The sequence below is a fragment of the Callorhinchus milii genome, unplaced genomic scaffold (assembly GCF_018977255.1).
Source record: "Callorhinchus milii isolate IMCB2004 unplaced genomic scaffold, IMCB_Cmil_1.0 Scaffold8, whole genome shotgun sequence".
Lineage (NCBI taxonomy): Eukaryota > Metazoa > Chordata > Chondrichthyes > Chimaeriformes > Callorhinchidae > Callorhinchus > Callorhinchus milii.
Window position 1 is genome coordinate 23,571,608 of NW_024704749.1, and position 72,089 is coordinate 23,643,696.

The following is a 72,089-nucleotide window of genomic DNA, read 5'->3' on the forward strand; positions in this document are numbered from 1 at the left end:
GGGTCTGTACTGGGACCCCAGCTATTCACCATATATATAAATGACTTGGATGAAGGAATAGAAATTTTATAGCAAGTTTGCAGACAACACTAAGCTAGGAGGCTCAGTAAGTTGTGAAGATGGGAGTAGGAAGTTATAAGGGGACATAGACAGATTAAGTGAGTGGGCAAAGCTGTGGCAGATGGAGTTCAATGTAGGGATGTGTGATATCATTCACTATGGACTGAAAAAAGATAAAGCAGAATATTTTCTTAATGGGGAGAAATTAAGAACTGTGGAGGAGCAAAGAGATTTGGCCTTTATCTCAAGAGACCTGGAATACAAAGGGGAAGAAGTGGTGCTTCAGCTGTACAGAGCATTAGTCAGACCCCATCTGGAGACTGTGTTCAGTTTGGGCACCACACCTCAGGAAAGATATATTGGCCCTGGAGGGGGTGCAGCACAGGTTCACCAGATTGTTACCAGGCCTAAAAGGGTTAAGTTATGAGGAAAGGCTGCGCAAACTTGGATTGTATTCCCTTGAGTTTAGAAGGTTGAGGGGTGATTTGATTGAGGTGTTTAAGATGATAAAGGGATTCGATCGGGTAAATACGGAGAAGCTATTTCCTCCGGTGGGGAAATCCAAAACAAGGGGGAATAGTCTTAAAATTAGAACTAGGACATTTAAGAGTGAAATCAGGAGCATTTCTTCACTCAAAAAGGGGTAGAAATCAGGAATTCTCTTCTTCAAAAGGCCGTGGGTACTGGATCCATTCACACCTTCAAGAGTGAGGTTGATAGATTGTTGGTAGGTCGGGGGATTAAGGGATATGGGCAGAAAGCAGGAAATTGGAATTGAAAGGACTAGTTGAGGTACAGATCAGCCATGATTAATTAAATGGCAGAACAGGCTTGAAGAGCTGAATGGCCTCCTCCTGTTCCTATGTTCCTATGTTCCTTCATCTTAAAGTTTACAGATTTGAAAGGCCCAAACATTTCATGTAGAAATTACACAAGAAATCTCAACTTTCTTCATTGCTCGATCAGTTTGGGTGATCCTGGGCTTGTGCACACAGAGCAAATGACACTTAAAAACAATAAATAATTTGACATTTCCCTACCACTCATCCCCAATAGTTAACTGATTCCCTTTTGAACTTGCTGACTCTCCGGGATGCTACCCCATGTGAAGGGTGCTATATAAATGCAAGTTGTTGTTGTTGTTGACTTTACATCTCGGCCCCTCATCTGGTTCTCGATATAAAAGAAAGTGTGGAGCTGACCGCCCGAGTTTCCACACAGTCCTCAGGTGATTGTTACGGTTTCTGACAATCACTAGATTTGAGCTAAATTACTGATGGTTTTGTTGCGTTTCCTCCCAAATACTGGGATGTGGAGCAAGACTGGAGCATCATGGGAACTATTTGGTTCAAACTCCGGTTCAAATCCCACTGAGCCACTCAGTCTCTTGCTACAATTTACCAACTAAAATCAGGGAATATATGTATAGCCTAAATAAAACTGATCTTTAGAAGGATCTGATATGATTGCGCAAATTGCTCACCAATCTCTTCTCTGTAATGAGAAGTTTTCAGTATTTTTTAATCTTGTTACTGATTTCAGCATCCATCAGTAATTCCTCTTGACCTTTACTTATTTAGCTCACTAGTGAGGGTTGAATGTTGGATCTACACCTGGACACTGACTAGATAAAGGGCTGGAAAGCTGGAGTGTGAGGAGGGACCCACACAAACCAAGCCTCTGGGGCAATGGTTGGAGTCTGTCCTCTAGACACCAAAATGAAAATCGACGGAAGTTGATTCTTTGAGACTTATTTCATACATATTCTAGTTAAAAGTGGCAAGTTAATAGAACCAGCCCAGTATAGTGAATTCAGATCTCTCAGGCTCAATAAAATTCAATGAAGATGAAAGTTTAATTTAAAAAAAGTACATGCTACAGACTTTTTGTGGTGATTGAAGAGAAGGTTGTAATAATTATAATAAATTCTTGCATTTAATATAGCATCTTATCACATTGTTGTAACGTCTCAAAACATTTCTTAGGATTTTATTATAAGTAAAAAAGGCTGTGCAGGTGAACCAACAATGCACACAGCAATGTCCCAGAAACAGCTATGAGGTGAATTATTAATTTTACTTGGGGCAAAGTAACAATGTCCCACGAGGTACAGCCTCCACATTTACATCAAACGATCGGAGTATTCAAATCTGAATTATCTGATCAATGCTAAAAATAAGATTCTGTTTTTTTAAATAAGCTGGGGTTTTAATTTCTCTCAGAACCTGATGTGTACAACAGACCATTAATAACTTTTCAGAACATTGTGTTATAGAGTTACAATAAAAAGAGAGATGTAAGGTTTGATAAATGTAGTCATGACTGCCTTTAGTAAACAGGAAGTTTAGTATTGAGGCAAAGCAACAGAGTGCATGGATCACATTTCAAGTCAGTCAACAGTTTCTGTCAGAACCAAGATAAGGGGCTCAAGCACTTAGGATACACAGGATGAATGTGTATCCTCTTCCCTGCTTCCAGCTACAGCTGAATATATTGTGAGATGGATGAGTTAAATGCAGATTTAAGTTGGCATTCTAACAGAGTGATCGGCAGATAAAACTGAAGGAAATGTGAGATTTAGAATTGTTTCCATTTTTGAAATGCCTGGAAGTTATGTGACTGAGAAATCTGCAGTCAGGAGCCAATCATTAGGCTGCCTGGAGTCAGGCATATTGACTGGAGCATCCGGTTTGGGATACTGGCAGTGAGATTGTGGATGAATACAGATGCATTAGGGATTGAAACTGCCAAGTACATTACATGTGGGACCCTTAGAGTCAACGTAGAGATGAGAGAGTTATCGTGTTAATCAGCTTGGCTTTTCACTAGAGGCTTTCCACTTTTCACTGAGGAGCCCCAGCAGTAAGTTCTTTAATTTAGTTTGAGGAATGTGTCTGCTGCAGCCTCCCTGTCCACTATTTAATTGTGAGTTACTGATAACTCAATCATTACATGTAACCATTCTGATGTTGTTTGCCAATTATTTTCTGCAGGTAAGGCAGCCTTCTGTTCTTCTGCAAGCTCCCCCATGCATTGGTCCAATTTAACCCAAAACTCTGTGGAGTCAGATGAGAATTCAGAACCTGAAGAGCGAGCAGTTCCAGGTAAACACATAGTGAAAAGCATTCTTTCAAGTAAGAGGTAATGTCGATCTGTAAGCTGATTGAAAACTCAAACCGATTAAAGAGTAGGGTTGTTGTACCAGAGAGAGAATCTCGCCTGGCTTGTAACACAGTGAATTTATTGTTTCCATGTTGTGAGGTAATTTGAATGACTGTACATTCTTTCTGTTTCAATACTTTCTAGTGCGGAGTCCGTCAGAAGAAAATGAAGTGTCTCTTTCTCTCCCTAAACAAATCTTACATGATTCATCAGGCATGGAGAATAGGGAATCAGGTAAGGGATAGGGAATTTCAGCACATCCTGAAAAGTGCCAAAATCTTATCCTTTTGTAAAGTAGCACTCAGGTGTGACAATGTTAATGATGTGAGAAAAATTGCACAGCCAATTCACTGTGCAAAAGCATTGAGTAAAAATCAGCTGGTCAGTAAAGTTACTAACCTTGATGGTCTCTGCTTCTTTTAATGAGATTTTCCTGTGTTTTTCCCACCAAATTTTCTTCTCCATTTTTCTCCCTCTCGTCCCCCTCTCCTAAAAGCATCTGACTCATTTATTCCTTTAGGTTCAGCTAATACATATCCTCATCCGCACCAAACGCTTCACACCCATCTCCCCAATCCTCACCAGGCTGCACTAGTTTACTGTCTCCAAACGCATCGACTTCAAGGTCCTCACCCTGACATACAAATGCGTTCATGACCTAGCACCTCCCTGACCTACTTATAACTCACTCCTCTGCCTGGCCCCTTTGCTCAGCTAATGCAGGCCTGCCCACATCCCTAATCCCCTCCATGCTACCATCAATAGTGAACCTTCAGCTACCATGTCGCTAATCTCTGGTACTCTGTAGTTCAATCCCTGCATCTGTCCCTCTCTTTATTTCTAAATTCCTTCTGAAAACATACCTCTTCCACTGCACCTAATGTCGCCTCCCTACCCCTTTTCCCTTGCTCGGCTTTCAACCCCGCCACTGCACTGAGCTATGAGACGTAATCCTATGTGAAAGATGCTTTAGAATTACAGATTATTGTTATTGTGCTGTGTGTACATTTCCACTGGTGAATACATTTCCTTCTGCTGCCTCACCCAAGTTGTCTTTATTCATGAGTTACAGTGACTGTCAGATGGCAATTAACCACAGAAAGACTTAACAGCCAAGTTCATTCATGTTCTCACTTGACGTTGACCCCTTTGAACCTCTAGCAAAGATCAGTAGATAATGATGAGGAGTGGGACCCAGGCTGATTTTCAGCTCTCTATCCTAAAGACAATGAAGCCAAGTTGAGGGTCCAACCCAAGGAGTCCTGTAGCTCAGTGGTTAAAGAACTTGCCTTGCAAGCGAGACACTTGGGTTCAATTCCAGGCAGGGCGAAACCTTGGGCAAGTTTCCTTACTCCACACGCCTAATCATAATCCCTCAAAAAAATAATAAATTGGTTACTTCAATGAACGACAGTTTGTGAGACACTGCTGTGCGCAATTGGCTGCCGCGTTTCGCCCACAAATATATGGTCAATTTACTTTATAGTCTATTCTGTGAAGCACTTTGAGACGTCGAAAAGATGTGAAAAGCGCTATTTCAAATGCAAGGATTATTATTATATTATAAGGTCAGCATACACTGATTCAAACTGCCAACTTTCTGATCCTGCATAAAATAGTCCTCCACTGGACCCTGAATTTATTTATGAGCCCATTTGATTTCTCTGTTTGTAAACAAGCAATGCTGATGTCAGTAACATTACCAGCCAATTTCACATGCTCCCCCTGTAGGTAAATTGTGGAGAGAATTGCTGGTCATTGTGGAAGGTGACAGTGAAGAAGAGTGTGAGGATGGGGTTAGTGCATAGCAAATCAAAAGTTGTAAATGGAGAGCAGGTAAAGAATAACACTGTAAAATGGTGCAAAGTAACATTCTCAAAGGTAAATTAATGCTTGCAGAGCTAGATCGTCCTGAGAAAGACTCACTCAACAGTTGTTCCACATTATCGCTGGTTGAAAGTGGAGTTCCGACAGGTAGGATTCTCTTGTCTTGCCACTGTTTGTGTTTAAAAACAATATTAGCTTTAATAAGATTTCTAGGTTATATTATGTGTCATGGATATGTGTTTGGGTTCATTATTAAAGAATGATTTGTTTTTTTTAAAGAAAACAAGGTTTTGTGCTCTTTAAATTTAATTTGAACTCTGAGCCACATGTTGGTGAGACAGGGGCTTAGATACACAATTCCCAGCATGTAAAGCTCCCATTGGGCCAATGAGAGAATCAGCACTTCCCCACAGTTAGAACAGGAGGGGAATCTGAGGGTAGGCCAACCCAGTTTGTTCTCTTTTGTGAGCCATTCATCAACTTGGGCAAAATTAATAATAATAATAATCCTTGCATTTCATATTGCACCTTATCATGTCTTTGAAAAGTCTCAAAGCCCTTCATAGGATACACTGTAAAGTGTAATGATTGTGCATTTCGTGGGGAAAACAGCAGTGAATTGTGCACAGCATTGTCCCACAAATAGCAGGGAGTAGAAGCCTCGGCATGTCACAAAGGAGACCTAAAGGAGAGAAAGCAAATAAAAATTGTCATGCATTTTCAGGGTAAAATGTGACTAGTACTATAAATATAGACACATTTTAAAGATGTAATGTGGTAACTTATCCATTGAGAAAACATTTAATGCCATTGATTCATTCATAGCTATTTCCCTGAAATTGATCATAAAGAAACAAATCACTCGACTTCCCGATACTCAACTGCAGGAGACGCTCAGAGCAAAACTACGCATTCTGGAGAATGAGAGTGGAGAGGTTGCAGCCCTTCTCAGTGTAAGTCTGCTTGGCTTTTGTTCAAGATGCAGCACTTCCGCAGAATGCTTAAATGTGAAGCATTTTGAGTTATGTCTTTGGAGATGATAAACTGCTACAATTAAAGTACTGTATGCATGTTTTATTCTTTCTATCAATGCTTTGCATCATTGTTACATCCAATATTCTGAAAGTAGAAGCCCAGTCAATTAACTCCAATTTCTGTGAATGTAACATTGTATTTAATGAGAAAGAAGGTGCAGTAATGGTCAGCTGATGAACTGACGATGGGGGAATTAAGTAGAAAGAGGAAACGAACAAACCAGTTTTGGGACAAGTTTCATGTCCTGACCTAGATAACTGTAGCATTCTTTGCAAATGTACTAGAAGACGTGGAGGGCGCTATATAAATCCAAGTTGTTGTTGTACTTTATTATTGAGTACATCTAATATTTTTTTCATTACAAGCTGTTCAATTTGGATGCTTTGACATTTGTAAATAGTTTTCATTGGAAATATCAACAATTGTTGTGCACGTGAGCAGGTAAATTGCTCCAGTACTGATCCACCCATATCCTCTACTTTATTCCCTTGCAGTCAGCTCATCAATGAAAGAATTACCCCATCCCATGGTGCAAAACACTAATAAATGAACACAAACACTCCCTAAATTGTACCACCGATCTTACGTAGCATAAGAAAGGTACTGTGCAGAAATTTGACTCTTGTATGTTGCATAGTGAGAGTTGCTTGGGAATTAGAAACCACACACCAGTGATCCATCCTCATTAATGATGCAATGCTCTGGATGACAATAGAAGTTTAACACCATGGTAATGACATCCTAAATTCACTATTTGATTACCTGATTTGATTACATTGATTATTTACTGACACAAATGGAATGTGTTGCCACTGGGCAGAAATGTGTAAACAAGGAAGACTTGAGGACAGTGAGGAAACTTCTGTGTGAAATTTGATGAGCCTAAGATTATCAGACTGTGTTCCCGGAACCATAAATTAGCCTGTTGTAGTGATCAAGTCAAAATGCTACCTTGTTTCAGGAGCTTTCGGCCAGGCTGCTGTCAATTCACAGTGATCAAGACTTGATTTTGGTCACTTTTAAAACATTTGAAGAAATCTGGAAGTTTTCAACATATTACTCGCTAGGTAAACCATTTCCTTTTTTCCAAACGTTGTCTTTTGGCACCTTGTCACTGAATTTCAATGATCTATAATATCACGATTTTATAGACATTTTAAGTTGATGTTAGACGTATAGTTTTTTCTCTGTTGTGGCAATGATTTGGAGTTGCTACATTCAGCCATGGTGTAAAAAAAAATGTCACTTCATAGACAGATTGATGCTCATCATCTTACAATATATTGAACCTGTATATCCCTCCTTCTCTTCCTGTGGGCAGGCTTTGTTGGCCATTGCTTAGAGAACCTGTTGTTGGACCAATTGTTCTGGCTGAACAACCTGGATGATGAAGACGTCAGGATTGAGGTCCAGACAAATGGAGAATCCTTGGAAATAATGTGGAAAGGCCTCCTCCTACAGGACGGTGAGAATGTAAACATTCCAATGTCGCAAACAAAACAAGAACTGGAATTCCGAATTTAAATAAAAAGATTACTTAACATAAATAATTAAACATTGAAACATTCAAAGGAAGATGCTCTCAATAGAGTTTAGTAATTTATTAGAACTATATTGCTGTGCTAATATTTATTTTTAGCTATAGTTGAATGATACAAGATCCACCTGTATGGTGAGCAATATGTGTGCCATTTGCTTAGGTACCCCTAAATTGTCGGATTAGGGTGCGGGCTTTCATGTTGTAACAGACTTTGGAACCAGGAATGTAGAGGATCGCTAGTGTAGGGTAACCCACACAAACCATGAAATCACTCCATAGGGGCCTGTCATTACCCCTGAGAGGGGTCGGAGCCTGGACTGTACAAAAATTGTAAGCCGCGACCAGAACTCCAAGCCAGTCTCTTGAAGGAAAGCCTCTGGTTCTGCAAGGCCAGGAAGAACAAATGAAGCCTGCAGCTTAGTCACATTGCCAGGCTGAGATGGTGTAGAGATGGCATAAGACTGTTGAGTGGCATAAGACTTTAAGAAACTGATAGACTACAGAGATGGGAATACCTGAGCAGGGTGGAAAGTGAGTGAGGTGAAATATAGATGGCAATGCAAATGTGAATTTGAAACCTGGCATGATTTTAATTCATTGTGTGCAGACATGTTGAGTTTTATCGATTTTTAGCTAATTCATTACGGGGTGCACTCTTCACATGTGCAGTATTTCATAGGTGACAGATGTGTGCGTGTGTGTGTGGTGGGTGGATTGGGGGAGGAAGGAGGTTCATAGGAATAGATGAGTAGCTCCATTGTCTGATTTGTACAAATACATTACTGTAGGCTGTTTGTAGTGAGGCAGACTGTTTGTAGTGAAGTCTGTGATCTGGACCATCTTGCAGTGCTACTTGCGTAACAAGCTGCAGAACTGTTTTGGGGGAAATAAAAATAAATTGAGTAAATTGAATGATAGATTTCTATAATAATAGGGCATGAATGTATAAATGTTACACAGCTTGGAAAAAAGCTAACAAATAGTTCTACATTTCTTCAGATATTAACCCATAACTTTAATTTAATTTATATCTTGTAACTGTTTGTGTCTAACCATTGTCCAGATTTTATTTGTAAATCTCTTGATGCAACCCAAATATTGATTATGTTTCACTATGTTTTTCCTTAAGGTTTGTTCTTTGCAAGGTGTCCATTAAATCTTCAGAAATGTGAAGAAGTTGACCTGGAACTCAAACCAAATGATTTTGTTGTTGTTGCGGATGCTAAACCCAGTTCTAAATGGGCAGGACATTCTTTGTTCAGTGGCAAAAAGGGTTTGCTACCAAAATCTTGCTTCCAAAGTCTGGAGCTTCTCATTCCTTTCCACCAGTAGGTAGCAATATTTTTCACCCACCGTTTTAAATTGGAATGAATTTAAGTAACCAAAGTAATAGGGATGAGTGTGAGATATATAGTTTTAGACATGGTGAGTGGTTTACAAAGTCCCTTAGCGTATTGGTTAGAGACTCGCCTCACAAGTGAGAGGACCCAGGTTCGATTCCCAGGTAAGGCGAAACCTTAGCAAGTTTCCTTACTCCATATGCCTGTTTACCAAGCAGTAAATAAGAACCTGTTTGTTAATCAATTGGTGTAAAAATCCCTTAAAACAAATAAATAGCTAGATAGCTGGATGGATGGAGAAATGGATAAAGAGAGATAGAGAGAGGGAGATAATATAGATATAGATAGATGGATGGGTGGGTACATGAGTGTATGGATAAATAATTTGGCCACTCAAATAATGACTGTTGTGAGAGATTGTAGTGGATAATTGGCTGCCACGTTTCATCTGCAAAATGAACAGTCGGTTCACTTTAAAATATATTCTGTGAAGCGCTTTGAGATGTCTCAACAACTTGATAAGGCGCTGTATCAAATGCAAGGATTGTTATTATGTTTTTGCTAAACAAATCTAAAAGCCAAAAGTTTTGATTCAGCTTCCTTGATCATCATGGGGTAATGTCTTCACCTAACCGATTGGACAGCCCAACATCAGACATGTATTCATCCTCACTTGGCCTGAGAGCTCAATCGCTCTTGAACCTTCCAAATTGTAAATTCCATCCCACTTATCGGATATCTTGTAGGACACATCAATATAATAGTCCCTGAATCACAAATATGATTATGCTAAAATATTTTGTAATATTCATCCATTCCCAATTCTTCTCTATTGAACTCTGCCTCCTTTCCTCCATTATCAACATTCCCTCCAATCCCAGTACTGTAATGTAACTGCACCCATCCCTGTATCCTAAATACTGTTACCAAGAAGATAGTCACGCAATTATTTTTAGAAGGACGTCGGATCCACAGGATCCACTTCTTTTTACAGTCATTCAGAATTTCTTTTGTTTGTAATGCAATATCGACCTTCGCATTTGAACCTGACCCTGGAATGCTTGTTGTTGACATTGAGCATCAACAGTGGAAATGTGGAAACTCCAGATAACTCAACCCTGTGGCTTAACTCATCAATAGCACTTAAGTCATCAATATCCTGCACGCTCTCCGTGCAAAATATTAATAAAGGATTTCTCTTTACTTGACACTCTGCTTAACACGTAACGCGTTGCATTCTAGAAATGATTGTAAATACTTACAATGCAAAATTGATCGGATAACTTGTCCTATAAGATGGTATCTTGCATTGAAGAGGCCACCAATCCTAACCTGTGAAGGGTTGGGCGCGCATGCTCAAATGCATTGCAGAGGCCACTGCTCTACTAGAGGGCCGGATCATCCTGCCCTGTATCCTACTCTATCCTGTGACAGCATATGGTGGGAGGCCACAGCTCAGCCCTCCATAGACCAGAGGCCTCCGAGATGCATCTGAGCACAGGTCACAGGCACTCGGTGGAGGTTGGGCGCATATGCTTAGATATGGTGTCAACGGATACTGGCTGAGCGAGCGAGAGAGAACGGCACTGTGGGGCCTGGGAGCATAGGTTTTATCAAATAAACTTATACTTAACTTCAACAAGTTTTAACAAATACACTGACAGTCCTGGGGGTGAGGCTGCTCCATCACACTGACAGCTGCTCGCTCTGTATGGGCGCAGTGCTTGTTGGCGTATACATGCTCACAGCGCCCCCTGTGGGGCAACTATGCCTAACTTGCCACATCTGATAACTCATCACTGAGCAATTTTGCCTTAGAGTGACGAGTTATCTGGTATTTACTGTATTTCCTTCTTTAGTGAACACAAACAATCTATAAATTAAGGCACGTACAACATGGGAATATTTTGCAAGTTGCCATTAACATTCGGAAATAATAATGATAATCCTTGCATTTAATATAACACCTTTCACTTCCTAAGGAGGTCTCAAACATGTTTCACAGAATTTATTGTAAAGGGCAGTGACTGTGAACAATTCCCTTTCAGAATTCATATGGTTATATCTCATTATATTTTATGAAGTAATGCATTTGACAAAATTATACTTGATGTTTTCTAGGTGGTTTTTCAAAATGTTTACTGAAGATCTTGGCATACACAATGATCTGTCTTCAGAATTTTCTTACCCACTTGGTAAGATCCTTACATTTTTACACATAAAAATGTTGTTTAGAACAAGCATTCATTTTAATGTGTTATTTTTTGTGCAAATTAAATTGAGTGAAATTCCACCTGGGTCGAGATTCACTCTATTTTAACATTTCAGAGAATCCAGAATTTGGCAAATTGAATTAAGTCTTAACCAAATGTCTCTTGTTCTTAATAGAACTCACAGCAAACCAGCATTAAAATTTAGACTTTATTTAAGAATAGTTTAATATGTGGATACTCCAAAATGCTAAAAATAAAATAGAGTAAATCTCGGCACAGGTAGAATTTGAACCCCGTTATTTGCTAAATCTAGCCTATGCATTCTTCCTCAATTACAATGGAATATCCCATTTAGACTCCAGTGTTGAAGTGCACCAGTTACTGTACATTTAATAATGTAACTATTATGCAACTGTATTGAAGATGCATCAGAGACGCTCACAGGGAACTACTGTGTAGAACTAACAAGAACAACAAGTTGCATTTATGTAGTGCCTTTCTTGCAGGGTAGCGTCTCAAAACACTTAGATGAAAGCCTTAAACAATCTATCTCCATCAAACGAATCATTTAGAAAGAGAAGAAATGGAAGAGGCTCTGCGGCAGTCTGATTTTAAGCGCTCCAAGATGCTACCCACATGAAAGGCGCTATGTAAATACAAGTTGTTGATCTCATTGATGTAATGGATTAGGCCCATTCTCACAGTACTCCTCAAATACGAAAATGATAGAAGCGTGCAAATATAAGGCTTACTTCAAAGTTCCCAGGCACTATTTGAAAGAGCTATACTGTACTTGGGGTTCTTAGATGTTTGCTGCATAAGAATATTATCAGTAACATTCCATTAACACAATAGCTGCTAACCTCTGGAAAAGCTACATGTAATTTGAAATATGTTTTAATTGTTTTCTATAGGTAAGGGCTCCTGCATCGCAATGGTTGATTATGAAGGTGCTGGGCTTGAGGAGTTGAGTTTCCAAATAGGACACAAGATTGAGATCATTGGGTTGCTTATCGCCTGCATGCAGTGGTTTCTGGGCAAAAATGAAACAAGTGGAAAAATTGGATTTGTGAAAACAAATCACGTGAGACCCAAAGACTTTACTCCACTGTAAGTATTTACAGATCTTAATTTTGGGAAGTTGCAGTGGCTCACAATATTTTATTTAAAATATTTGATGGATTTAAGATAAGAAATCAGAATTCACTAAGAAAATTGGAAGACAAGATCTAAAATAACTTAAAGCTTCAGAGATATTGTTGTTGGAGTTCTGCTCGCACCTGCTTCTGCTCGAGTTGGAGAAATCACAGAGCTGGAGATAGTGGGAGGGTGTGCTAGGGTATGAAAGAATTTAAAGGTGATCCTATCGAAGGTACCGATATCTGTGTATGTGGATATAGGAGTGAGTGAGTGCTAGTAAGATTGATATGATTTAATAAGATATGTGTCCCAATTTGAATAAATGTATGACAGTGCTGCCAGTTCTGCAGTTCATTAAGATTTAAACCAGCTTCAGACAGACAGTGTTACCAAAGATTTACCATCTTTTCGTAGGACAAATGATCTGTTGTTCATTGATGAAGCAGAAAGCTCCTTTTTCACCGAGCAAGAAAAGTTCAACGAAGAAGATTCCATGAAGTTGCTAAAGCAACTGACACGGACAGACATCAGTAATGTATATCAAATGGGTGAGTCAACCTGCAACAATGTGACTAGTCTTACATTACAGTACTGTATTTGGTTCTTGAAGGGTCAGAAAAATACCACTGAAGCTACTGATCGCTGCGGGCAGGTTGTTTGTTAAATAACAACATTTATATTGTGCCCTTCACGCAGGGTAAAGTAAAGATTGTCCGTAACCAATGTTTTACCCTTTGCTGTAAAATTACAGAAAAGTCACAAATTTGCTTTGAAAGTTATTTAAGTCTCTTCTACAAATTATTGTATGGAAAGTGGCTGCTGTGTTCACAGTCACAATAACTTTACAGTAAATCCTGTGAAACAATTTTGGCCATTTCAATGACTTGATGAGACGCTACATCAAATGCAAGGACTATTGTTATTAAATGAAGTAAATATATTTCACTGGCTATTCTAATTTTTGTTTCATTTCTGAATCCAGACAAATTAGGGCCATTGAACCCACAATACGAGGATGGAAAAGGTAATAAAATAACAATCTGCATAATATAATTCAGCTCTTAACTTAAAATGTCTTTGTCAGCCTGGCTCAGTTGCTAGCACTCTTGCCTTTGGGTCAGAAGGTTTTGGGTTCAAGTCCCACGATCGGAGCTCATAATCTAGGCTGACATTCTAATGAGTCCTGATGTTGCAGTGTTTCATTCTGGTAGATGTTGTGATTTGGATGAGAAGTTAAATCAATGTCTTGTCTGCCTGTTCAGATGCAAAGAACCCATGAGGCTATTTAAAAAGAAGTTTCTTCTGGTGTCCGTTCCACCCAGTATTCCTTCAGCTAAAATGATGATTTGCCTCCTGGCTGTTTGTGGGTCACTGCTGTGTGCAAATCGGCTGGCTGGCTGTAGAATAGTCAAAAAAACTACCAACAAAAACAATGAGAGTTATTTTGTTGATCTCCTCCTACCATAGAACTCACAGCAGCAGGTTTGCTCCTCAAAGGTGCGAATCCCATAGCTGGTCTTGGTCTCAGTGACACCGATTGGGTAGTTGGTATTCCACAAACCAGCACTGAGACACTATGCTCCACCATTCAAAATACCAGAGGCAATGTTGACATTCTCAGGCCCAAACCACAGTTATTGGGAGGGAAGGAGCCTCCGATTGTGGTGACTCAGGACCACTTCACAGAACACTGACGTAACTCAGCTTATAATAAAATTCCCATGTTAACTAGATCCACTGTAAAAATAAATTGTCGACAAAGAATAACCACATGACTGAAGTACCAATGGGGTCCCAGTGCCTATTGAACCCTGCCCCAACAATAAAGCAACAACAACAACTTGCATTTATATAGCGCCTTTCATGCCGGACGGCGTCTCGGAGTACTTAACACTGGCAGAGACCAATGCCGAGCCAGGGGGACCACATCATCACACCACAGGCACCACATCATCAGAGAAAGGGGGGAGGAAAAGGAAAGAAAATAAAGGAAAAATAATTTTTTATTAAATTTTCCACAGTTTGACACAAAGCATTACTGGGTATTCCATAGAATTTAATGGAATTAAAGATTTAGTGGCACCGCTTCTTAGATCTAATGATGCACATGTCCACTTGCTGTAAATAACTATTATTTTTGCACAACAGAGCAACACATTCCAAGTGTTAAAGAAATGGATTTGATGAAAGCTCAGCTCAAAGGACCTATAAACAGCTCAGAAGGTACACAGTGCAGCATATCAAACAATAGGAGCCAGGCTACTAGAAAGGGCTCTTTCGTTGCTGACAACGATTCAACACTGGTGTCTGAGGAAGCAGAAGAACAGTGTTTCTGTATCAACCACACAGAGGGCTTGGACAACCCTGAAACCTTTTACCCTTTGTTGCTTTTTTTGAACATCAAGGGATACAGCAAACACTTTAAAAAACTTTACGACTCCTGCTTTTCTTTTCTGAAGTCCACTTTTCATGGCTACAGTGACGAGGAGGAAGTGGTACATTACCTTGAGGTAGCGAGAGAGGCAGCAAGAAAGCAACGAATGCAGTGGGCCCAAACACGTGTCTGTCTTCTGTTGGGCCGAATGTGCGCCAAGAAGCACAAATTCTCACAGGCCAGAGTGTATTTTGAAGAGGCAATAAGTTTGCTGAAAGGGGAATTTGCAGATCTGTTTCTATCAATTGCTGTGTACACGAACCTTGTCGCCACGTACCTCAAGCAGAATAACAAAGAAAAATGCACCTCTGTTTTTGAGAAGATAGCAGCCTTGCTACTGGGAATTCCAGATTATATCTGTAGCACAGATATGGAGTCTGAAATCCTTAAATATGTTTTAAGGCATGCCGTATTGAACAAAAATCAGATTGTTGAAGCCAGGGCATGTTTTCTTCTAACTAAGCTTTACATACATCTTAAACAGTATGAAGATGCATTGCCTTTCATTGAACGACTGCAGTTTTTGAAAAATAGTTTCATGGTAGGAAACACCACTTCTTTGGACTTTCACTTTTCCCTTGGATCATTGTACAGTCAAAAATGTTTGCCAAACCTTGCTCTGAGCTGTGCAAAGCTTTCATGCTCACAGCACGGTAGGACGTTAGTGGATTGTTTGAAAAGCACAAACTTTGTTATGATAGATGCCTCAAAGCTGTGTGGATCAGGGGGAGCCATTCATGTGATTCCAACACAGGTAGCAACTTACCTTAAACGGGCACTTACCTTAGCAAGCAGACCTGAACAGGACAATATTTGTCGAACTATTTACCTCAGTTTGTCAGAAATCTACAAACACCACAAAGTCTACAGCAAAGCAGTTCTTTACATGACAGAAGCCATTAACACAGAAGCCTCTGTTGGTACTGAGGAAGTGATTGACGCACAAATTTCCCTTGCATGTTTGCACATTCTGAATAGTCAGCCCTCTAAGGCTATTGTCCTTTTGAACATGTTGTTGGAGTACGTTCGGGATAGTCCTGTACAGCGGGGGGTTGTTTACAATATGCTCGCTATAGCTAAGAGAAGAGTGAACAACGTCAAGGAAGCTGCTGAGAACTACCGTCAAGCTTTGTCTATCTCTGTGGAGACAGGCCTGAAATTTAACCAAGCCATTGCCCAGGCCAATTTTGGATTCCTTTGTCTCTGGTCAAAGGCCTACAGTCTGTCTGAACAATTGATATTAAAGTCAATTCATCTTTTCTCTGAACTACCAAACGTTACCTCTGATGAGAATTTTATTCACGTTCTGATTGTGCTGGGACAATATTATATTGATCAGCAATTAAAAGACAAAGGGATATTTTATTATGAATGGGCACTTCTGATTGCATTGAAAGGGAATCTTATTGAAAGTAAGTACCATATTGACTTTTTTAAAGAAAAATTGATATCCACATATAGTGTATTTTGATTTATTCTAGAAGCCTCTGCAGGTCATTTGCTCACTTTGGCAATCAGTCAAGTTGGGAGAGGGCTTGGCAAAAGTTTACACACTACAGGGGTTTATTATGCCAACAGTAAATTCATTCTGTTGTGAAATCCTGAACAAATGCATCGTTATAGTAATGCAGGTTATTTGGAATTGTGCTATAATACCAAGGTCTTAAATAATCAGGTAACAGGAGAAAAAAAAGGAGTCTCATGAAAAAAAAAGATTCTTTTTACTGAAGGTTCAATCCTGTATCTTAAACATCCAGACACACAGCACAAAATACTGTAAATCTCCTGACTTGGAAACAAGTAAAAACATGTTTGTTGTTATAATATTAAGTTATACTGCTGTGATAATATAAAATACGGAGATATGGTATATTTAGTAAGTTAATGAAAGATTGTTTTTCTTTATAAGTTATCTGAATTCTTATCACAATGTAGCAATGAAAATTAAATGACCTGTCAGGGAGACTGATTACAAGCTCACATCAAGGTTTGAATGATCCATTGTAAATCATTAGGATTTGTATTGCGCTCGTAGTTGTACCAAGTCAGAGGAACATTATACTGTAATTAGAAAAAGAATAAAAAGCGCTTTTTGTCATTGACAATACAGTAAAACCAAAATGTCACTGCAGTAACTCAACAACAATAACAATTTACATTTATATACCGCATTTCACTTTGGAGGATGTCTCAAAACACTTCACACACAGACTCCCCAAGAAGTACATTGGATAAAATCTGTGATACTGATTAACTTGTGCATAAAGTAAGAGCTCTTTCCCTCCCTACCTGTCTGGCTCCTCCACCTATCAAAACAATGGAGCACATTCACTTAAAAGAAAGCCTAAGTCCAGGGAAATGATTAGAAATGGGGGAAAGCTCTAACCAAGCACTTTCTATACTTATTGCTTCAGTTTTTCTCCTTGAATCTAGGCCAAGTACAAGTCACACAGTTGCTCTGCCAGTTTTACAGTTCTGATTTCCCGAACGAGGCCCAATGCATCATTTACAATGAGTTTCTGCTTTCCCTTACTCGCAAGCTGGCAGACAAGGAACAGGAAGGCCATGTCCTGCAGAACATCAGCCAGCTCTACCTCTCTCTGGGAACGGAACGGTATGGGATAGATTGAACAACAACAACAGCAAAATTACATTTGTATAACGCCTTTCATATCGGGAGGACGTCCCAAGACACTGGACATTCAGAGTTTCAGACCTGAGCTGAGGGTTGGGCTGGGGGAGGAGGGAGGGCGGGGGGGAAGCAGGGAGATCGAAAGCATGATCGAAGAGGAGGGTCTTGAGGTGGGTCTTGAAGATGACAAGGGAGGGGGCGAGACAGAGGGATTGCGGAATGGAGTTCCAGGGGTGGGTGGAGAGTGGAACGCCCGTCCGCTGATAGTGTGGTAAGCAATGCGGGGACATGAAACAGGCCTGAGCCTGCTGAGCGGATGAAGTGAACAGGGTGGTAGGGGGTTAGGAGGTCGCAGAGGTAGGAGGGAGAAAGACGATAGAGGGCTTTGAAGGTGAGAACCAGGATCTTGAACTGTATCCTCTGTGTGATGGGAAGCCAGTGGAGTTGGGCAAGGATGGGGGTGATAGGGTCGCAGAGCCTGGTGTAGGACACGAGCTGCAGAGTTCTGGATGATCTGCAGCCTGTGGAGAGAGGAGTTGGGGAGGCCGACAAGCAGTGAGTTTGCGTAGTCGATCCTCGATGTAATGAAGACGTGTATGAGGGTTTCGGTGGCCTGTGGTGTGAGACAGTGTTGGAGCCGGGCAAAGTTGCGGAGGTGGGGGAAGGCAGAACGGGTCATGGCGCGAATGTGAGAGAGAAAGGATAGTTGAGGGTCGAACAAGACCCCAAGGTTCCGGACTTGCTCAGTGAGGTGGAGTGTGTAACCATGATACTGTCAGCGTCTGAGGTGTGGAGGCGCTGACGGGAGCCAATCAGGAGAGCCTCATCTTGTTGACGTTCAACTGAAGAAAGTTATTTCTCATCCAGGACTTGATGTCTGACAGACATTCTGTCAGGATAGCAGTGGTCCTGGAGTCAAGTGTGGAGGCAGAGAGGTAGAGTTGGGTGTCATCTGCATACGTGTGGAAGTTAACCCGATGTCTGTGGATGATGTCACCAAGGGGGAAATGGTATCTGAGGGAATATTTCTGTCTGGGTATAGGCTTACGACATCTTTTTCTCAGCATTTTAAAACATGCAATTCCTTTAACGATTCTTAAATTCATTCTTAATTTTGAAGCTTTTTTTGGTATTTTGGTAGTTTGTCAAAGAGGCAAGAAAATTGGCTTTAAATCAAAATTAAGAATTATCAAAAGTTTGTATGCTCAGAAACGCTAAGAGAAAAATGCTTGCCTGGACCTGGGTGGAATTTCTACCCACTAATGTCTTGAAGATTTCAGATAATAATAATAGTCCATGCATTTGATCTAGTTCTTTTCATATCAGGAGTGCAACTGAAAATGTTTCACAGGTTTTACTGTTTTGTCGGCGAATAGCATAGTTCTGATTGGTTTTGTTATTTGTGTGCAAATGGTAGGAAGATTTCCTTTGTAGTTACTAGGGTCTAAATTGCAGCAGTTGCAAAAGGAATTTGGCCATTCTGTGGCCAAACATCTGAACTGCACACAGCTCTGAAGTCAGAGCTGAAATCAGAATCCAAGGGAGTTCCAGAGGGTCTGCCGTGATACATATAGAATTTGTTATTCCTCACTGTTCTGTAGTTTAGGGAGATTGACCGTGTATGCAGTGATATAATGCCATGACATTATCAATATAAGATTAAAATATATTTATAACATTGCTTTACAAAGGGACAAATCAATTACATTTACTGAACAGAGCAGAACAGTGCTCAGCAGATGGTCTCCTTGGAGTTGAATTGGCTTCGAGGTGACATGTTTAGCAACAGAATGTTGGAATTGAGCAGTCTCGGTTGTTCAGTTCATGGGCCAAGCCGGTCCACAGTACCCCAGGGTACTGCTGATGGCACAGCCAGGCTGGCTCATCGGCAGGATTTGGAAGGGAAGACTAGTCATTGGGGGCAGGGACTCTTCCCACTCAGCTCCCATTAACCCTGCAAGCCCAAGCTCTAACTGGTGGGATGGTCCCAGCTGGAGAAGCAATAGGAAAGCTTGCCAGGCAGTGCCCAAGCCTTGGCTCTTGGTCAGATAATCCACCCTGCCATCCAGTTCTAACTCTGTTTATCTTTGTGAACTCAGAGCATTTCGGTCAGCTCTGGAATATACCAAAAGGAGCCTTGGAATCTTCATTGATCTGAAGAAAAAAGAGCAGGAAGCTTATGCCTGGCTTCAAGCAGGGAAGATTTACTACATTCTGAGAGAGAATGAATTAGTGGACCTCTACATACAGGTAATGAGAAACTACAAAAGGCACATGGGTGAGTGCCAGTGACTTTCCATCCAGCTCAGTTTAAACAAGGCTTGGAAGGTCATTAACATCAATCGTTGTATATTATATCTATTTATCATGACAAGGCTGTCAAATCTATTAATGATTAAGGATTATTTTGTGTAGTATACTGCAGGTTCTATTAAACAGAGTCAGCTACAAGGATATGGAAAAAGGCAGGTAAGTGGGACTGAAAGGATTGCCCTTGATGACGTCAGTACAGACCCGATAGGCTGTGCCATAAATTTATAAAAATATATCCAATTTAATTCTTGTGGTTGTGCAGCGTTTAGTATTGTGGAGGTATAATCAGTATCTACTGCATATCAAACACTTATCAATACTATTTCCATAGAACCATAGACATTTAGGGCATATAAGAAGGCCACTTTGTCCATTTTGTCTATGTTGGCTGCCTTAAGAGCAATCCTTTCAGTCCCATTTACCTGCCCTTTCCCCATATCCCCATTGCTGACTCTTTTTAAAATATTTATCTAGTTCGCTCTTGAAGGCCAATATGGATTCTGCCTCAACCACCACTTCATATCTTGACTGCAAAATTGTTGATCATGGAACTATAGAAAGTGTTTAGCACACAAAGAGGCCACATGGCCTATTGTGTTTGTGCTGCTGCTCGCTCCCCTACTAGAACTAAATACTCTGATCCCTTTTAATTTAAGCAAAACAGCCTGGTGCTCTGATGAGAAAACAGTAGGGTCGTTGCTTTTTTTGGAAGAATGAGATCAGATGGGCTGACAAGCCTTCTTCATCCGAACTGATTTTGTGATCTATATTCCTGCTGTTTTGCAGACATGTTACTTTTGGAAGTCATGATGTGTGCTGTGTTCTATCTGTTGTTAAATGTAGCTTATATTTAGCAGTGCATTATATAACCTAGCCTTATATCAATAGTTTACAGATGCTCAATACCTAAAAAGCTCAGTAAGAGCCTCATTGTGATTTCTCCACAATAATGCTGCTCATTGTTTAATAACAATTTAAGGTTGCACATGATGCTGCTGTCAGTACGGAAAAATTAGACTTTGCACTGGAAGTTTTTGAAGCAGCAGGAGATGTATTTTTTAATGGATCCTGGGAAAGAGAGAAAGCCATATCCTTTTATAGGGTAAGTGCTGTCTATGTATATTCTGCTTTGGCTACCTGATGTTCTTTAAATCTAAACTGTTGTAGAATTGTGTTTAATTTATCAGTTGGAAGGTTGTGTTTGTAGGTCCGGTTAATCATGTGTAAATGTTTCGCCCACAAAATATACGGTAAATTCACTTTACAGCACATTCTGTGAAGTGTTTTGAGACGTCTCGAAGATGTGATAAGATGCTATATTAAATACAAGGATTATTATATTATATTAAAGCTACAAAACAATCTAAAGTGAAGTTCACTCAGGTATCACATCACACTCTGCAAATGGAATTCATTTTTGTTTGTATGTGAGAACTAAGATTTTGAACATTTTATCCATTTCCAGATCTTTTGCCTGCTTTGATTCCAAATATCTGTAGAAACATAGATATTAAAATACAGACAGATATTATCCTTTTCCGATGTTCCCCTCCCTCTCCACTCTGTAGCACAGTCAGGCCAATTCTAGATTCCAGCACACCTATTATTGCACTGGGTGGGCTCAGCTAACTCAGCCGAATCTAAACATTGAACCAGGGATTGTGTATGACTTAGCTTCACTGTGGCAATATCAGCCAAGCCATTAGGAAACAAGGATTGGGTTCATGTCTAAAATGATTGATTTGATCTTAAGAGAGAGAAAGATCCCTGTTAAAAAAATACTCTTTTTGGGGAAAAAAAGGTTGAGTCAGTCTTAAGACTATACATTGATATAGCAAATGTTATAGATTTCATGGGTCATGAGAGACGAGACATCTTACAGTGATGACTGCACTGAAGTCTGAATGGTTTCTGTCTGGTTTCTATGTTACACTGAAATCAGCTGTAACAAATTGCTTCAGAGATCTCCCTTGTGTGTTCCAGGATCGAGCGCTTCCACTTGCCATTAAGAGTGAAAACACAAATGTAGAGCTCCGACTCTGCAACAAGCTGACAGAACTACTGATGCATGGGAAGAGCTACGCAGAAGCCCTGGAATTTGCCCAAACTGCTCTGGCACTCAGCGTGTCCCTGGGTAACCGAGATCTTTCTCTTTCTTTCCAATTCAACAACAACAACAAACAACAAATTAAATTTGTATAGCAAATTGGGGAGGGGGTTCCAAATTTCCACTACCCTTTGCGTGAAAAATTAATTCTGGTGAATCTGCAGTGCACCCCCTCCAGAGTCAATATATCGTTCCTGAGGTGCAATGCCCACTCACAACGTAACTTGGGTTTTATGAATGAAATCCCTTGAATCTCAGGTCTGAGGGGATATGGACTGAGCTGAGGTCTCACAGTTGACATGAGGTACAGCAGTTTCACTGTAGAAAACCTAAGCACATTGCGGATTCTTTTTCCAACGGTGCACAGTCAGGGATCTGCACTCTTTAATAATACTTTTAGTTCACCCTTTAATACATATGTTTATGTTTTCATAATAGAACCACAGAATGTAATGAATCCTAGTATGTTTACCGTTCAGAAGGAGGCCATTTGACCTGTTGTGTCTGTGATGGTGCAAGTACCCAACCAGAGCCATCTGCATATCGTACTAATTCCACTTCCATCCCTTCTCCTCAAGTTGTCAGGGCAAAGATCATCTCTACTTAAGATGCTCAAATATTTAAAACTCTCATGAGTCTCTGCAAAGTGCTTTGAGATGTTCTCCTGCGTGAAAGGTACCATATAAGTGCAATTTGTTGTTGTCTTTCCATATAATGGTGTTGGAAAAGCATTCTGTTGGTGTAACCGTTGGAAAGAGAATCCGCAATGTGCTTAAGTTTTCTACAGTGAAACTGCTGTACCTCATGTCAACTGCGAGACCTCAGCTCAGTCCATATCCCCTCAGACCTGAGATTCAAGGGATTTCCATTCAGAAAACCCAAGTTACGTTGTGAGTGGACATCGCACCTCAGGAAGCATACATTGACTCTGGAAGGGGTGCACTGCAGATTCACCAGAATTAATTTTTCACACAAACGTTAGTGGAAATTTGGAACCCTCTTCTCAAATGGCTGTGAAAAATTAAAATTTTCAAGACTGAGATGGACAGATATTTGTTAGGTGAGGGTATCAAGGCAAGGGTGGGTAATTGGAGTTGAGGTACAGATCAGCCATGATCTTATAGAATGGCGGAACAGGCTCAAGGGGCTGAATGGCCTTCTCATGTTGCTATGTACCTATGTTTTTTTCCAGTTCAATTGTTTTTTCAACCACCAAAACTTTCATGGCTAACTCATTCCAATTGTAACATGTTCGCAATGATTCGTTTGCTGTTAGGATTAGTTTTAGTGGGAGTTACTTAACTGACGTCAGCAAATCAAGAAGGAGCAACCTTTAGATAAATTGAGCAATTAATTCAACCTAAGGTTACTGCATTCTTGGCTCTCACTCAGATATTCTGTAATGGAAGAGAAGAAAGTTCTACATTCTTCACTTTTTAATGCTGACCAGAAAGCAGTTTCACAAATACGATTGTGGTCTTGAAACTAATTGATTCCTGCCTGTGATCTTGAGACTAACTGAGTGAAGATTGTTTAAAATTCACCATGTAAAACATTCATTTGATTGATTATCTGGTCTGTGTACATTATCAACCCTACAAGCTCATCCAGGGTTACAGGTTGATTCTTCTACGATTGGTAAATGTACCAGCCTTGTGGTATGAGCATTTAATAAGGTTTTTCCCATTTTAATTCCACACAGTGAAGGTCAATTTTTTTTAACTAATGGTCAAAGAAATGCCAAGATTTAAAATGAACTGCTCTCAATTAGCAAAATAATTTGTTCCCATTGACCTGTGAGACCCACTGCTTCATATGATTTCATTGATAGAGGTTTTAGCTCCACACTTAGCTAGTTCTATTTTAATTATAGCACTGGTGCTTCATTCAGCTGTAATGACAAGTGAATCGACTTTTATGCTTGAGAAGGAAATGGACAAATTGATCCAGACAAATTGTTCACTATTTGAAGGATTCAGACAAAAGTTTCAAAATGAGATGGTTAGGAATGAGAAAGGAAGTCAGGCAAATTGTTTTGCACGCAAGGTGATAAACTCATTGAATCAGTTACCAGGAAAAGCCATTGAAATGTACAGTGAAACTTAGGTCAACAACAGCACGCTGGACGAGATCTCAGAGAGCTTCACAATAACAGATCCCGGTGCCGAGCCAGGGGGAGGGGGAGGAAGGTGATCAAAGGTGCAGTCGAAAAGAAAGGTCTTCAGCCGAGACCTGAAAATAGGAAGAGAGGGGCAGAGGCGAAGGGAGTGAGGAAGGGATTTTAAGAGCCTCGGGGCATAGTGGCTGAAGATACGGCTGCCGAGGGTGGAGCGGAGGACTCGGGAGACAAGGAGGATGCCAGACCCATAGGAACGACGACAATGGGCACTGTTTTGAGGAGAGAGGAGGTCAGAGAGTGGAGGGATTGGAAGACAAGGGTGAGGATCTTGAAGTCGATCCTCTCTGGGATGGGGAGCCAGTGCAGTCTGGCAAGGACTGGGGTAATCGGGGAGCGGAGTTTGGTGTGGGTGAGAATGCGAGCGGCAGAGTTTTGTATAATCTGGATTTTATGGATGGTAGTGAAGGGAAGACGGGTGAGGAGGGCATTTGAATAGTCCAGCCGAGAGGTGACAAAGACATGGAGCAAGGTTTTAGCGGCTTTCAGAGAGAGGTATTAGCAGAGACAGGCGATGCGTTGGAGATGGAAGAAAGCGGTGCTGGTGAGGGACCGGATGTGGGGGAGGAAGGATAATTGGGGGTTGAACCTGACGCCTAGGTTGCGTACGGGTTTGGAGAATTTTTGGGGGAGGTCAGGTAGGTGGAGGAGGTGAAACCTATGAGATTTTAGACGTTGACAAGAGCCAAAAGTATGGCTTCCATCTTGTCAACGTTCAGCTGAAGGAAATTTGCGTTCATCCAGCTCCTGAGGTCTGACAGGCAGGCTGACAGAACATCAGGGGACTGGGGATTGCAAAGAGAGGTGGAAAAATAGGGTTGGGTGTCATCCGCATACATGTGGAAGTGTGCCCCATGTCTGGAGATGACATCCCCAAGAGGGAACATGTAGATCAGAAAGAGGAGGGGCCAAGGATGGATCCTTGGGGTACCCCACAGGTAACCGGGTGAGAGCGGGAGGAGAAGCCGTTTGTGCAGATGTACTGCTGGTGGTTTGTGAGGTAGGATTCGAACCAGGCGAGTGCGGTCCTTCTGAGGTGGATGATGGAGGAAAGGCAGTCAAGGAGGATGGCGTGATCGACTGTGTCGAATGCGGCGGAGAGGTCCAGGAGGACAAGGAGGCAGAGGGAGCCCTGGTCACAGATAGAGAGGATGTCATTTGCGACTTTCACAAGCGCAGTCTCTGTACTGTGGGCAGGGCGGAAATTGGACTGGAGGGGTTCGAAGAGGGAGTGGAAGGACAGGTGTGCGCGAAGTTGGTTGGCAACAACGCGTTCTAGGACTTTTGCGAGGAAGGGCAGGTTAGAAATAGGGCAGTAGTAGCTAGGGTTGGAGGGATCTAGGGAAGGTTTTTTGAGGAGGAGGGTGATGACAGCAGTTTTGAGGGGGGCAGGCACTGATCCGGAGGAGAGGGACTGGTTGATAACGTTAGCCAGTAGTGGGCAGAGGAAGGGGAGCTGGGTGACCAGCAAGTTAGTGGGGAGGGGGTCGAGGCAGCAGGTGGTGGGTTTCATTGAGGTCAGAAGGAAACTAGAGCCAATTAAGGCAAGAAAGAGGAGATTGGGGCTGAGAAGGAAGGTAGCTGGGTTTAGACTGATCCAGGATGGATGTAGGGTGTAATATATAAAAAAATATGTGCCAGCTTGGCTCAGTCCTGGAACACTCACCGCTGAATCAGAATGTTGTGGGTTCAAGTCCATGTTGGGATTTGAACTCACATAGTCTAAACTGACACTCCAATGCAATGCTCGAGGGGGTATTGCATTGTCCATTGTATAAGTACTTCACAGTTCATGTTAAACCGAGGTCTTGTCTACCTGTTCAGGTGGACGTGAAAGATCCCGTGGCACTGTTCAAACGAGAAGGGAGTTTCTCCCGGTGTCCTGGCCAATAATCCCCCAAATAAAATTGGTGATTTGTTTCACAGCTGTTTGTGGGACATTGCTGTGTGCAATTGTACTGCTGCATTTGCCTACAAATACACAGTCACTAAATTTCACAGTAAAATCCTGTGAAGCACGTTGAGATGTCCTTCCGATGTGATTCGAGCTATATCAAATGCAAGGATTATTATATTATTATTATATATGGAATATTTCCCTTTTTGTAAAATTTGCTGTTTTCTTCTCTGGTAGGAAATATGTTGAATGAACGCATTGCTTACCATCGACTGGCTATAATACATCAGTCTCTTGGGCAATGCGAGCTGGCTGAACACTTTTATTTGAAGGCCCTCTCCCTCTGCTCGTTTCCACTGGTGTTTGATGAGGAGACCATGTACTATGTCAGAGTGTATATACAACTAGGAGACATGACCTTCTATAACCTCAAGGTAAGAATAAATATTTTATTATATTATTTTATAAATATTATATTATTATTATAAATACAAAATTACAACTACTAAACTCCAATAATATATAAAAGTACAAGCTGCTCTAAAATGAAATCCTTATCCATTGCTATCTTAGCTCTAGGATAGACCTTTCCAGTGCACTCTCCTCCCTATCGCCACCTTTTTTAATAATAATAATAATAATACTTGCGTTTGATATAGTGCCTTTTCAAGTCATTGAGACGTCTCAAAGCGCCTCACAGAATATATTATAAAATGGATTGACTGTATATTTTGTGGATGAAACCAATTTTTTTTTGTAAACCAAGTCATTTAGAACTCAGACAGATTGACACCTTATTAATGACTGGAATGGATAGCCAGGTAGGATGTTGGACTAGTTGAAGAATAAGCTTGGTCCTGTAATGGAAGGATGGCAGCTTTCTGGAAGGATAAGATCAAATTGACTGAAGAGCCTTCTTCATCTGAAGTGATCCTTTGAAGTTACTACATTCCCCTAAATTTTAAAAGGAGTTGCTTTAAATGCGTTCATGATTTTGACTGATTATTATTCGTTCTTACTCACAAGTTTGAATAACAATCTAACGTCAACCGTATCTGTGCGTTTCTGTTGTTTTTTGCAGGATCCACATGACGCAGCTGGTTACTATCATTTAGCCCTTGCAGCGGCCATGGACCTGGGCAATAAGAGTTCTCAGCTGAAAATCTGTACCAGACTCGCCACTATTTACCATAACTTCCTCATGGATCGCGAAATGTCACTTTACTTCTATCAGAAAGCCAGAGCATTTGCCGTTGAACTGAACATTCGAAGAATAAATTTGTCACCAGCCAAGTATTACAAAGCCAAAGCAGAGATGCCTTCAAAGTCCCATGTTTAAGTACGAGTGGCTCCTCTGTTGCTTTGAAGTGATCTGCTGAAAGGTCTTGCATATCGTGAGTGCAACAAAGTGCAGAGCTTCAGGACTTTGATTATTGTCTTTAGATGCGAAAGGTAAGCAGCTACATTGAAGCTTCCTTTTCAGCTCACCTGCACAAACCCTGCCCTCAGCTCACTCTGCCTATTTACTGAACCGATAGCCTGACATTTTGATCCCTACCTCTAGCTGAAATACCAGCCAGAACCACCACACTTCACATCTAATTAACAATAAAAGCTTTGCCGCAGCCTCTTTGTTCAATATTCATTCTTGTTAAAAAATATATTCTTGGAAAGTGTTTGTACATAACTTGGTAACTTTGCACCTTTGTGAGCTGGGCAGTTGTAACAAGCTTATTGTTAAAAAAAACTTTATACTTAATGTGCAGTGAGTGCAGTTGGATCTGCAGTTAAAGAAGAAAATCTTCAATATTCAGCAGGGTTGAGCCAAGACCATTCTTCACTTTATAAGTGAAATTGCTCAATTTGGCTTCATGTGTGATACTCAAGGCATGTAACAACTCCTGCTAATTGTGGAAAATGGGAAATGTAGAACTGTTTTGTGAGTGAATTTCAACTGCAGCATGCAGCCTGGGAAAGCAATACAATAGTTGAAGTTTGAGATTTTCCCCCATGGAAGGATGAGCTAGACCACAGCAGCATATGACACACTCTCGACTTGTTAAAGCTGGAGTGTTGAAGTCACTTATAATAAATATATATTTATATATATATCTTGCATTTGATATAGCGCTTTTCACGTCTTCTAGACTTAATCAACTTAATTAGACTTAATCACGTTAAGTTTACTTGATAATTAACCAGACATTATACATTGGATAGGTTGACCCTAACAATTTCTGAAGATAATTTTGCTGGTTATCTGTTTCTTAGAATTTCTTTTTTTTTAAAAACAAGGTCCCTTCAAGCAAGTTGTGTGTGAATGACACTGCTGGATTTTGCAGCAGGCACAGGGCTCAGATTACTTCTGGTCAGAAAATGGCTCTGTAAACAAGCATTTATCATTGCCTCCAGTGTTTGTTTGTGGGGTAGCCTAGAAGCCACTTCCAATTGGATTTCAAGTGCCCCACAAATAACAGAGCCCCCTGCTTTATAGTGCAAAACTGCTACCAAAGCCAAAGTGAGGAGTCTCCATCAGTGGCAGTGCTGCAGTTTGTGTTGTTTTAGCTGCACCACTGCTTGCGAGCTGACACCAACAATTTACACTTATATGCCATCTTTCATGTCAAGAGAGTGTCTCAAAGCATTTTGAAAGACAGTATGGGAGGCTGAGCTGGGAAGGAGATGGGGACAGTGGAGGGTGGGGGGTGAAGTTGCAGCTGGTCGAAGGTGCAGTTAAAGAGAAACTTCTTTAAAAGTCTTTTCAAAATAGAGATAGAGTGGGGATGAAGCAAAGGATTTTAGAAGAGTTTCAGAAGACTCGTCCAGAATGATTCAAGCAAACTGATCATAATAGCTGATCTGTAAAAGTATATTTCATCCCTTTATTTGTGCAAATCCTACTATGATCATCTTTTATAATATTCACACTCACTATAGATAGCACAAACCTACATTTAGTTACATTAGGCCTGACCGAAAACTTTACTTTTACCAATGAATGCTGATTACTGGAGTTTTGAAGTTTTGATGTAATTCTTTCCCTGTCAATACTATCCCAAGGAAACTTACAACCACAATCTATGTTTCCATTCTGAGCGATAATGTAAAGAATAATTGAATTGTGGTTCATTGAAATGTTCTTAGGCCTCATGTTTGGAAGACTTTGTATAATTAAACTAAACAAGAGAAATGATTTAGATTTTCTCAGTCTATTACATGATCTAAACATTTCAGTTTTGGCATTTTCTCTGGGTAACTCTGCTTTTTTTGTCTATTTACAAAATGTAGCTGCCAGTCATTTCTTTTAGGCAGCAAGTAGGTTGCTAAAGGAACCAAAAAGGCATCCCAATGCGTTATATCATTCAATAAAGCAGACTTTTGTTTTTATTGTTGAAAGCCGATGGCAGGCAAATATTGTAGAAGACCACCACTTGGTTACTCCCAGTTGTGTTTAACTCTTTCTAACACGCTGGTGAATGTTTGGACATTTCTGCAAATTTTGGTTTGGCTCCCAAGTTGCTTTTATGCCAGAAACATTATCATATGATACTTTTGAAATATTGGTGTATAGGTTTGTTGTTGAGTGAATTAATCAAAGCTAATCTGGCATTGAGGGTTTGCACATTTTCCATTGCTGCTGCTCGTGTTGCTGAAGACTGGAACACTGAATAGGAAGCCAGCACTAAGTACTTGGAATTCTTCTTAGATTTGGATTTGCTGCTTGGAGTTTGGGTTTGATCCAACAGACTTTCATTAAGGCAGGAACCAAAGATTTTCATTAAGAGAGGATAAGAAGGGCACATCATAGGTGATATTTGCAATGTTTCTTAATGTCTTCAATATGATAAATAATACATTGATCACATTGTGAAATGCAGCTGATTTCATCCGCACATTTCATAAATTGCTGGAAATCCTCAAGCTGCTGACTTTCAAGCTGATTTGTTAGAAAGTCAGGCTGAAAATGTTAATATTCAGCCTTACTCAACACTAAATAATGTGTGATATTAATAAAAGGATAATGCTCTTGTGGAATTAGTTACAATATCTGGGAAATCTTTGAACCAAATAGTATAAAGGTGTTCATGAGCTGACGAGGTGTGTTTTTGGAAAGAGAAGTGATTGAGGGGTGAGGGTAAGAAGAGGTGGTAGATGAGTTCTGAATTATCAAGAGAACAAGACCCTTTCCTGTCCCAAAAAATGTGTGTCCAGAAGTGCTCTGTCCTTGATGTCATTTTGTAGCTATGCCATTTAAAAGGAAAAAGATGGCTTGCACAGGCTTCCTGGTGTCTGCCATTCACCTTATGAGGGCTCAAACTTGTGCTTGTTGAAAGTCAAATGACTAAGTAGTCATTATCCTCCTGATGTATGTGTGTGTGTGTGGAGAGGGGGGTGTGGTGGTGGGTAGATAAGTGGGGTTTCCTTGGAGCTGGTGACATGTTTCGTATTGGCACGCCAGAATTGAGCCCAACCTCTGTGGCAGTCACGGTAGTCCAGTTTCTGAGCCAAGTGGGTCCTCAGTACTCTCAGCACTGCTGATGACAGCACAGCCAGACTGGCTCATCGTCAGGGCTTGGAAGGACAGACCAGTTACTAGGGACAGTGACTCTTCCCACTCAGCTCCCACTCAGCAAACCAAAGCCCTAATAGGTAGGATGGTCCTGGCTGGAGAAGCAGCAGGAAAGCTTGCAGGATAGTGCTCTCAATGGCAAGCTACGCATGCAGTTTTAGATGGTTAGATTCTAGCAGTACCCCACTGCACACTCTGGGGTCCCCAAGCCTTGGCTCTTGCCAATCTGCGATTAATACTTTCTGGAATTAGCTAAGCAGGATGTGTCCTCCAGGGAGAGACTGTTCATTGCATTCCAATAAGTATCTCTGGAATTTTATGTGTAGGTGCGATGCATGGAACTCTCAGTTTGATTTAGATATCTTAAGCATGGTAATGGGTAAGAGACCTATTCATTCAATTCCATTCTCCAGTCAGTTCCCTATATTCTTATATTTTTCCTTTTCAGATGTTTATGTAATTCTCTTCACAAGAGATAGCATGTTTCATTTCACATGAGATGCCATGAGAGATTCAGAAGAAACTTGCACTTTGTCCCCTTTGATATCACCCTTTCAGCATAGCCACCCTATCACCTTCCTATTACAGCAGCAACAGAATGTGCTCACAATCAAGGTTGGTAAATTTATCAACAAGCACAGAATAACTCTCAGATGGTTGAAAGAACAAGCATTTTAGAAGCTCAGTGATAACAAGGGAAATCAGTGATTGGGTCAATAAACCTTGGAGATACTGCAGGTGCTGTTCTTTGAAGGCTAGTTTTCCATGAAATGATTTGGACATTAATAGCAATGCACATTGCTGTCTTTGTAGAACAGTTAAAATGCCAAGTTTTTATTACACTGCCCATTCTTAAGCTTGGTGCCAGCACCTTTGAGTTGATTTAGAGCCATTCAATCAGATGTTATAAAAATATAAAATAACAATTTTCTTCTGATCAAAATGTCTAAATAGAATAAATTGTCCAATTTTTTTAAAAAGTATGTAATTTTGCAAATATATGGTGTTTCATGTACATTTTTTGCTTGCAGAATTTTTTTTTGTTCTGTGCATAATGCCAAAACTTAATTATCAATTACATATGCATAGCTTTGTATGATTTCTGGAGGTCTTTCTGTGAATTATCAAAGTTCAATTCATTTTGAAAAGTACAAAATGCCCCAGCTAATCAATAAGCACATTTTAGTTTCAGCATAAATGCTTGAATTAACTTGTTTTAAATAACTGAGATAATGATTTGTTTCCAGTGAGTGAATTCACTGATATATCAGCCAAAAATCCATTGAGATTTTGTGACACATATTCAATTTCAAGATGTTTGTTCCTGATGTACTGAAATCCAGAAAAAAGGTCTGATGATTGACATGATGATGTGTTGAATAATACAGAATTAAAAAATATCCATTTAATTTAAAGTTCAGTAAACTTTGTATTTTTGTATTCCAAAAGTAAAAAAGATAAGACCTTCTCATTTCAGGTGAATAGGAACAACAACAACTAACAAATTACATTTCTATAGCAGCTTTCACATTAGGAGGACATCCCAAGGTACTAAAACAAGAGGAGTTAATCCATTTAGCTTCTTAAGCCTGTTCCACCTGGCTTAGTTGGTAACACTCTCGACTCTGAATCAAAAGGTTGTCGTATTGTGTCCAGTAGAACTTGAACTCACATAGTCTAGCCTGACACTCCTAATCATTGCTGGGGTGGGGGGGGGGGGGTTGCATTGTCGGAGGTGCCTTTACCTCTTATTATCTTTCCTTCACAAATGTCCGTCCATCCGTCCTTTAAAAAAACGTCTGTTCTTTAAGAAGCAGTTCAACATGCAAGCATTTGCCTTTTCACTTGTAAATTGCTATCAGGTTATTAAAGGAGCGTGGAGAGGAAGAACAATGTCATTTGCTTCATTTTTCTAAACTTTCCTTATCTTCCAAAGTTATGATACAACTTAGAGCCAAAATGTCACAGAAATGTACGACACAGAAGAGAAGAGGCCTTCCAGCCCATTGTGTCTATGCCAGCTCTCTTTAGAGCAATGCTTTCAGTCCCTACTTACCTGCCCTTTCACCATACTCCCGTAGCTGACTCTTTTTAACGATAGAACTTTAAAACGCAATGATTTTGACATGAAAACTACTCAGTATTCTATCAGGATATTCACAGCATAACTTACCTCAGAATGTACCTGATTAATATGGTGAATAGTGCAAAATAGTAGAAAACGTTAGATTTCAAACTGTGATAATTATCGCGTCACATTTTTCACCATGTTTCAAAATTGGAGCCAGTAATGTTATTTTCTTTCATTAAATAATGAACAGACTTCAGAAAATGCACAGGGATAGGGGATTTTTAGTGCCTCACAATACATACAGAGATTACTTACTTAATTTGCAATGATTTTTCAGTATGCTTTAGAACAGAAATGAGCAAAAGCATATTCTTGTATAAATCCTGATAGTAATTAACTATCCCTCAATTTCTTTGAAAAGATACGAAGATATTTTAAGAGAAGGCAGTCATTTAAACTTTAGTATAATGAGCAGTCAGGCACCTATTCCCTAAATGCATGGCTGTCAAAAGATTTTTCTGGCTCAGACTGATTGATTGCGGTCTTAAGAATTTTCTAATCCAGTACAATTCTTTTTTAAAAATATGCTAAACTTATACCTTAGAGCAAGCTTTTCATGACAGACAAGCTATTTTAAATATATCTAACATTTCAGTGTGAGACCTAATGGATCTGTAATGATCAATTGAGTAATAAGAAGTCAAATCACTGCTTGGAACTTCAAGTGTTTAATGCTGTGTTTATATTTCTTGGTGTGAATTTGCTTGTTCTTTGGCCATCCAATTCAATCCCTTGAGAACTTTCAAATGATCTTTCAACATTTATGAATGTTGCATTTACAACATTTACACTACACCCCAAAACACAAAAAAAGGTGATGTAAGGTGCAAGGCTCCAGCAGAATTCACATGCAGTGATTAATATTAAATCTATCAACAGTTTGTCACAGGGCCATACAGACCTTTCAAAGCATACATTGCAAACAAATCAGATAACATTTCAATGCACTAGGGACAGTACCCCATATATTACTAGGTCATTTTTTGTTAGTTTATTCAAAAATAAAATGCTCTTCCTGCATTCTGAACAAAAAGTGGGCTGTAGAAATATTTAACTTGTGACTTTGCCTTTTTGCTGAGCATTTGTTCTTCCATGTTGAATTTGAGGTTGCAGGAGGTCACTTTGGACAGTTTGAACTCTTTAGCTGTGTTGCGTAACACAGAGGTTTAGCTCGTAAAACAAAACATTTTTGTATTAACTGTTCTGTTTGCTAACTCTTTCGTTCATTGCTTATAATGGAATTTCCAAAGAGAAGAATGAAGATATTTAATGAACAGTACATGTTGTCATCCTATTCAGAATGTGCTCTAATAAGGGAAAGCCATTTTGAAAAATTTAGCAAAAGGTTTGCCAACTGAGCACACTTGTTTAAAAATCCCAAGGAGTTATTGAACAGCAGCCTTTTTTTTAAATAGGGTAGAAATATTTTTTAATTATATACAAAAAAAACTCTTAAGAAGTTCCTAAATAGCTTTAATTTTTAACAGTTGAGAGATATGTTTTCATTAAGATCAACAAAGTTGAGGTCTGTCTCTTTTACACTGGTTTTATAACAGGATCAGGCAGAATTCTACCCTATGGTGGGCAGTAGGCCAATAACCCGACAACAGACAGCTAATTGGAAAATTGTTTAAAAATGAAGGTAATTTACAACAACAACAAAATTACATTTATAGAGCGCCTTTAATTAAAAATGTGACTGGAGAAAGCCTGATACTGATTTGGTATTGAAGACAAAGAAAGCATACACTTGTAGCAGAACTGAACCATTCCATTTTACAATGAATGTCACTGTAACTTTGTTTTTGGCAGAAGAAATAAGCACTGGAACCCAAGTGTATCATTTAATAGATTTATTTATGTTGTACATTAATGTTTATATGTCAGTGTTATGTTAAACAATGTACATGTACCCTTTGGGGAAATAAATTGGCATTTTAATATTGTACTTCGTGAAGATAGATTAAAGGAATGTTCAATACCGTGTTTCATTTGTCATTGGGTGTTCATTTTAATATGTACAAAGTTCAAACTGATAGCAGATTCTCAGGATAAACTAGAACAACACTTTCGAATTACATTTGATCTTTCACATGTAAATAAGAAAGTTGCAAAATTTTACTTTAGGTTTCTATTAGTTTCTTTTAGTAAAGCAGGTTTTTACACACTGAATTCATTGCTGTTTGTAATGAGTGCCACAACAGTGAGCTAAATCACCTTAGCCACACATCTCTGTGCTATTTACTTTTATACGTTCATGCTTTGTAATGCTGTTAATAACTAATATTATAGCAATAAAGCTATTCAAATACTAGGCCAGGAGTAGCTGTATTACTGCAATGTATATATTTTAAATATGGTCACTCAATCCACGACTGTTTGTGGGACACTGATGTGCGCAATTGCTGCCGCATTTCGTCCACAAAATATGCAGTCCATTCACTTTACAGTATATTCTGTAAAGAGCTTTGAGACGTCTAAAGGACGTGATAAGGCGCCCTATCAAATAATCAAGGATTATTATTATTATAAACTACCTAAGCATTTAAAATAAAGCAATTAAAATAAGTACTTTGGAATATCCACCCAACCTGAAAGGCACTATATTGAATCCAAGGATTATCATTATTTCAAGTAAAAAATAAAAAAAACACATCTTAATTCATTTTGTCATATCCTTATCCCCATTCTACCTTCTATACTTAATTTTCTTTTTTTTTAGTTTTTCTAACACATTTTAGTTTCCTTTGTATTTTCCAGCCATTTTCTAAATGTAGTAATGTTTTATTTTCTTCTTCATAGAATCATAGAAATATACAACGCAGAAGGAGGCTGTTCATCCCATTGATTCTGCATCTGGTCTCAGAGCAAGCCATCCATCCAATCCCATTACCCTGCCCTATCTTGGTCAGAGAGGTCTGAACCACCAGGCATCACACAGGGCTCACACACTGGATACTTGATGAGAAAATGCAGCTATGATCCAGGCTTAACACTAATAACAATTTATATGCAATCCTTCCTGCAAAGTCCAATTGTTTTTGAAGCTCATACCACTGGAGATAAAAAAAATAATAAATATGTGTATCTTGTGCCGATCGCTAAAAATAGCAATCTTTTCATTAGGTCTTTACAATGGGAAATCTATTAAAATGACATCATGAAAAAACTGTTGCTTTCAGTGTAAGAGATCCCAACTTGTTAAATCCCAAAGTCATACGTGGGATTTCTGTTGATCTGCCAATCAGTGAAATCTACACCAATCCTGATATAATTTTAATTTAAACATTTAATCTTCTTTGTTGCTGTTACTGATCTGTTAACAACTTGCCCTGTTCTATGTTACTCTCTGTGTTGTGTAACCTCATCAATAGGATGGAGGAAATCTGGTCCAGGTGCTTGAATTCCTCGCAACTTCCAGTGCTCGGAATGCCGCTGACTGCAGCTTCCTCAGATGGCCTGGAGCCAGAAGCTTCACTGCTTTGTTCCCTTGACATCAAATCTGTCAGATCCAGTGAATGGGTCATTTCAACTATGAGAGGTCTCACACCTACCCCCACCCCCTGAAGCAACTCCTAATGTAGTCACTCAAGGAAATGAGCACCAGATCCTCAAACTGTGGCAAAGAGAACCATGTGAAAGAAAAGGAAGAATTTGCATTTCATAGTACCTCAGATGTCAAAACAGTTCAACAGTATAAACTGTTTAGAAGGATTTTGAAAGCAGCGAGGGAGTGTGTGAGGTGAAGCAATTTAAGAAGAGAGATCCAGAGAGAAGTAAATGGCGGAAAGCTCACCCACTAATGGTTGGTCAGAGGAAGGGGATGTGAGTTAGCAGAGTGGAAGGGGTGGATAGGTGAGTAGAACTGCAGGAGTTCACTGAGGTAGGGTGGGACAAGGGATGTGTGTTTTTGAAAGTTAGACTGAGGATCTTGAAATCAATAGGAAATCGGTGGAGCCTGGTGAGGAAAGAGACAAAGGGCTTGCATGCTTAGTAATGGAAAAGGTACAGGCTGTGGAGTTCTGGATAAACTGGAGCTAGGAAGGCCAGCAAGAAAGGCTTTGGAGAAATCCAAATAAATGTGATCAACGCATGGAAGTTAGCTTTGACTCCATTGAGTTAAGAGGTGAGTTAAGGTTGAACGCAGATGATGTTGCAGAGGTGGACCAAAGTGAACTTAGTCAAAGGTTGTAAGGAGAGCTGAAGATCAAAGCAAACATCAAGATTGTACACAGGCTCTGTGAGCTGGGATGAACAGTCGGGAAGCTACAAGAGGAGGCCGAGCAGGAAGGCTTTGGTTTGTTGACATTCAGTTGAATGTCTTACCACTTACTTTCACAGATTTTTCGTACCAGATTCATTTCAGAATGTTTAACATCTTCATAGGACCACAAAGAAATCATGGACTTTGGGTTTCCTGCAATTCTAAGCAGTGAGGCTGATTGAGCATTCCCCACTCCTACTGCTATTATTATGATACCATTTTGTCTCAAGTGTTCAGCACCGGCCAAAGCGTTGTCTGTGCTCTGACCATTCGTGATTAATACAACAACCTTCTGAACTCCTGGCCTCACTCCCCTCTGGATGCTCAGAGTATCCTCCAAGATATATTGTAGAGCCTTCCCAGTGAGAGCATTCCCATGCAGGAATGGGGCTGAATTGATCGCTTTTTCATTTTTCCTTCACTGTCAAAGGCATCCAAGTTAAAGAGGGTTCGGGGTTTGTCATTGTAGATCACCATCCCAACCTGCGTAAGTTCTCTGTCAATATCAAAATGGGATATCACATTCCTCACAAAGCCTTTTATGTAACGGAAATTCTGTCTTCCAACATTGTTCGAAGCATCCACAGCAAATACCAAATCCAAAGATTTGGAAAAGCATCCTGTTAAACAGTGACGAAACAGCATTAATTAACTAATTGGTGCTATACTGTCCACTGTACACAAATTATATAAAGTAGGTTTTGCATTTGCCCTCATTTGCATTATTATCACAAATGGTCATCAATGTGAGATGCAGACGATCTGTGTTAAAAATTGTCAAAGTGAGGAGAAAATCAAGTTGCAGGTGACACAGAAGAACAACTCTACACTATTGCTAGTTGCTCAGCTACACTCTATTCAACCATCAACATATTTAGTCACATTTTCAATGGCCAGATAGAAGTGGTTGTTGTTAAAGTTGTACTAACTGCAGTGTCCGTAGAATAAAATGGGCTTCATCACATTTGGGCTACAAATAGATGCAATTCTTCACTCCCCCTCCACCCCACCCCTTTTCACACCAGCACATTCTCCATTAACTGTGAATGAGGGGAATTCCAGAACTGTATGTTCTCGCTGGTGTGTTTTAATACATCACTGTAATACAGTTGTTTACAGAGGATATAACTGATAGAGGAATCACTGAGAGCCAATGTATTTAATACAAAGAAGGCATTTTAATTTTTTGCAAAGCACTGATGTAGAGTCATAGACTCTTACAGCACAGAAAGAGCCCATTCTTCTACCTATCGTGCCTGTGCTGGCTCTTTAAAAGAGCTATCAAATTAGTCCCACTCCAGCGCTCTTACTCCATAGACTTGCAAATATTTCCTTTTCAAGTAAATATGTTTTATAAAGTCTCCATACAGCCTGCTAACAGACTAATCAGCCTTAACCAGCAAAGAATAAGCATCATCAGTCTCACATTAGGGATCTATGCTGAAGAGCAAGATACTCAAATTAAATTAAAAACTTACCAGGTGTGTTCAATCCACATATTTTGTTCCTCAGCTCTAAAACCTTATTGTGCAGCTCCTGGGCTTCGTTAAAGGTAAAGGCCATCCTTGTGTCTCCAGCTATCTGGGTTAGTTCATTTATCATACTGCTTATCCCAACAGAGAGGATCAATATTTCCCTCTCTTTGGCATACTGTGCTGGGAAGATCAGAGAGTCACGTGATTTAGAATTGGACAGCACCATGAGAACATGGGGAATACTGTTTCTGAAGCCGTCGCTGGTCTTGAAGCCATATTCAGCGACATACTGCAAAGCTCTTCCTGTGAAGGTGTTGCCTCCTTTGAAGCGAATCCAATCGATTGCTTTCAGCAAGTCACTGAAGGTGCTGTACTGTCCCATTCCAATCTCCATACGAACACTGTCACTGTATTGGGCGAACCCCACTGAGACCATGGCTGATGAAGCCATGATAGACTGAAGAAGGAGTTTAACAAAACCTTTTGCCTGATGGAATCCTTCGAGGCCCATATTCCATGATCCGTCCACCAAAAAGAGCAGATCGACAGTACAGTCCGTAATGGCAGCGGGTTCTGCATTTAGCACATAAATACATAGGTTAATGAGATCAAGTCAATGCTACACTCTCTGCAATGGCACATTCCACTGAATCAATTGTTTTATTTAGGTACTTACTCAGGTATTTGTTTCCAGCTGTGTGATAAAACAAAGATATGTTATCAGCAAAGAAAAGTGTTTCATGAATCTTATACTACTGTTCTTTGTGTGGATTTCATATGAAGATAAACTCTCTCCACTAGTGGTGCGTAACAAATACACATCCACTTACATTTTTAACAGTTCACTGCACACCCAAAGCATGTCCCAGGCTCCACATCAAAACACATTTCTTACGCTTGGTTCACAATACACATATTCCAATGTGAATGTAAGCCAGTTAAAATATCCAAAGGTTCAGATCTTCATTATAGATATACAACAACAAATTACACTTGTATAGCACCCTTCACGGCGGGAAAACATCCCAGGGCACTGGACAATCAGGGATTTTGGACGCAAACTGAGAGTTGGGGTCAGTAGGGGTGGAGGGCAGGGGGAGTGGAAGAGTGACCAAAGGCATGGTCGAAGAGGAAGGTCTTTAGGTGGGACTTGAAGGAGGGAAGAATGGTTTTGAGGCAGAGGGATTGCAGGATAGAGTTCCAGAGTGTGGGGGCAGAGATGCTGAATGCCTGACCGCCATTGATATATATTATATCCTACATAGCTGTAATGTCACCACAGCATAACTGTGTGAAATAATAACAATAATATTCTTCCATTTTAAAGAGCATCTCTCAGGTCAGGAGGATGTCTGAAAGTGCGTCACAACATATTCTGTAAAGTGTAGAGACTGTATATTTAAGGATAGCAGCCAATTTGCACAGAGCAATGTTCCAGAAACAGCCATGAATAACTGATATTATCTGGGGGATTGCTGGCAGGAAGACTGGGAAACACCCTTCTCTTTTTGAATCATGACGTGGGATCTTTAACATCCACCTGGGCAGGCAGACAGGACCTCATTCAAAGGATGCCCGCACCAGCAGCACTGCATTCGAGTGTCAGCCTAGACTTTATGAGTTTAAAGTCCTGACGTAGGGCTTCAACCAATGCCCTTCTGATTCAGAGGCAAGAGGGCAAACAGGCTGACCACTAAATGGTATGATATAGTGATGCAAAAATAAGATTAACATCAAGCATCAATTAAATCACAAACCCTAACCCAAATTAATAGTTAAAAGTTGCTGAATTAAACTATTTGGGATTTACAACAACAACAACAAAATTACACTTGTATATCACTTTTCACGTTGGGAGGAAGTCCCAAGGTGCTGTTCTAAGTATTCTTCACAGCTACAGGTTGAGTTATGTCTGTCCTAATAATACATGTGGAGTCCTGTTGCAAGTGAGAAGACCTGAGTTTGAGTCCCAGGCAGGATGATACGTTGGCAAGTTTCCTTACTCTATACGCCTTGTTTACATAACAGTAACTAGGAACCCGGTTGTTAGTCGATTGCCGGATTATTTTTCCGGTGGTAATAATCTCTCCAAAAAAATAATAATAATAAAATAATAATCATTTGGTCACTCAATCCACGACTGTTTGTGGGACACTGTTGTATGCAATTGGCTGCCGTGTTTCGCCCACAAAAATACAGTCAATTCACTTTAGAGTATATGCTGTGAAGCGCTTTGAGACTTTTCTAAGACATGATTATTATTTATTATTTAATCGTGGAGTCCTGTAGCTCAGTGGTTAGAGAACTCGCTTTGCAAGCGAGAGACCTGGGTTCGATTCCCGCCAGGGTGAAACCTTGGGCAAGTTTCCTTACTCCACACGCCTGATAATAATCCCTCAAGAAAAAAATAATAAATTGGTCACTTCAATCCACGAATGTTGTGCGCAATTGGCTGCCGCATTTTGCCCACAAATAAATTCACTTTACAGTCTATTCTGTGAAGTGCTTTGAGACGTTTAGAAGACGTGAAAAACACTATATCAAATGCAAGGATTATTATTATTATTATTTATTATTGCAGCAAATAGGCTCAGTAAAAAACGTCATTCCAAGTTTTCTGCCATTTGCATACCAGGTCAATATTTAAAAATATTTGGAGAAGCCTTGTGATGAAATACAGATGTGAGGGAGAAGGGAGGGACTAGAGAGATACGGGAGAGGTGATTAAGAGGGGTGTATGCTCATTTGGAGTATAAACACAGATATGGACTAGTTAGATAAAATATTTCCATGCTGTAACATTTTATGTGTATCTATGTCAACCCACAACTGGGTAGTAATCAGGATTCTGACTTATTCTGAAGTTGCTGGGAACACTCTGCAGGTCAGGCAGCTTCTATGGAGAGGAAAATGAGTTAACATTTCAGGTCAATGATTCATTTTCCTCTCTCCATAGATGCTGTCTGACCTGCTGAGAGTTCCCAGCGACTTTCTGTTTTTATTTCAGATTTCCAGCATCTGCAGTATTGTGCCTTATTTTCTGACTTCTGAGTTTAACTTTAGTTGAAATGAAACTAGTGGAAACCTGGTGTATTGTGTCACTCTGAGGAAGAGAAACATTGGGAAGTCATAGACCTTATTGGAAACAGACCCACCACAGTTTTTATCCCCCCCATACCCAAGGGGACACAAGCAGCTGTACTCATCTACAGTCTCCATGATGCAGGTACCACCATTCAGACATGGGCCTGAATCACAGGGATCTGCAATAGCAAACACAAGCAAAATCATGTTGCAAAATCTGTGGAACTACTGTGACAGGAAAGACAACCAATTCAACAACAACAGCAGCAACAAAATGACATGTATTTAGCGCATTCCAAGTCAGCAGGACGTCCCAAGGTGCTGGATAGTCAGCGTTTCGGACCCGAGCTGGGGATTGGGGAGGGTGGAGGGCAGGGGGGGGAAGCAGGGTGACCAAAAGCATGGTTGAAGAGGAGGGTCTTGAGGTGGGTCTTGGGGAGGCAAGGGAGGGGGCAAGGCAGAGGGACTGCGGCATGGAGTTCCAAAGGGTAGGGGCAGAGTGGCAGAAGGTCTGCTCACCAATGGTGGGGCAGGCGAGGTGGCGGACATGAAGCAGGCCGGAGCCCGCTGAGCAGAGGGAGCGGGCAGAATGGTAGGGGGTTAGGAAGTCACAGAGATAGGGGGTAACAAGGCCATGGAGGGCTTTGAAGGTGAGGACCAGGATCTCGGACTGTATCCTCTGTGTGATGGGAAGCCAGTGGAGTCGGGCGAGGGTGGGGGTGATAGGGTCATGAAGCCTTGTGCGGGAGAGGACATGGGCTGCACAATTCTGGATGGAGGGAGGAGTTGGGGAGATCGACAAGCAAGGAGTTTGCATTGTCAAACCTCAATGTTATGAATGTGTGGTTTCGACAGCCTGCGGTATGAGACAGTGGCTAAGCCAGGCAATGTTGCGGAGGTGGGGGAAGGCAAAGCAGGTCATGGCACGGATGTGGAGCAGAAAGGATAATTTCATCTTAACTCTAACCCCAACTGTAAATTCAACCCATTCACCAGAAATAATATCCAAATATTTGGTGGCCTCAGATCATTATTAATTTGGGGTAGTAATGAAGTGTCCTTGTTAACTTGGTTTATATTATTTCTTCATCCAAGTTCACTCCAAATTTGAATTTCTTGGCCTTTTGTCCTACTGCTTGTGGTATGCTGTTCCATGGATTAGCTGTTTATCTACAATAGTAACTCACTTCTGCAAAGCAATTCAAGACATTTCTTTTACAGGAAAGCAGCTGTATAAATATAACTTGTTATTATTTCTTTCTTGCTTCTTTTGCTTTGTTCTTTCTGCTTGTTTCTCTTTGCTGTAGGGGACAGCTGTGTGTCTCTTGCCTCTGAAAGACCAAGTGCTGAGAGTTTCCATCTCTGACTGTGGGGGAAGCACCTTGCCTCCACTTTGGACCACTTCCATGATTTTCCAGCTGAGGTTAGTAACTCAAAGCTGAGGTCCAAATTGCACTATGGTGAATCAAACTTAATATCTGTTTGATACCTGCTCCTTGCTGTGAGGAAGAGCCTCACAATATGACAATGAAGTTGAAGAAGGTAGTAACAACAACAACAAATTACATTTGTGTAGCGCTTTTCATGCCGGGAGGACGGCCAAGCACTTTTATACTATGGTATATATTGCAAGATTCACAAATGGATTAGCAAATAGAGAATCCTGGATATCTCGCAGTAGACCCTGGTTCATGCAATTCAGCATGATCAGCTGTTGAGCACAGTTCCAGATGGATAGCTGTAACCCAGAATTTGCTATTTATAAATCCTTTTTGCAAACTAACAATTTATAACCTTTTTCCTTCAATTTCATTGTCTCATAATGATGAGGATCTTCCTCACAGAAATGAGCATGTATTACCCTGGGTCACTGTGCTATCTTACGGTAGCAAGTTACAGAGCAAGATAATCGGGGAGTGGCGTGTAGCAAGAATAGACCTAAAAGCAGGAAGGGGAGCTAGTGCAAAATAGCTTAGGAAAAACCTTGCCATAGGGAAAATATAGGTAAAAATTGATACGCAGAACATGCATTTACCTGGGCAGACAGTGCGGTGGCATCGGTTTTGAATCCTATGAAATACCCTTTTCCAACTAGAAAGATTAAAAAATTCCAATTATTAATATTAGGACCGCTCTCCTTGATCAGCTATTTAAAATAATCCTGACTATGCAATACAGTGACAAATGTGCAGATCACCAGGTATATTATTTCATATATATATATATTAATATAGAGATCTGTAATTGTTTTGTGAAAATACTGAATTGTCTACCCACAGGGTGTGAAATAGCCTTGCAGAAATGAAGCATTACATTTTCCACCCTATAATAATCCAACAACAACAACAACAACATTACATTTATAGAGCACCTTTCACGTCGGGAGGACGTCCCAAAGTGTTGAACAGTCAGGTGTCGGGGCCCGAGCATGGGCTGCAGAGTTTTGGATGATCTGCAGCTTGTGAAGGGAAGAGTTGGGAAGGCCGATGAGGAGAGAGTTCCCATAATGAAGCCTTGAGATGACGAATGCGTGGGTGAGGGTTTCGGGAGCCGGGTGGGGGGGTTGAGGCAGTGGCGGAGGCTGGCAATATTGTGGAGGTGGTGGTAGGCAGTGCCGGTCATGGTGAGGATGTGGGAGAGAAAGGACAGTTCAGGGTCAAACAAGATACCCAGATTCCTGACTGGCTTAGTGAGGTTGAGTGTACAGCCGTGGAGGCTGATGCTGCCAGCGCCTGAGGTGCGGAGGCAATGGCCAAGCCAATCAGGAGGGCCTCGGTCTTGCTGACGTTGAGTTGGAGAAAGTTGGCCCTCGTCCAGGACTTGATGTTGGACAGGCAGTCGGTCAGGACGCCAGTAGTCCTGGAGTTGAGGGTGGAGGCAGAGAGATAGAGTTGGGTGTCATCTGCATACATGCGTAAATTTACCCCATGTCTGCGGATGACATCACCAAGGGGGAGCATGTAGACGGTGAAGAGGAGAGGACCGAAGATAGAGCCCTGAGGTACACCACACGAGACAGTGAGGGGGCTGGAGGAGAAGCCGTTTGCTACAACAAAGTGGTAGGAGCTGAATCAGTCAAGGACAGAACCTTGAAGTTTGAGGTGGGAGGAGAGGCGGCGGAGGAGGATTGAGTGGTCCACGGTGTCAAAGGCGATGGAGAGGTCGAGGAGGACGAGGAGGCAGAGGGAGCCCTGGTCACACATGGTCAGGATGTCGTTTGTGATCTTGACCAGAGCAGTTTCCGTGCTGTGGGCAGCACCCTAACCTGATAGGAGGGGTTCATGTAGGGAGTGAGAGGAGCGGAAAGAGCGAAGCTGGGAGGCAACGGCTCTCTCAAGGACCTTGGATAGGAAGGAGAGCTTTGAGATGGGCCGGTAGCTAGATAGCTGTGATTGGTCGAGGGAAGGTTTCTTCAAGGTGGGGGTGATAGTGGCTGTTTTGAGGGGGAAGGAACAGTGCCAGATGACAGGGAGAGGTTAATGATGTCGGCGAGTAGTGGGGCAAGGAGGCGGAGCTGGGATTTAAGGAGAGGGGTGGGGATCAGGTTGAGGGAGCAGGTGGTGGACTTCATGGAGGTTACTGTGTTGAAGCAGAGGAGGGAGTGACAGGTTCAAAGGTGTGGAAGGAGGGATGGGTAATTGTCGGATGGGTAATTGTGTGGGGTGGGAGTAGGGAGGGGTTGGAAGTTGGGAGGGCAGTAGCAGCTGAGTGGATTCCCTTGATTTTCGACTCAAAGAAGTCCAGCATTTTCTCGCAGTGGGAGTCAGAGGAAAGTATCTGTGAGGCGTGTCGGGGAGGGCGGAGGAGCTGGTTAATCGAGAACAGGAGCCTGGGATTGCCTTTCACCTCTAGGATTAACCTGGAATAGAAGGATGATTTGGCTGAGGCGAGAGCGGAGCGATAGGTTTTGATGATGTCCAGCCAGATGTGGCGGTGGACTGTTAGGCCGGATTTGAGTCAAGTGCGTTCGGCAGCCCACACCTGGCCCTTAAGCGAGCGGAGGTGGCTGGTGAACTAGCGTGAGGATCGGGAATAGGAGGCAGTTGAGGGGGGCAAGGACGTCGAGTGCGGTGGAGAGGGTGCGGTGGAGAAGAGTGAGTGCAGCGAGTGGGTTGCTGTGAGAGGGGGAGGAGATCAGAGGACTCCAGGGCAGCGGAGAGGGATTGCGGGGAAATCTTCTTCCACGGGCGGTAGAAGATGGTAGTAGGTTTGGAGGCAGCGGGGAGAGGGATATGGGAGTTGAGGGAGATGAAATGGTGGTCAGAGATGGCCTTGTCAGTGATGGTGACATCCGAGACGCTGAGGCCCCAGGTGATCACCAGGTCATTAACAAGCAGAGAAGTAAGTAACAGAAACTCTGTTTATAAGAACATATGATGGCATGGAATAAAAAAGGCAATTCAGCCCATCAACCTCACTCATTCCACTGAGTATGAAAAACTTATCCTGTTATTTGTTCCACTTCATCCATTCCACTCACTGGGTGAAAGCTCAATACTCCTTGATCAGCAATGGGAATGAAGCAAAAACTCCAGAATACTTAAATTCTTAAATATCCCCAATTCCACTATTCAAATCTATCCAGGTATCCTGCATGCAACATTCCTCCGCTCCAGGCCAAAAAACTGACCCAGCAGGTCTGAGGACCTCTGAAGACCATTCATAAAATCACAAGCAAGATCTGATGATAAAGGCCCTTCTTGATCTGATTTATCCCAAATGTTTTTCCATCATCAAGCTGCTTTTTAAACAATTCCAATGTCCTAGGCTCGATTGCTCTTCCTGGTAACCCATTCCAGCTGTTTAGAGTCTTCTATGTAAAAAATGCTCTTTTGTTCTAAAATTACTCTTCAAAAACCTCAACCTGTGTCCTTTGTTCCTACTTCCTTGGCATATTTGCAAGTATTGCTCAGGGTTTACTTTCTCCATCACATTTAACACTGTATGCACCTCAGAAAGTACAAGTGAAATGTACAAGTTCAATGCCCTCCTAAAACTGGAGCTTTTCTTAAAATGTCTTTAAAAACTCATTTAAAATATTCAGGCTTTCTGTCTTTATGGATTTTTTTTGTCCAAATGTGCTAGATATATTTGAAATTGCCTTCATTCTGCAGCGTCCCTATCAGGAATAAAATCAAATCAAAATAACTAATGCGCAAACTAGGTTTACACATTGTCATCAAGAGCTGTAGACACCAACTTGTAAAATGGACAGAATGTAGCCATGGGTTTTCCATGCTGCTTGCCACCATCCTTTTTGCTTTTCCAACAAACATGCTTCCCATGATATTCTTTTTCTGCGTCCACTGTTGTTCTCAGGCAAAACTGTGACACCACCCTGCAGGCTGTATAAACCAGAGAAAATTGTAACTGAACTATCCTTGTACTTGTTATGCACTTCAATGCAGAATAGAAGTAAATCGAAAAAAAATGACAGCAGTGCTGAAACAAGGATTCATGCATTTCAAGAGGCTTCTCATTCCGAGTGGGGTTAAGTGTAACCAAAAGTGATTGCGTCATGAAATTAAGGTTTTGTTGGATTGGATGGTATAGTGGACAAGCACATTTATATTTCATCTCCGGTATCTGTTTCTATTGTCTGATGGAATTAAGTTCTCCTTCAATTTGTTGTCTATAAGTATTTTTTAAATAAAATTGTTTGCAGCAGTCTCAACCTATTTTTTCATTGGTTTGAGCAAAAGCCTGTGCCTAGATTAGCAATCTGATTTATGAAGGTCACAGGACACAAAACTATAACAACCACTTGCACTTGTACAGTACTTTTCATGTAGGATGAATGTCTCAAACTACTTGCTAGATAAGTGATCCGACAGAGATTTATTGGCCACAGGCAAAGTTAAAGAGATATGTTTTTAAGATGATTTTAAAGGCAGTGGGTCAGGAAGCAAGTTTTTTGTTGTGAAAATGTAGGAGAAAGTTATTGGCCACAGGCAAGATTAAAGAGATATGTTTTAAGATGGGTTTAAAGGCAATGGGACAGGAAGCAAGGCTTTTTGATGTGAAAATGTAGGAGAAAAATTGGACGAGGAGACATAGTGGCTGAAAGCTTGGTGGCTGCTCGTGGAACAGAAGGACTGAGGAGTGATAATAAAGCACAATTTGAAAAGTGGTAAGACAGGCAGAATAATAGTGTGAAAGAAATGACATCAGAATGGAGGGATTTGAAAGTCTATAATCTTAAAATCAATCCAATTGGAAGTCAATGGAGCTTGGCAGTGATGGGAACTATCATACACCAAATGCTAAAAATAACCATTTTTTCATTTTATGTTTACAATATGACACTCAAAGTGAGAAAATGTCTTAATATCCCTTGATGAGCATCCAACCTTACTTAAAGGAAAACACTTCAACTTCTATATTGACCCCTATATATGGGCAAGCAAGTTCTTTCCAAAATACAATATATATATGTGTTTGCATGAGGAATGGACATATCATACATGGACATTACTGGAGTTTGCTGTCTTGAAGCTCTAGAGATCTATGTTGCCTACCTGGGTGGATGTCAGAACAGACTGTAGACTGAGTCAGTGTAGTGAACAGACCATTGATTGCATCGTCATAGTTTTCCGCATAGAACACATGTAATTCACTGGGATTGCTGGCTAAACTTTTCAGATCTTCCCACCTACAAACAGCGCAACAGTGAGTCAGAGAAAGACTCATCAGCTTTACCGAAGAATACAATCAGCATCACAGAGATCACTAAACACAGTAAAACACTTACGATGGATGCTTAATCCCAACAGCAAATACGGTCATTCCACTGTTCCTGGCCAACCTCAATGGAAGTGTTGCATTGTCTTGAGATTTACCGTCGGTGAGAATCACAATTATTTTCGGTGCACTTTCCCGTGCTCCGTGAAACCCTTTACGTAAGACGTACTTCATTGCTCTACCAATTTCAGTACTTCCACCCCTATGTGAAACATGGAGAGGGGGCAAGAGAGGAATGAGTTAATGCTTTTGAGTGAGATGATGCAATGAGATACAAAATGACAGTTGCACATTCCAGAAAAATATCTCTTGTGTATGTCAAGAGTTTCATCTAAATCGGTCAGACATGCCTGAAGATAATTCTTTTGATAGCTTCTTTTGCTTCCTCTTTTGTCGAGTAGATCTCCAACCCAAACTCTAGTTTAGGTTTTGTACTGAACTGGATCACTCCTATACGCACCTGTTCAAAAGACCATAAGATGTTTATAATGGCACAATATTGAGCAATAACAATTGGGAAATGGGCAGATGCTACAGCATCAGTTTAGAATAACAGATTACATCAACAATTAAATAGACTGACCGGCATCATTTGTATGCTAAATGTGCTCAAACTTGAGTGTTTTCCGACTTGTTAATAATAATCCTTTCATTTGATATAACGCCTTATCACGTCGTTGAGACATCTCAAAGCTCATCATTAATATACTGTGAAATGTAGTGACTGTGTATCTTGTGGGTAAAACACGGCAGCCAATGTACACAGCAGTGTCCCACAAATAGCTATGGATTGAGTGACCAAATTGTTGACAGTTCGTTACCTGAAACTAACCCCAAATCGTACAATTCATAAAATACGATCATTAGATCCACGTAAAGACAAACATAAACTTGCAAATTGATATTTTCCACAGACTATACTAATTAATGGTGAGTGTCAGATTTAAGATACAATATACATTACCATAATCTAACTAACTGAATGCATTGGAACATGGAATGTATAGGACTAGAAACGACTATTGTAGTTCATCCTGCTCATCCCAACATTTGAAAACCTGCTGACTTGATACTTCACAAGAGTAACATTTGCAAATTGTATTGATACCTCTGTTGAGGAGCTGCTCATACACCAAGGTCAAGCAAGGTGAAATCCAGTTAAACTTCGATTCTTGATTAAATGAGATTTGAGGATAAGAGGACATGAATTCAAGATTGTGGCGAAAGGAGTAGTAAAGGTTTGGAAGGTTGTCTTCCAGAGGATTACTTGGGCATGGAATGCTTAGCCAAGGGTAGTTGTTAGCGTTTGTTAGCACATTTAAAAAAGATTAGAGGATATGGATTTGAAAGTCCTGTCACAACAGGGAGCCTTCAAATGTGGCTCAAGTTGATAGGATGAAAGACTTCTTTCTTCTGACTGTAAAGTTTCTGTGTGAACTGCCTTTTGAGTTTGTGTTGCACATCAGTTCATGGAATAAAATTAATAAGGTGGCACTAAATTTATAATCTGGTTAGAAAAACCATTGGTATCGGTAATATGAAACAATATAACATTATTGCAGTAAGGCATTTTCTTGTAAGACTGGAATCACATTGTTCAGTGTAGTTTAGAAGCAGTTTGAATGTATGTAAACTACACAACACCTAACTACAACATGTTTGTCGATGACATCAATGGGAAAATTGGTCCATTTCTCAATATTGTCATTTCTTAGGATGATAAAAAAAAGCCCAATTTGAAATGATTGCTTTAAATTCAGTCATCCATGATAAATTTATAGCGTTTGCCATAATATCACAGATTGGGGGAGAGGGGATGGGGTGGGCGGTGAAAACAGCCTAACTCAGTCTTAGTCCACCTGAAATTAGCACATCAGAGTACTTCAACAATTTACGCATATAGGACGTAAGAATAGGAGGCACATGCGCTCTCTGGATGGGATAGAACTTGCCAGGGGTTGAAGCTGAAAGAGATCTAGGGGTGTTACTTGATTTGGGATTGTTCTTTTCCATTAAATGTGACTCACACAATTGAAGCTGTCCTGGAAAAATAATCAATACAAAGCACACAATAATCAGCAAATTGTAAAGTTTGAATTGACTTGTCATTTTAAAACTCACAAAAAGATCTCAATGTCTCCATGCTACTATTTTTCCTGTATTCCATACTAGACTCTTTGTTGTCAAAAAAGGGAGCTGACAAAGTCTGTGAGGCTACAAAAGAATTGTTCTCACATTCCAGATACACACCCAGTACTGGTGGGAGAGGGGTAAGTGAAGGAGAGATAAATCTGCCAGTGTCTTGGTTCTTGATACCTATGGGACGTATGTGATTGTGCAGGGGTCACTGTCGCTTTTTAAGCATAAATAACTTGTTTACTTCCGGGTTTTACAATAAAATATAATGTAACAAAAGCTGAAGTTGCTGGAAATACTCCAGTTATAATGTAACTGGAGTTCTGTCAGAATAATTATGACTTGTTATTGGTTCTAAAGGTTAACTGAGTCTCTTGAGCTTTCACTTTACAGATGCACTAAGATTGCACTACTAGGCTGCAAACAATAAGTGGCAGTTTAATTTACCACAAACATATTGACGGTCAGTGGACCTTATCAAATAAAGTAAATCATCAGCATAGATGCACTTTTATTTTCCCATATCTGATATGAGTCATTTCAATACAAATTTTAAAACTAACTTTATTGTATTAATTTTCTGCAGATAGACCTCTTACCCTGTCAGGATTAATGTCGAGAATATCACACAACTTGGTGGCAAAACGTTTTGATCTTTCGAAGCTTCCTTTGCCAATGCTATAGGATCCATCCATCAGCAATAAGACATCAATAGCTTCTGAGCATTGAATTACTAAAAGAAAATAGGAAAGATACAATTTAAATTTAGAAGAGTCAATTCGTCATGCAATTTTGATAGTTGTACATTAAAGACTGACATATCCATTTGAATTTATCCATAATTTCAAACCAAACTTGGCGGATTAATGCTGCTCTTACAAGCAAAATTTTAGGTACATAGGAATGGACAAGATCAGAAAATACTATTATGATCCATCTAACTAGTTCCAATAAAGAAATCAATCATACAATACTCTATCTCTCATCCCCTGCAATTGATTCTTCACCAAATACATATCTAATTTCCTTTTGAATTTGCTGACACAATATGTCTTTCTGAATAGTTCAATTTAAATATTCATCACTCTGTGGAAAGAGATTGCATTGAATTATCTGTTCACTTGCCTTCTTTGGGGACGTTGCTCTATCAGACACAGAAAAAACATCATTATTGTCACATTGCAAGGAATGAAATTATAGATTTTGTATGTACTGATGCAATTTACATCACCAGGATATGATGCTTGTCAATTAGTGAACAACAAGAGCAATCCATTTTTAGGGTTACACCCTTATCTTTACTATAAGTATAGAAGTACCTCATAGGTATTTTATATATTTTACATTGTTGGCTTTAAATGCAATCAAACAGATAATTGCCTATCCATCTTACTGTGTTTCAACTGTCACATGGCTGGGATTCATTAGATATTGAATGCTTCAATCTATTTGTAATAAAGTAGAAGCTAGTCTGCTTGACTGGACTTATTTATGTACCTCCCAGGTGAGATTCACACTTAGCTTTTGTATTACACTAATCTGAAGTTTCAGAACAGTATGAAAATTCAACTTACACTTTCCTGAAGATAAAATCTTTACTATTGTCTCCTTGTCAGCCATTAGCTTCTGCATGGCACTTCCTGGGGAAACTGGTCATAGGGGGAAAAAAAATTATAGAGAATAAAGTTGCAGTTGAGATTCTGAATTTCTTTTATATTGAAATTTCAGGTTGGATTCAAATCTATTTTTGTGGAGTCCTGTAGCTCAGTGGTTAGAGCACTCGCTTTGCAAGCGAGAGACCTGAGTTCAATTCCAGGCAGGGCGAAACCTTGGGCAAGTTTCCTTACTCCACACTCCTAATAATAATCCCTCCAAAACCCCAAACAATAATAAATTGGTCATTTTCAATCTACGATTGTTTGTGGGACATTGCTGTGCGCAATTGGCTGCCGCGTTCGGCCACAAATATACAGTCAATTCACTTTACAGTGTGTTCTGTGAAACGCTTTGGGACGTCCTCCCGACGTGAAAAGCGCTATATCAAATGCAAGGATTATTATTATTATTATTATTATTTTTATGCAAACAATTCTTACGGTAATTAGATGCACTAGGAAGACTTGTAACTTTACTGGGACACTGATGGGTTTTAATCTACTTCTAAAAAGGAGAGATTAGAATTTTTTTTACTATAGAGAGTTGTTGGGAATGTGGGATGCCCTGCAATAAAAGGGTTGTGGAGGCAGAGTCCACCGTGGGTTTCAAAAGGAAAGTAGATAGATCCTGTATATGAAAGTTACAGGTGAAAGGGTATGGGCAGAAGGCAGGGTGCAATAGGATTGAATGAATAGCTCCAAAGACCAGTGCACACTTGATGGGCTGAATGGCTTCTTTTTGTGCTGTAAATTTCTATGATTCTATAAATCCTCTTTATCAATTGGCCACATCATTTCAGCAAAGTTAAGCATCTGACTCCAGTGCTCCAATTTAACATTGCTTGGAATGCAGCAATGCAAACAGCATATACACTACATGAAAACTTATGAACAATTCCATGGTTCTTAACAGATTCTATTGTAAAATCTCACATTTTCACCCCAATATTACAATAATAACTTGTAATTTATTAGCACCAGCATAAATGTTTCAAAGTGTTTTGTAAACTATTAATGAGGTTAACGATAGAAGTGAATATAATACAGGCAAAGTATAGGCAAAGTTGTTATAAAGGACAACACTTCGTTAAATAATCATTAGGGTCCAATGTCTCAGGTCCCACACTTGTGTGTCAGCATAGCTCAGTTGGTAGCATTCACACTTCTGAGTGCACTGTGGTGGTTTTGGTGGTAGCACATATATCACCCCAAGAAGATAAACAGCGGCATCTGGTAGTAATGCAGATGTTGATGGCTTTATGTAACTTGTGGCTAACAATGCCAAACTGTAGTCAGGCTTCTGGAGTGGAAATTGTTCTTATGAGCTCCAGCAACTTGTCAGGATATTATATGTGACTAGCATTGGATCTGTCATGGAGAGTTTTATACTATCACTCAATACAAATAGAACCATTTTTTCAGCAGCAATCCTTCAACATAGAGAGCACGAACACACATTCTGAAAAAGGTTTTAGATTAATGATGGTTTGTAATAAAATTTCAATGACTACATACGCAGCACATCATAAAACAAATAGTTATCTGACAGTTTATTTCGAGAAAATGAAGTTGAAAAAATAATCCTACCTAAAACCATGAGTAAAAGCCCAAGACAGAAACTTTGACTGAGATGCATCATCTTGAAATGTATCTAATGGATAGATACAAAAATAAAACACAATAGATATTAATCAATACATGATGTTAGCTCAGCTCATCATCTTCCGCAATGGTTCAGTAATTCAATTTCCAATATCAATGTGAAACTGAATGGAGTAGGGGAACTTGCTCAATGTTTCACCCTGCCAGGAAATCAAACCCAGGTCTTCTTTTGGATGCAGAAACTCAAAAAGGAAAAATAAGGTTATATTGCAGCAATTGAATGAAATGTTATTTACAGCAAATATTGGTCAGAAATATTTTCAACAGCTTGCTTCATCTAGAAACCAAATTTTACAAATAATTTATCATCTTTGCATCTGGTGTGTTTGGTAATTTTGTGGGAAACATTTTCAAAGCAAATTAGCAACATGAATCCTATGGGTTCTGACTTTGTCAGTTAATGTTTCAATACTTACAAAAGAGTTGGGAAATTTACACAGTCACTACACTTTCCAGTAAAATCCTATGAAGTGCTGTGAGACATTTTGATGAAATGAAAACTTGCTATTTGAAATCCAAAGATTATTGTCGTTATGATGATGATGATTGGGACCTCCAAAAGTTGCTAAAGTACAAAAGAGTGGCTGAGAATGAAAACTGCTGTATGCTTTCTTTTGCTGTCTTGTCTGGAGAGCTCCCAGACCCTACATAAATGCAAGCGAGGTTGCTTTTTGTTATGTTGTTTAAAAAGATATTTGAGAGCTCTGGTATTCACGGGTAGCCTTTCGGTGGAAGCAGAACACTTGGAGCAGCAGTAAAATCCCAGGACTGTTGAAAGGGATGGAAATGGCACATTTTTTGGCCCCTGGTTTTTGATGCACTTGAAATCCTGGATCACTCTGTGGATCAGTAGTCTCCCTACTCGAGGGTCGCCTTCGTCTCAGTTGCCTCTTCCTTTCTCCTTGGTCATAATCATAATCATAATCATAATCATAATCATAAGCTAGTTTGAGGAGCCAGTTCTCATGAGCAACCAGTCAGTCACACCAGTGGATTCCCCAGTGCACCATCACCAGAGAGAGACAGAGAGACACACACAGTGAGAGGGGCAGAAACTATTTAAACTATTTGTGACAAACGGCCTCATGTTTTTTTTTGTGTGTGTGTGTGTGTTGATGAATAAAATCACATTAAATCGTGAAGTGTGACAGTAAAATGACAGCATCATTTCGGTGCCAAACAAAACATTGACTGCGGGTTAGATTCAAAACACAGAGCTATGTCCCTCTCTGGGAATAAAGCGACTGGAGATGTCACTCAATAACATCGAAGGCTTCTGCAGCAAAGTGAAATGCAGGTTCCCCTGGTCTTTGGGGAGATATTAAATGATTTGAAATGACAACGATCAGTGAATGCAATTGTCACGACGACTGAAGACTATTTTGTGTCTGATGCATTGGGGCATTGGGTGGGAGAAGACATGAACAGTCATGGATTTCACCCCCGACGTTTGTGAGCATAAACAACTGAACCTCCTCCACAATCGCACCAAGTTTCTCAACACAGTCCACTCTCATTTTTTTTTGAAAAAAGTTGAATATTACTCATAAATTACGAGCCGCTGTGTTGTGGTTTTAATGCAACAGCAAAACGTGAGGTTAAACAATTTAAACAGGTCGGGATGACTGTGCAAAGTGTGTGTGTATATATATATATATATATACCTGAAGAGTGAGAGACTCACCTGTGCAATGCCCTGACCATTGGGGTGGATGAGGACCTGCCACTTGCAGAGCTTTAACCTTCTTGTCAGTTTCTGGCTCATGTTCCCACTTTGCAATGCAAGTCAGGCAGAGAGGGATAGAGAGAGAGAGAGAGGGAGAGAGAGAGAGAGAGAGAGCAGCCCTGAACCTGACCGATCTGCAATTCATCTGCAATTCACTCAAATTCCTACTGTCACTTTCTTCTGACACCTGTAACGCACTGCAAAGCCCTGCAGTCACCCCCAGAGGTTGAGCGCACACCCTCCTTTCGCTGATAAAGCGTCGACGAGAGAGGAAACATCTTTATTTATTTGCGTGGCTTTCATCCAAGAGGTTTAGGAACAAGGCTTATAGGTTTATATTTGGGTAACACAATGCATAAATCATCTTTGCATTTGATACGTGAAATGCTTCCACTGCTAAAGGTTATTTTGTTTTGTTCATTTATTTTTCTTCCACTGCCAGGATTTGATATTGTTGCATCTTTCTTTCTCTGCTAATGTTTGTGGTTGGACTCAAGTAAGCAAGACTAGGCTTTCACTGTGATATTTTTTGTAGCATTGCTGAAATATGCACCATGTGTACACTGTGTATAGAATAATAAATATGCTCAACGGTATCGATATTGTGGGAGACTGAGATACACTGAATAACCTACAGGAACAAAGTTCCAATATCAAAATCTTTTTAACTGTGAGCTCTATTATCTTGGCAAACACCTACCACAAAATACACAGTTAAGCCACTTTACTGTATATCTGGTGAAGCGCTTTTATATATATACACAAGTTGTTATTATTATTATTATTATTATTATTATTATTATCTGGAGCAGGCACAGGAACCTGAAGGAGTTGGGGACTTTGATTTGGGGGCAGATGCTGCCTATGCTTTAACTATATAAAAAAAATCATTAGTCTACCCATCATCAGCTATTAAGATATAATATTGCACACTTAATATTTCCTAGAGCTACAGTACAGTCAGCCACAGACTCTAGTCACTGCTTGCAGAGAATCCTAGCAAGACTAATGTCATGGTGAATAGCACATGTGCATTTGGGAATGATGAATATTCAAATCAACAATGACAATAAATTATTTTGATCAGACCTGGAATCATATTTCTCTGGAATTCATCTGTAATAGTGAGCTCTTACTAATTTAATCTATGTAGGAGGCCACAATTGTTGTTCTGAGTTACTTATGCATAGAGAGACAGACACAGATTAAATGTTACAATGAGTATGTCCCTTCATTCAAAACCAAATATTGGCAAAATACATTGGCACACTTCACACGTCACACACGATCAAATAGATGCATTAAATGATCGGTATGGAATTATCCTGTGTGTCAGCCTGGCTCAGTAGTAGCACACTTGCCTCTAAGTCAGAAGATTGTGGATTCACACTCCAAGGCAGTGCTGGAGGTATGTTTCTTTGTCGGAGGTGCTGTCCTTCAGAGGAGAGGTTAAACTGAGGTTGTATCTCCCTGTTTTGGTGGGTGTTAAAGATCCCATGCCACTATTCAAAAAGAGTGGGGAGTTTCTCCTGGTGTCCTGGCCAACAATTCTCCAAATACATTTGGTCGCTGTTTGTGAGACGTGGTTGTGCAAAAATTGACTGCCGCACTTTGCTTGCAAAATACACTGTCAATCCACTTTGCAGTATATCATATGAAGCAATTTGAGACATCACTACACTGTGAGACATCACTACACTTGAAATCTTGATTTCAAGATCCTCATCCTCACCTACAAGGCCATTCACGGCCTTGCTCCCTCCTACCTCTCCAACCTACTATCCCCCTACCTACCTGCCCGTACCCTCCGTTCCTCTGGCTCCGGTCTGCTCCACGTCCCCCGCCCCAATCGCACTACCATCGGTGTTCGGGCTTTCAGCCTCTCAGCCCCAGGCTCTGGAACTCTATCCCCCAGTGCCTTCGCCTTGCTTCCTCCCTCTCCTCCTTCAAGGCCGGTCTCAAAACCTTTCTCTTTGACCGAGCCTTCAGCTCCCCTCTCGACTCTCTTCCCCCTCCTCGCTCCCTCCCTTCCCTCCCCTCACCCTGACCATTTCCCCCTGCTCAGGTCATGACCCAACTGTGCAGCGCCTTGGGACGTCCTCCTGACGTGAAAGGCGCTTTATAAATGGAATCTTGTTGTGGCTGTTGTTGTTGTGATATGGCACTGTATCAAATGCAAGGATTATTATTATGTCACATTGGAGCCAGTTCAGCTCTTACGACATCCCGCTCTACTTACCTCCCTGCAAGAATAGACACTAATTGGTCATTTGTTATCCGACAAGCCCAAGTTTGAGTCCTCACTTGATGGATGGTAGGTACCAGAAACTTCCTGCGAGCTTCCTCTGAATCACACATGCTACCAGTACATCTTGTATCTGTCTTTATATACTGATAAAACGACAATGTCTGCGCTTCAAGAAGGATCTCAATAACCAATTGATGTAGAGACATGATTTATACCTCATTGGAAAGGTCTTGCAACTGGAAGTGTCGTGGGCATATTTGTTTTCAGGTACCTCCTATCGTTCATGAGTTATTTTCAGTTTTGTGTTATTTGCTGCAGTTACACCTGGTGGCCGCCGAGTCAAAGTGGCGCTGTGGCATCGTGCATCAGAGAGCATGTACTTATGTACACACAAACTGCAGTTACACCTGGTGGCCACGCCAGCTGACCGTGGCGCTGTGGCATCCTGGGTCACAGAGCACGCATTGTAGCCAAGCAGTGGGAACAAAGTAAAGAACACAGACAAAGCTAAGCCGCGGCAACAACAAAATAATTACATAAGAACATAAGAATTAGGAGCAGCAGTAGGCCATTCGGCCCCTCGAGCCTGTCCCGCCATTCGATAAGATCATGGCTGATCTTCAGACCTAACTCTAATTACCTGCCCTGTCCCCATATCCCCTAATCCCTCTATTTTTAAAGATGCTCAAGGAATGAGTATCTACAGCCTTCTGGGGTAGTGAATTCCATAAATTCACTACCCTCTGAGTGAAGACATGTTTCCTCAACTCTGTTCTCAAAGGCTGACCCTTAATTTTAAGACTGTGACCCCTGGTTATAGATTCTCCTACCAGGGGAAACAGACCCTCAGTGTCTACTTTATCAGCCCTTTAAGAATCTTATATGTTTCAATAAGATCTCCCTTAATTCTTCTGTACTCTAGAGAATACAGCCCTAGTTTATTCAGCCTATCCTCATAGGTCAGACCCCACATCCCAGGAACTAACCGAGTGAATCTAAGCTGCACCCCCTCCAGGGCAAGTATGTCCTTTTTTAAATAAGGAGACCAAAACAGCACACAATACTCTAGGTACAGTCTCACCAAGGCCCTATACAGTTGCAGCAAGACTTCCCTACTCTTATACACTAAACCTTTTGCAATGAACTCTAACAGGAGTCCTGTAGCTCAGTGGTTAGAGCACTCGCTTTGCAAACGAGAGACCTGAGTTCAATTCCAGGCAGAGGGCGAAACCTTGGGCAAGTTTCCTTACTCCACACACCTAATAATAATCCCTCCAAAAAACAAAACAATAATAAATTGGTCATTTTTAATCTATGACTGTTTGTGGGATATTGCTGTGTGCAATTGGCTGCCGTGTTCGCCCACAAATATACAGTCAATTCACTTTACAGTATATTCTGTGAAGCGCTTTGAGACATCTAGAAGACGTGAAAAGCGCTATATCAAATGCAAGGATTATTATTTATTATAACATGCCATTCGCCTTCTTAGTTGCTTGCTGCACCTGCAAACTAACTTTTTGAAACTGGTGTACAAATCCCAAATCCCTCTAAACACTAACTCTATCTAATCTCTTCCCCCTCTAGAAAATAATCTGTTTTTCTATTTTTCTACCTAGGTGAATAACTTCACACTTCCCCACATTAAATTCCATCTACCACCTACTCGCCCACTCCCCTAGCCTATCTATATCTCGTTGTAATCTTTTTGCATCATCCTCAGAGCTTACTCTCCCACCTAGTTTAGTGTCATCTGCGAATTTAGATATGTTACATTCAATGTCCTCGTCTAGATCATTGATGTAAATTGTAAATAGCTGAGGCCCAAGCACTGATCCTTGTGGCACTCCACTAGTCACATCCTACCAATTCGAGAAAGACCCATTTTTCCCTACTCTCTGTTTTCTACCCGTTAGCCACTCTTCAATCCATGCTAATATGTTCCCATTAATCCCGTGGGCCTTAACCTTGTGCAATAGCCTTTTGTGTGACACTTTGTCAAATGCCTTTTTAAAATCTAAATATACTATATCTACTGGTTCCCCCCTATCTAACCAGCTAGATACATCTTCAAAAAACTCTAAAAGATTAGTTAAGCATGACTTCCCTTTTGTAAAGCCATGTTGACTCTGCTTAATCTTGTTATAGTCTTCCAGGAATCCCATACCACCATATTTAATTAAGGACTCAAGAATTTTCCCTACCACTGATGTCAGACTAACTGGTCTATAGTTCTCCATCTTTTCTCTCCCACCCTTCTTAAATGGTGGTGTTACGTTTGCAATCTTACATTTTAAAATTAAATTTTGAAAGTGCCGAGTCCTCCGACTGAGTTGTCCCAAAAGGAGACCTCCCACAGGAGTTCTCCCAGATAAATATAGATAAAGACAAAATGTCTGTCTGTGTGTCAATCTACATTCCATATTGGATCCTTTGGTTGCAAGCGAAGCTGCAAAGGGTACAGGTGGTATGAAATATATTCCTTGTGAAAGTAGATTAAATTTATGTTTTAATTTCCACCCAATTTAAAGGTTTAAATTTGTACTATTGCATATTGCCTCATACTTGGAACCTTGGAAGCACCACTTAATCAAAAAAATTGATTAATTCAAATTAAACTATTAATGGGAACTTAATCCTATTTAATACAATATCACATAAAAACTGTCGACAAGCATCTTGGCTTCAAGGTTTACTGAGGCAACCTGACAAATTGCTGTTTTAACAATGTGTACATTCCTTGCTTTGAATATAGCATTGCATAAGACTCTTCTGTGTTAAGATGTGCATCAGTGAAAACACCAAATGTAATTCATGACAAAATCAATTACCTGAAGAAAATTGGACTGACCTAATAAAAAATGAGAAAACACCGAAGGCAACTAGGTTTATATAAAATATAAAGAAACTTTTCTTTCTATTCTTTTTGAGTCTTTCCAGTACATTTTTATGTATGTCATCTAAACCGTATAATAGAGTTCTCCTTACTTAAGCCTCTCTGTCATTTTGAGCAATGAGCAGCCAAGTAAAAACATCTTAAAGCATTCCACTCACAGGGTTTGCTGTGAGGGTCAAAGGTTCATTACTTTGAATATCTTGTCAGCTGCCCATAAACCACTCAGGTTAACATTCTCAGATTACAAAATTCTTTTCAGAAACAATTTACATTTTCTAATGAAGAATAAAAAAGCAACGTTTATTTGCAATATTATATGTAATGCTGATACAGTCTGGTATTTCCATTTATTCTACATATATGTGATACCTTTTGTTAGTTACCAAAATAAAATATTTGTAAACTGTATAAAACAGTTTGATTGAAGTAGGGTGTATGGGATTCAGACAATCTGGTTGCTGGTCAGAACTGGGAAGCTGATTCCCTCTTTAAGTATTCTAGAGTTGAGAATTTCAATAACTTATCAGTTCACAGCAGTGCAAGCAATGACCTGTTGAGGAATTTGCAGATTTCTTTGGCAAAAGGAGCATGAAGGATTTCATAAAAAACATATTTGTATTGGAAATATAGAAGTTAATAACTGAGAGTTCTAAGAGCAACATTGCAATTTGAAACAGTAATGTCCAACTTCTAGAGAAAATAGGCATTTTAATGGACACAAAATACAACTAGGGAGATCATTCCACAGGAAATACATTTTAAAAAAGAGAAAAATGTAAAACAGAAAAAAAAGTTGAATATGGATCATGGTAATGCAACCCTGGTGAGACATATGTCTTGAAGAGGCTGTACGCCCAATAGTTTCTGCTCCAACTAAATAGTTGGCTTAAGGTACAACTCGTGCAGTTTTCATGAAATAAAGCAGTGGTGGGCAACCTACAGTTCACAAGCTCACAAGGCCATCGAGAAGCCCACCCGAATAATCGCATGTCCAGTGGATATAAGCTAAGTAACTTGGGCTCCCAGTCACAATAAAATTACAATTGTTTTGTATGAAGATTCAGATGAACAGATCATACACAGAAAAAAATTGTTATTTGCAGCAGCTAACACATAAACCTACTGGGAAAGTGCACAGTTCAGTGAATTGGATCAATATATCACATGTACAGCTTGTAAGAATGAGAGGAGGTAGAACAGTGATTTAATGTTGTAGGCACTTTATTGATGAGTGATGTAAAAGAACACTATCAGGCTTTGGGAATTCAAATCATTTAAGTTCTTAAATTAATTGTTTTAAATTGTACTCTGTGTATGGTGTGTGTGTGTGCTTGGGAGTTGGGGTGGGTGGGGGGGTGGGTGTCAAGTTATTTCTAATACATATACAATGTCTTTTAATCTCATAAGATAAAATGTACTCTTAGATTTGTTTCTCTGTCTCATAAGTACATAGGGTGCATTTGTGAGACACTTTTAAGTAGAATTTGAATCATTTTGGAAAACATAAGCAGATTGCTAGAATCACATAAAATGTTACTATTGAGAAACATTACTGTGCGATAGCCTGAAAAAAATAGATACCTTATTCAGATTTTTTCTTGAAAACCATGGTTATCAAACTCTTTAAGCAAGAAATTTTAATTATTTTATCAAATATACAGATCAATTGAGTGAATGCTCGTTTATTTTTTGTTGTTGTTGAGAAATTATAACAATAGCAATGGAGAACATACAATGGAAACATACAAAAGCAGCTTCAACTCCAGCAGTAGAAAATGAAAGGTTAACAAAACATTCATATTTATACCACCTTATCATGTTGAAACATCTCAAAACATTTTGTGAGTAATCAGTATCACGTGTAGGGCCATAGGATCTTCAATGTTCAACTGGAAACAGGTAGATGGGATTTCAGTTTAAAGTCTCATCTGAAAGACAACATCTTCCCAAAGTGAAAGGTGCTATGCAAGTATAATTTGTTGTTGTTGTTAATGGTACTGAGGCTACAGAAGAATGCAAAGTAAAGCCAAAAGATTTCAGGCACGCCTCTTGATGTTCATTCCAATGATAGTTTTAGTTATAACCCTTCATACTTGCAGATATAGAAAAAGAGAAACTTACTATAATGCAAATATTGGTACAAGCACCTCCTCAGGGTATATTATGTCAGAGTGGATTAAACAAAACATAACCTTTCATCTCTCTTACCTAGCTTTGAATCCAGTACACAAGAATGAGATGATAGTCTCCTATCTGTGATGGTTGTCAGAGCCCCTGGTGAGATTGTCAATCTCAGTGTGGATTCCAGATCACTTTTTCTGTCCTCCCTCTAGCAGTTGACACAGTAAAGACTGATTGAAACTTACCCATAGAAGAGTTCAGAGTCCAGCCTTGTAGATATCAAACGCCTTTAACATCACAATGTTTTATTCCAGGGCTTTGTATTACTTTATTATTTTGTTAGTTATCTGTCTGCTTAGAGCACAACCAAGTGATTTTGTTTACAGTTGTTTTTTTGTTTTTTGATGCGTTCTGAAGCAGGTATTTCCACTATGATATATATCCATTATTCAATAATGTTGTTGTAATTACCTATTTATAACCAAACATGTCTGGCTATTTAGAGGGCAATTTACTTTACTCTTTAACTAACTTAGATTTGTGGATGATTGACATCTCAGTTAAAAGGTTACTATTCCATATTTCAAATAAACTGAAATGCCTTTTTCAAGTAACAGATATTTGTTTAGTTGTTGATATTGTTAAAACATGTTTCACTTCAATTTACTAGCTTGTGTCTCTTCCTTTCCATTTCAATGTATTTCTTTCCAGATTCCCAAAGCTACTGACACCTTTATGCTCTTTGCTGCAGAGCTTCTTATAGTTTGATCCAAAAATTTACATCAAATCATAATTATATATTCCTGTATATTGTTTAACATTTCACCATTGCTGCCTATTGTTTTTTCTTTTTATTACTTTAATTTTAACTAGGTTTCTAATCTTTAGCTATCTCCATTCCTCTTCCCCCAATACATTGTGACAGCCTCAGATAAGATCACGCTCCCACTTACAAGAGTTATTCTCCTTAACAGTGACCATGCCTGACCTTGGATTTTAAGTTCTCTTCAATCCCCTTGGCAAATGCTCTCATAGTGTCTGAGGTCACGGGTGAGTGATTGCTTCAATAAGCTGTCACATTTCATTCTGGGATCAGTAGAACTAGTGTTACCTTATGCTTAAGTAGCCAAACCATTCTAACAAGTCAATTACACACACACTACATATTTTTTTCTTATAACATCTTTATTTGCTTACTTAATTCGGAAAAAGAAGTGTTTTTTTCTTTTTCATTTTGTGTGTTAGCAACAACATCACCAAGCTCATACATAACGGATAAGACCTGGATATATTGGTACAGCAATATTGGTAGATTATAGAATGAATATCTAGTCACTTATAATCTCCACATCGGTTAGTACCTCGAGGATCTCAGGTCTAATCACTCAGTGCCCTGGATTCCAGTATCTTAGCATTTTAGTCCTGACACTGATTTCCCTTGAATCTGCTGCGCGCAATTGGCTGCGGCGTTTCACCCACAAATATACAACAACAAGATTGCATTTATAGAGCGCCTTTCATGTCGGGAGGACGTCCCAAGGCGTTGAACAGTTGGGTCGGGACCCGAGCAAGGGGGAAATGGTCAGGGTGAGGGGAGGGAAGGGAGGGAGCGAGGAGGGGGTAGAGAGTCGAGAGGGGAGTTGAAGGCACGGTCAAAGAGAAAGGTCTTGAGACTGGCCTTGAAGGAGGAAAGGGAGGAGGCGGAGAAGGCACTGGGGGATAGAGTTCCAGAGCCGAGGGGCTGAGAGGCTGAAGGCCCGGCCACTGATGGTAGGGCGGTTGGGGCGGGGGATGTGGAGCAGACCGGAGCCGGAGGAACGGAGGGTACGGGCAGGTAAGTAGGGGGATAGTAGGTTGGAGAGGTAGGAGGGAATGGCCTTGTAGGTGAGGGTGATGATCTTGAATTCGATCCTCTGGGGGATGGGGAGCCAGTGGAGGCGAGCGAGAGTGGGAGTGATGTGGTCCCGAAGCCTGGTGCGGGACAGTACACGAGCTGCAGAGTTCTGAATGACCTGCAGCTTGTGGAGGGAGGTGGCGGGAAGGCCGGTGAGGAGAGAGTTCCCATAGTCCAGCCTTGAGGTGATAAAGGCGTGGACCAGTGATTCAGCAGCGTGAGGGGTGAGGTAGTGCCGTAGTCTGGCGATGTTCCGGAGGTGATGGAAGGCGGTGCCAGTTGTGGCGCGAATGTGAGGGAGAAAGGACAGCTCAGGGTCGAACAGAACCCCGAGGTTCCTGACTGGCTTTGAGAGGTGGAGAGTGCAGCCTTGGATGCTGATGCTGTCAGCGCCTGAGGTGCGGAGGCGCTGACGCGAGCCAATCAGGATATGCAATCAATTCACTTATATTCTGTACATTCAAGTATATTCTGTGAAGCGCTTTGAGACATCTCGGAGACGTGATAAGGCCCTATATCAAATGCAAGGATGATTTTTGTTATAGTGGTCTGTCCTTCCAAGTCCTGCCAATGAGCCAAGCTGGCTGTGCTGTCATCAGTATTGCTTTGGAGAATTGTGGACGCTCCTGGCTCAGCAATCGAAGACTGTGGAGCCAGTCCCCACATTGGGACTTTGAACGTGTTGTCCAGGCTGACATTCCAATGAGATGCTTAGGGTCCCTCATTGGAGGGCATTGCCGTACCTCAGGTGAGACGTTAAACCAAAGTCTTACCTGTACCCCGCCTTGTCTAACCCCACCATTGGCGGCCTGGCCTTCAGCCACTCTACCCCCACCCTCCGGACCTCCAACCCCCAGTCCCTCCGCTCCGCTCCGCTCTCTCTTGCCTCCTTCAAGACCCTCCCACCACTTTGACCGCGCCTTCGGTCACCCTCCAACCCCCCCCCACCCTCCCTGCCCTCCACCACTCCCGATCCCAACCACCAGCTCCGGTGCGGGCGGATCCATGACTGCCCGGCGCCTTGGGACGCACTCCCCACGCGAAAGGCGCCACACAAATGTAAGTTGTTGTCGCTATTTATTATTGGTGACTCCCACGGTCGACCGCACAGGGCACCCCCCCCCCCCCGCCTCCCCGTGACGTGTCCGGGAGGCCAGTCTAGGCCCCTCCCCCCCCAACTCCGCTATGACATCACTGGGCGTTTCCTCTCCCTCCAACCGCCCGCTTCGATTGGTTCACCGCCACCGAGTGAGCGGAAGCGAATGGCGGATTTGCTGCCGGCTGATTGGCCTGTCCGTCCGTCAATCAGTCAGCGTGAGGCAGCTGGGGTGAAGGCGGGAAGTGGGTGGTGGGGAGGGAGGGAGGAGGCGGGGGTGGGGGGAAGGTCACCGACGCGACGATACATAGGAGACGGCGGCCGCGCAGAGAGAGAGAGAGAGAGACGGTGCAGACGCTGAGGGAGCAGAAAGGTCAGCTCGACGCGACTTCGCGGCAAATTCGATTTCTTTTGTTTATTTTTTTTTGGAGGGAAAAGGGTAGGGGGGTGACGGGTTCTTCCTTTTCCTCCGCACGAGAGAGAGAGAGAGACCGTTTAAAAAAAAAAAAAAAAAAAAAATTCTCTTTATATTTTTGGAAAGAAGGATATGAGAGATGAATAAAATGGCCGCGCCGACAATTGCGCGTGTGTGAAAGCCACCTGTTGTTTCCCTCGTGTTCTGTCGCCTTCCCGTGTGTTGCGGGGTCTTTCCCTTTTATATATATATATATATATATACGTATATATATATATCCCCTTTTATACATGAAACTCCTCGGTATAAAGCGAGAGGCGAGCGGTTTAAATTGGCCTCGTCGTCATTGTCCTGAACGTGCAGCAGCGTCGAGTGATGTCGCAGTTGAATTGATTTGGAGATCGTCTCCCTCCTGTTTCTAAGAGCTATCGGCTGTGAGCCAGAGAGCGGCGGACAGGAAACCACGGGAGGGTCTGTAGGAAAAGGCTGAGCAAAGCCCCTGCCCCCCCCCCCCACCACCCACCACCTCAGCCCGACCGAGCCTCGGGCCACGCGGCCGCACTTCTCGCGCCGCTCCCGCCCCGCGCCCAGAGCTCAACAGAGACAGAACACACAGCCGTTTAACTGGCGACCCCACACCCTGTACACACCCACCCCACTGTGTACACACCCTGTACACACCCACCCCACTGTGTACACACCCTGTACACACCCACCCCACTGTGTACACACCCTGTACACACCCACCCCACTGTGTACACACCCTGTACACACCCACCCCACTGTGTACACACCCTGTACACACCCACCCCACTGTGTACACACCCTGTACACACCCACCCCACTGTGTACACACCCTGTACACACCCACCCCCACTGTGTGCACACCCATCCCACTGTGTACACACCCCACACCCTGTACACACCCACCCCACTGTGTACACACCCTGTACACACCCACCCCACTGTGTGTACACACCCCACACCTTGTACACACCCACCCCACTGTGTGTACACACCCCACACCCTGTACACACCCACCCCACTGTGTGTACACACCCCACACCTTGTACACACCCACCCCACTATGTGTACACCCCACACCCTGTACACACCCCACTGTATACACACCACACCCTGTACACACCCACCCCACTGTGTATACACATCACACCCCGTACACCCCAGAGTCCTGTAGCTCAGTGGTTAGAGCACTCGCTTTGCAAGCGAGAGACCTGAGTTCAATTCCAGGCAGAGGGCGAAACCTTGGGCAAGTTTCCTTACTCCACACAGAGCCTAATAATAATCCCTCCAAAACAAAACAATAATAAATTGGTCATTTTCGATCTACAACTGTTTGTGGGACATTGCTGTGCGCAATTGGCTGCCGCGTTCGCCCACAAATATACAGTCAATTCACTTTACAGTGTGTTCTGTGAAGCGCTTTGGGACGTCCTCCCGACGTGAAAAGCGCTATATCAAATGCAAAGATTATTATTATTATTATTACACACCCACCCCACTGCATGCACACCACACCCTGTACACACCCACCCCACCGTGTATACACACCACACCCTGTACACGCCCACCCCACTGTGTATACACACCACACCCTGTACACACCCACCCCACTGTGTATACACACCACACCCTGTACACACCCACCCCACTGTATATACACACCACACCCTGTACACACCAACCCCACTGTGTATACACACCTCACTGTGTATACACACCACACCCTGTACACACCCAGCCCACTGTGTATACCCACCACACCCTGTACATGCCCATGCCACTGTGTATACACCCCGTACCCTGTACACACCCACCCCACTGTATATACGCACCACACCCTGTACACACCCACCCCACTGTGTATACGCATGGCATCCTGTACACACCCACCGCACTGTATACGCACCGAACCCTGTACACACCCAACCCACTGTGTATACGCACCACACCCTGTACACACTCACCCCACTGTGTATACACACCACCCTGTACACACCCACCCCACTGTATACGCACCGCACCCTGTACACACCCACCCCACTGTGTATACGCACCGCACCCTGTACACACCCACCCCACTGTGTATACACACCACACCCTGTACACACTCACCCCACTGTGTATACGCACCGCACCCTGTACACACCCACCCACTGTGTATACGCACTGCACCGTGTACACACCCACCCCACTGTGTATACACACCACACCCGTGCAGCGTAGCTTTACTAGGTTAGTACCAGGGATGAAGGGGATGAGTTACGAGGATAGGCTGACCAATTTGAGCCTATATTCTCTAGAATATAGAAGAATTAGTGGGGATCTTATAGAAACCTATAAGATCATCAAAGGGCATGATAGAGTAGATAGTGGGAGATTGTTTCTCCTGATTGGAGAAACTAAAACCAGGGGTCACAATCTTAAAATCAGAGGCAGCCCTTTCGCACTGAGTTGAGGAAGAACTTCTTCACTCAAAGGGTAGTGAATGTAAGGAACTCACTACCCCAAAGGGCTGTTGACGCTCAGTCCTTGAACATATTCAAGACTAAGTTAGATAGATTTCTTATTGCAAAAGGGATTAAGGGATATGGGGATAAGGCAGGGTTATGGTATTAGCTGGAGTTAGATTAGAAGATCAGCCATGATTGAATGGCGGGGCAGGCTCGAAGGGCCGAATGGCCTACTCCTGCTCCTACATGTTATGTTACACCCTGTACACACACTCCACTGTATACACACCACACCCTATACCCATACACCACCGTATACACACCACACCCTGCACACACCCACCCCACTGTACACACATTGCACCCTGTACACACACCACTGTGTACACACACCACACCCTGTACACATTACACACAAACCCACTGTGCAAACACACACCAAAGTGTATACACCCCATATACTGTACATCTTGTACACACATATCATGTATATACATACCCAGTAAGCAGTGTACACTCCCCCACTGTATACCACCACAGTATGCACACACTGTGTACATATGTACAACCTGTACATAATGTATACACCACCACACTCTACACACAGTGTATTCACATCGTGTACACACCTCTACACTCTCACAGTGTACGCATCCTGAAAACACAGCCACTTTGTACACAAGTGTACACACACACCACAGTGTATACCCCCCACCTCACACACAGTATACGCACACACACCACAATGTACACACACAGTGTATATACTTTGTACATACTGTTTTTGTTCACGTGGAAGTTACCAGGCATGAGAACGTTACTCTTGAGAAATGGAGGAATGCTCTTTTCTCTCTGACTAAAGTATATTTTAAAGAAATCAGGCTGAGTAATTGCTTTTTCGGTACTTTTTTATTTTCCTTAAATATAAAAGACAAATAAAAATGGGTCAGGGCACGGGAAGGATGTTTTCAAACACTGCTGCTATTATGCTTGCCTACAAGAAATACACAATGACTTCTATATTTTACAGTATATCTTGCGAAGCGCTTTGAGACATGAAAGGTGCTTTATCAAATGCAAGGATTATTATTTTGTTTATGGATGTGAATGTGTAACTTGATTAGTTGTATGATTTTAAGAGTTAAAAGAGTAATGCTGATATAAAAGAGTAAAGTAATGTTCAGTCAACTGCAAACAGTTTACTACAATTCAGTTGATTGGTGCAGTATAGTACAGCAAAACACCAGATAACTTGTGACTTCAGGATAAAAGGGCTAAGTGACGAATTATCTGCAGTTAAGCATGTGCATAAATACGTAAATTAATGCAGCTGAGATATTGACAGCATGATGACTGAAATGGTAGTGACATGTTAAACCAAGCTGAACTTATCAAGAATTTACAGTAACTACTTTCTAATAGTCTGAAAATAGATGAGAAATATCTGTTATTTTCAATATACTTGATATCACGTCATGGCTATAATGAATAGTGGTGCAGAAATATATAGAAAAACTATTCTGAAAACCCATTTTGTCTTGGGTTTTTAATATAGATTTGAGTACTCCCTGTGATCATGACAGCAGAAAACCTAGACGTGACAAATGGTCCAATAAACTTGGATCAGCGAACCAGAATGAAGCAGCATTGCTTGCTCTGATGGACCAGACTGGCTACACCATGATACAAGAAAACGGACAAAGAAAGTTTGGTGGACCACCACCAGGTAAGAGCATCATATTAAAGAAATGCAAATGTTAGAAGGTAGACCATCCTCACAGCTCCTTTTTCTTCCTTTACTTCGTCACATACAAGGCATCCACAAGTTCTTGTAAGATGCAATGTCCACAGCCTTCAGTACAGTCTAGGAAACTGGCATGCTAACTTGAAAGCCAGGAAAAATGTACATTTGTAAATATTTCAAAATAATCATTTTATACTCTATTTTATTTGATTCACGTATAATAACATTCCAAATCAAGATGAATAATTAAATATTTCTATTTTTACAGGTTGTGAAAAATGGAAATACAATTGAATATCCAGCAATAGATTAATTCATTCAGTAATGTTTGGATCTTTATGTGGAGAAATGGTAGAAATTATAAGAATTCATTTGAAATTGTATTGTGTCATGAAGTGGGCTAGAGAATACTTTTACCCCCAAGACCTGGATTTGAATCAAGCCCATACTAGTTCTTTAATGAAATAACTAAGAAAATAGATAAATAAAGGTAAGGCTGTGGATGTGATATTCTTGTTTTTTCAGAAGGCTTTTGATAAAACGCTGCGTAGGAGGCTTGTTGAAAAAATGAAGGCAGATGGCATAAGTGGAAACAGCAGCGTGGGTAGAAAGTTGTTTAAAGGATTGGAAACAGATGACAGGAGTATATGGTTGTTCCTCAGAATGGAGAGATGTAATTTGTGGTGCTCCCTAGTGGTCTGGCATGTATTAGGATCAGACACTGTTATTTTCCATTTATAAATATTGTGGATTCTGCTGTAAGAGGCACAATTCCTAAGTTTGCAGATGACAAAAATAGGGAGTGTATCTAACAGTGAAGAATATTGTATGCAACATCAGGTGGACATAGAGAGGTTAGCTGATTGGACAGAGAAATAGCAAATGAAATTTAATGCAAATAACAACTTGCATCTATGTAGTGCCCTTCATGGAGTGCACAACAGCAGCGTGGCCTTGACCCAAAGCCGGTGTGGAGGGGGGGAGGTGGCCGATGACTGAAGGAATGGTCAGAGGAAAATTTTCAGGTGTGATCATGGGCAGAGAGCGATTGAGGCAAAGAGTTTCAGAGATTCTGGGTATAGTGTCTGAAAGCATGGCTCCAATTTGTGGGGACAAGATACGTGCAGCAGATCTGTGCCGATTGAAACAAAAGCAGTGGGGTGTGAGCAGATCAGAGAAGTAGGGAAGTGCCACTCCGTGAAGTGATTTGAATACAAGAGTGAGGATCTTGAAATTGAGCCATTTTGAAACAGCGAGGCAGTGGACCCTGGCAAGTACTGGTGTGTGCAGAGCCAAATATGGTTGAGGACACAGACAGCAGAGTTTTGAATCATTTGAACCTTGTTAATAGTAGGACTAGGGGGATTGGTGAGGAGTGCATTAGAAAAATAGAGGAAGGCAGGTAATGTGGAGGTCGAGGAAGGCAGTCCTGGTCAGGGCTCAGATGTGGGTTAGGAAGGATAAGTGCGGATTGAACCTTGCGTGTTTGTTTTGGATTTCTGTTGTACCAAATATTATATTTGGTAATATTTGAATGCGTTTGTTCCCTCGTGCATGCGTTTATCACCTCCCGCTTGGATTATTCAAACAGATTTCTCACTGGTCTCCCGAACTCACCATTCACAAGATCCAGCTCATTCAAAACTCTGCTGCCCGCATACTGACCTGGACCAAACTTCATATCTACATCTCACCAGTTCTGTCCAGGCTCCACTGGATCCCCATCACCGAACGGATAGACTTCAAGATCCTCACACTCGTGTTCAAATCTATTCATTTCCTGGCACTTTCCTACCTCTCCAACCTCCTCACTCCCCAATCCACAAATCGGTACTTCCGTTCAACTGGCACCGGCCTCCTACTCGTCCCTCACACCCTCTA

General features: G+C 41.1%; 2 protein-coding genes and 1 pseudogene across 4 annotated transcripts; 2 read left to right on the forward strand and 1 right to left on the reverse strand.

Annotated features, from left to right (window-relative positions):
• Positions 1 to 3,054: 3,054 nt before the first annotated feature.
• Positions 3,055 to 35,421, forward strand: LOC103187170 (SH3 domain and tetratricopeptide repeat-containing protein 1). 3 transcript variants are annotated; one of them, XR_006085269.1, is made up of 19 exons: positions 3,055 to 3,164; positions 3,367 to 3,456; positions 5,122 to 5,196; positions 5,875 to 6,002; positions 7,046 to 7,151; positions 7,406 to 7,549; positions 8,754 to 8,952; positions 11,086 to 11,159; positions 12,092 to 12,287; positions 12,732 to 12,865; positions 13,300 to 13,341; positions 14,466 to 16,163; positions 17,185 to 17,365; positions 19,483 to 19,633; positions 20,676 to 20,798; positions 21,680 to 21,830; positions 26,114 to 26,310; positions 26,958 to 27,328; positions 35,380 to 35,421. XR_006085269.1 is itself a non-coding variant. In XM_042337612.1 (18 exons), the coding sequence occupies exons 1-18, from the start codon at positions 3,089 to 3,091 to the stop codon at positions 27,213 to 27,215; spliced, it is 4,023 nt and encodes a 1,340-aa protein (XP_042193546.1). In that variant the 5' UTR covers positions 3,055 to 3,088; the 3' UTR covers positions 27,216 to 27,502. The 3 variants fall into 3 exon arrangements, 2 of the variants coding, with proteins under 2 accessions (XP_042193546.1, XP_042193547.1); XM_042337612.1 differs by lacking the exon at positions 35,380 to 35,421 and having other exon boundaries at positions 26,958 to 27,502; XM_042337613.1 differs by lacking the exons at positions 3,055 to 3,164; positions 3,367 to 3,456; positions 5,122 to 5,196; ... (2 more) ...; positions 7,406 to 7,549; positions 35,380 to 35,421 and having other exon boundaries at positions 8,842 to 8,956; positions 26,958 to 27,502.
• Positions 35,422 to 36,265: 844 nt separating this feature from the next.
• On the reverse strand, positions 36,266 to 55,289 carry LOC121849596 (von Willebrand factor A domain-containing protein 2-like). The gene is given in 14 exon segments (XM_042337737.1): positions 36,266 to 37,243; positions 37,246 to 37,461; positions 38,320 to 38,889; positions 38,993 to 39,010; positions 41,472 to 41,579; positions 43,436 to 43,491; positions 46,601 to 46,745; positions 47,919 to 48,052; positions 48,152 to 48,343; positions 48,492 to 48,601; positions 50,877 to 51,010; positions 51,852 to 51,926; positions 53,520 to 53,583; positions 55,279 to 55,289. Coding segments are annotated over 13 exon segments (2,154 nt in total). The 5' UTR covers positions 53,572 to 53,583; positions 55,279 to 55,289; the 3' UTR covers positions 36,266 to 36,899.
• A 10,537-nt stretch (positions 55,290 to 65,826) lies between these two features.
• The window catches only part of LOC121849577, a 19,357-nt pseudogene continuing 13,094 nt past the window's right edge, over positions 65,827 to 72,089 (forward strand).

Excerpts from the sequence above, each read along its gene's own strand:
- LOC103187170 (XM_042337612.1), top strand. The coding sequence starts at position 3,089 with ATGCATTGGTCCAATTTAACCCAAAACTCTGTGGAGTCAGATGAGAAT. Across the intron at positions 17,366-19,482 it reads CTCTCTCTGGGAACGGAACG|AGCATTTCGGTCAGCTCTGG; the intron begins GTATGGGATAGA and ends TTGTGAACTCAG. Across the intron at positions 20,799-21,679 it reads AAGCCATATCCTTTTATAGG|GATCGAGCGCTTCCACTTGC; the intron begins GTAAGTGCTGTC and ends TGTGTGTTCCAG.